The sequence below is a fragment of the Nicotiana tabacum genome, chromosome 20 (genome assembly GCF_000715075.1).
Source record: "Nicotiana tabacum cultivar K326 chromosome 20, ASM71507v2, whole genome shotgun sequence".
Lineage (NCBI taxonomy): Eukaryota > Viridiplantae > Streptophyta > Magnoliopsida > Solanales > Solanaceae > Nicotiana > Nicotiana tabacum.
In genome coordinates this window covers 93,373,093-93,445,181 of record NC_134099.1, presented here as the reverse complement: position 1 = coordinate 93,445,181, position 72,089 = coordinate 93,373,093, and the positions used below count along the sequence as shown (strand labels likewise).

At 35.8% G+C, this 72,089-nt stretch overlaps 4 protein-coding genes across 4 annotated transcripts; 1 reads left to right on the top strand and 3 right to left on the bottom strand.

The window, feature by feature from the left end:
* Positions 1 to 14,878: 14,878 nt before the first annotated feature.
* On the top strand, positions 14,879 to 25,236 carry LOC107810423 (GDSL esterase/lipase EXL3-like). Its single transcript, XM_016635206.2, has 5 exons — positions 14,879 to 15,317; positions 18,230 to 18,360; positions 23,536 to 23,769; positions 24,289 to 24,547; positions 24,816 to 25,236. Exons 1-5 carry the CDS (start codon positions 15,044 to 15,046, stop codon positions 25,001 to 25,003), a joined length of 1,086 nt encoding a protein of 361 aa, XP_016490692.1. The 5' UTR covers positions 14,879 to 15,043; the 3' UTR covers positions 25,004 to 25,236.
* Positions 25,237 to 30,365: 5,129 nt separating this feature from the next.
* On the bottom strand, positions 30,366 to 32,395 carry LOC107810411 (peroxidase 64-like). The gene is made up of 4 exons (XM_016635190.2): positions 32,095 to 32,395; positions 31,690 to 31,878; positions 31,431 to 31,593; positions 30,366 to 31,108 (listed from the first exon to the last, which is right to left on the bottom strand). Exons 1-4 carry the CDS (start codon positions 32,305 to 32,307, stop codon positions 30,711 to 30,713), a joined length of 963 nt encoding a protein of 320 aa, XP_016490676.1. The 5' UTR covers positions 32,308 to 32,395; the 3' UTR covers positions 30,366 to 30,710.
* Positions 32,396 to 46,029: 13,634 nt separating this feature from the next.
* On the bottom strand, positions 46,030 to 47,949 carry LOC107810395 (peroxidase 64-like). The gene is made up of 4 exons (XM_016635176.2): positions 47,702 to 47,949; positions 47,033 to 47,221; positions 46,708 to 46,870; positions 46,030 to 46,531 (listed from the first exon to the last, which is right to left on the bottom strand). Exons 1-4 carry the CDS (start codon positions 47,912 to 47,914, stop codon positions 46,134 to 46,136), a joined length of 963 nt encoding a protein of 320 aa, XP_016490662.1. The 5' UTR covers positions 47,915 to 47,949; the 3' UTR covers positions 46,030 to 46,133.
* Positions 47,950 to 54,201: 6,252 nt separating this feature from the next.
* LOC107810403 (expansin-A11-like) lies at positions 54,202 to 56,403 on the bottom strand. The gene is made up of 3 exons (XM_016635183.2): positions 56,117 to 56,403; positions 55,560 to 55,881; positions 54,202 to 54,864 (listed from the first exon to the last, which is right to left on the bottom strand). Exons 1-3 carry the CDS (start codon positions 56,259 to 56,261, stop codon positions 54,558 to 54,560), a joined length of 774 nt encoding a protein of 257 aa, XP_016490669.1. The 5' UTR covers positions 56,262 to 56,403; the 3' UTR covers positions 54,202 to 54,557.
* Between the last annotated feature and the right edge of the window lie 15,686 nt (positions 56,404 to 72,089).

Here is a 72,089-nt window from a genome sequence, read left to right as displayed (position 1 = left end):
ACTTATCCATGTTTACTCTATTTTAACACATTAAATGATATTTTGGGCTGAGCATCATGTTTTACTGTTGCCCGAGTGGCTTATGAGATTCTAACTGAGTAAGGGCGAGAGCCTGTGTTGTGAGGATACTTTTGGGTCGGGCTACACGCTGCCGCAGTGATACACCGATTTATGATTATGAGGCCGAGGGCCTGAGATTGTATGTCATAAGGTGGCTTGATATGAGGCCGAGAGCCTATTGATTATGCTGCGAGATGGCTTGATATTGCGCTTGGGCCGTAAGGGGCCCCTCCCGGAGTTTGTACACCCTCAGTGAGCGCGGGTACTCATTGTAATATGAGATATAGCCCGAGGGGCTGGTGTTGTTCCATGTTATTGCCCAAGGGGCTGATTCTGTTGGTATTGTGCTCGAGGGGCGATTTTTATGTGTTTATCTCTGCTAGTTTCTTGTCTTTTACTTGTTTAACTGTTAAAAAGTGTTTTAAAGAATCTTATCCTGAACTAAGGTGTTTTGATAAGATTTCATTGTTTCTTTGCCTTTTATTGGTTTTTACACTGCTTCTTTATAGTATGTTGTTGTGTTTTTATGTGATTTCTTATCGCTCAGTCTTCATTTATTATTATTACTCAGTGAGTCGGAGTACTCACATTATTCCCTGCACCCTGTGTGTAGTTTCAGGAACTTCAGGACGTGCTAGCGAGGTTGATAGCTTCCAGCAGATTTTCGGAGTCCACTAGGTAGCTGCTCGGCGTTCGCAGCCCAGTGTTTCTCCCTCTTATCATTATTTCTTTCCCTTGTACTGGACTTTTGTAATAAACTGTGTAGTCCTTTTTCCGTATTCCTAGACTTATGTTAGATGCTCATGACTGGTGACACCCTGATGTTGGACTGTGTTTGGTTTTTCGCAGTTGATGTATTTCACTTTATTATGGGATTTATTATTATTAATGACTTAATTATGAATTATTATCGGTTAATTTAACTGGGTGTTGTGTCGGCTGGCCTTGTCTTCACGAGAGGCGCCATCACGACCGGGTCTGGGTTTAGGGTCGTGACACGATCAAATTGTACAACTATTATATAACAAAAAAATAAGTTTTTAGAACTAAAACAAATAAACAAAAAAATAGCTAGTAATTAGATTAATTTACATTTTCATTATGGAAGTATTTTTTACACAAAGAATCATATTATGGAGATTTCATTTCCGAATAACATAACATCCAAGGAAAAACACATTCTCGGAAGTTCACAAATTGTTTTCCTGGAAAATAGGCAATACTTCCATAATCCAAACACAAAAAGCAAAAGGAAAGCCAAGTATAGTTTAGCTATCCTTGTCTTTATCTTTGTCTTTCTCTTTCTCATTCTCATTCTCATTGGGCTTCAAAGAACTCTTCATTGATTTTAATAACGTTTCATAACAAAGAGATCCCCAGTTGAAAGAAGAGCAGAGTTCATCATCATCTACAATTTTCATTATCTCCTCGGACACATTCCTATTCTTCCGCTTCCCCATCAAAACAGATTCAACAAAATAAATTGTTGTCAACTTCACAGCGTCATCATCGCTGCCTACAAATGATGCAGTTGTACCATTTGGATGACTAGTAATAAAATTAAACAAATCACCCAACTCAACTCTATCCTTTCCGGGGAAATAGACTTTCGAAAACCTATTCTCTTTTTCATGCAAACCTTTGATGTCCAGTGAAGAATAACACTTCAAACCAGTAATTATATGAAATGCTTCACGTGTAAACTTAATTTCATGGTCAAAAAACTTGAATGTCATCGAATCAGGGTCATTATTTACAATTTCTGAAAGCAATACACAGTGAATAAGTTTACCACAGAACTTCACGCTTTGTAATCGGAAAAAGTTTCCGAAAATACCATCTCTCAACTTCTTCCCTTGCCTGTTCGACAAAAAACTTTTGACTGTTTCCTTATACTGTAAATCTCCTTTCCAATAGCTCATTAAATTGCACCAAAAATTAAAGTCGAACACATGATCTCCTTCCATTAACACACTACAAAGAAGGAAAAAGAACATAAAAGATTAGGACTAAGAGATTAGGACTTACAGTTACAAGTTGAAAAGTTCGGGGCACTTGATCCTAAACTTCAAGTTTCAAGTTAAAATGTTAAGGACAGACAGTCCTTAACTTAAAGTTTCAACTTCAAAAGTTAAGGACAATTGGTCCTGAACTTCAACTTTCAAGTTCAAAAGTTAAGGACACTTGCTCCTTAACTTCAAGTTTCAAGTTAAAAGTTAAGGACAGGCAGTCCGTAACTTATGGTTTCAAGTTGAAAAGTTAAGGACACTTGGTCCTGAACTTCAAGTTTCAAGTTCAAAAGTAAAGGACACTTGGTCCTTAACTTTGAATTCCAAGTTCAAAAGTTAAGGAGACTTAGTCCTGAACTTTGACTTACAAGTTCAAAAGTTAAGGACACTTGGTCCTTAACTTAGAGTTACAAGTTAAAAAGTTAAGAACAGACAGTCCTTAACTTATAGTTTCAAGTTGAAAAGTTAAGGACAATTGGTCCTGAACTTCTAGTTTCAAGTTCCAAAGTGAAGGATATTGGTCCTGAACTTCAAGTTTCAAGTTCAAAAGTTAAGGACACTCAGTCCTTAACTTTGAGTTCCAAGTTCAAAAGTTAATGACACTTGGTCCTTATCTTTTATGAATACAGTTAACTAAAAATTGATAAACATAATTAGCTTATGAATTCGTACGACTATTTTTATGAAATGTCCTTACATAATCAAATATATTGATTGAACCACAAATACATTTCAATACCAAAAATTTCTGAATAACTTTCTCACAAAAATCCGCTACTTATTCGAATCAACTTATAATCATTATTTTTGAAATTTCACACATACTTGACACAATATTGATCACGATTACACATATACAAAAACAAAAATGCATAAAAGTATAAAAAAAATAGTTCGATCATTCAATACAGAGAAGATGACGAAGGAGAAAGATTAAGTGCAGCTGCTTTGCATGCAAGGACGATACAGATACTAAGGAGCACGCGAAATTTGCCTCTGAAATTTTCGCTCTCAAATTTTCCCTCTGAACGAATAAAACAAGGGTTTGGGAATATAAGAATTGAAGAAAGGGTAAAACTGTCTTTTCAAAATAATTTTAATAGAGTAATGACTATTTTTTCTCAGCATTAGAATTAGTGGATAAAAATTAAACACCACCTTACTTAGTGTCACAGGGGCGTTTTCTGTCCGCCGAAAATGCTGCCCGCTGTGCGGCAGTCAAGTCCCCACTTGACCTCAGCCTTACCCGATTTTCGTTCGCTTCCGAGGTTTAACACTTAGAATCAATTTAAGGCAACATGAATAAATAAAGGCAACACAGATTTACGGGAACTCTTTCCCAACCTTTTATAATAAATCAATTACAAAGGAAATCTCGAGTTAGGCAAGGTGCTGCCACCCTTGGCAGGCACCAACTCACAAAAATGGCCTACACTTACACGAATCAGCCCTATAAAAGCCCCTGCCTAAGGCCGCTCGTGCTGCCACTCGTTTGGCAAGGCAATGGCACATATTTTACCATGCTCAAGCCATAAAATAGACAACCCTATGTCTATCTTTCAGACATTTCCCTCCCTAGGTACTTAGCCCGTTTTTAAGGCTGCTAGCACACATATATATAATGTAGTCAGCCCCAAAAGTGTTTCCTATGTTCAGTTGACATCCCCCAACTGATAGGAAATGATCCCCATGATCAAAACGTGGGGAACATGATAGAACATGCCCCAAAAACGTGCAAAGACTCAGCCATATAATCAGCAACTCCTGGACATGGGTAGTTGTAACCGCCCGACTGCATCATGTGCTCCACATGTGCGCATTTCCTTGGCCAGCTGCTGCCCAATTTCGTGTCTAGTCTTGGACCAGCCCAATGCCATTATATCCAGCTGCATTGCGCCAAGCTCCAACGCCATTATATCCAGCTGCATTGCGCCAAGCTCCAACGCCATTATATCCAGCTGCGTTGTGCTATAAATTTCCTTGACATCGCCACGAACTTGTTTGCCGCACACTGCCTGCTGTCACAGTTGATTGTTCTTGTCAAGTCGCCCCTACTTGATCAAGTCTGCCCGTTTTCAATGCTGATTTTAGCATCAAGTCACCAAGCCTTGATGCCCTTGCCTTTGCCAAGTCGTTTGCCCACAAATAACTTAGATGCCAGTCCGCTCACCTACGTCATGGCAACATCACATTGCCAATGCCAATGCCTTGGCACTAAGCTGCCTCACTTTAGCGCTGAGGTCTTTCCCGTTTTGCCTTGTCAAGCTCCCATCCAGCCCGCCTAGTTTCGTCAAGGTCTTGGCCTTGCTTGTACGCAGCCCACTCTTGCTTTGGTGTAGTCCGTCACACCTTAGCCCTCAAATACAAGTGTAGTCCGTCTCACTTGCCTTAGCAACAGTTTGTTGCCATTGACAACACCCCCGCATTGTCTTGCATGTTGATTTTCCCTTGCACATAGGCCAATGGCAAGGCCATCATGCCAAAACCCTCGCCACTGCCGTGCCGCTTGCCGATCAGCTTTGTCAGGGGTCTAACAAACCACCCCAACCAGTTGAATTCGACGCCCTCGTCGAATAGATTCCAACACATGCTGCCATTTGCAAAGACATCACAAGTTCAGCACCCTTTTGAGAATTACGTTGTCCTTGGCCTCAAGTGCAACGTTTTTGTTTTCTCATTGCATTTCTTGTCCGTCGTTCCCACAGCAAAACCAGCACGCCAACTGACTGATTTGAAAGAACCCACACTGATTTTGGCACCCACAAACTCGAAAATTCTGCATCACTGCCTTCCTTGCCTTTTCTGAATTTCTAAGCCAAGACAGTCCCTTCCACGAACAAGCACACTGACCCACTGTCTTGCAGTCTTGTCCATGGCCATCTCGACCTCGTCACGAATCAAACCAAACCAAACCTGGCTCTGATACCAATTGTCACAGGGGCGTTTTCTGTCCGCCGAAAATGTTGCCCGCTGTGCAGCAGTCAAGTCCCCACTTGACCTTAGCCTTACCCGATTTTCGTTCGCTTCCGAGGTTTAACACTTAGAATCAATTTAAGGCAACATGAATAAACAAAGGCAACACAGATTTACGGGAACTCTTTCCCAACCTTTTATAATAAATCAATTACAAAGGAAATCTCGAGTTAGGCAAGGTGCTGCCACCCTTGGCAGGCACCAACTCACAAAAATGGCCTACACTTACACGAATCAGCCCTATAAAAGCCCCTGCCTAAGGCCGCTCGTGCTGCCACTCGTTTGGCAAGGCAATGGCACATATTTTGCCATGCTCAAGCCATAAAATAGACAACCCTATGTCTATCTTTCAGACATTTCCCTCCCTAGGTACTTAGCCCGTTTTTAAGGCTGCTAGCACACATATATATAATGTAGTCAGCCCCAAAAGTGTTTCCTATGTTCAGTTGACATCCCCCAACTGATAGGAAATGATCCCCATGATCAAAACGTGGGGAACATGATAGAACATGCCCCAAAAACGTGCAAAGACTCAGCCATATAATCAGCAACTCCTGGACATGGGTAGTTGTAACCGCCCAACTGCATCATGTGCTCCACATGTGCGCATTTCCTTGGCCAGCTGCTGCCCAATTTCGTGTCTAGTCTTGGACCAGCCCAATGCCATTATATCCAGCTGCATTGCGCCAAGCTCCAACGCCATTATATCCAGCTGCGTTGTGCTATAAATTTCCTTGACATCGCCACGAACTTGTTTGCCGCACACTGCCTGCTGTCACAGTTGATTGTTCTTGTCAAGTCGCCCCTACTTGATCAAGTTTGCCCGTTGTCAATGCTGATTTTAGCATCAAGTCACCAAGCCTTGATGCCCTTCCCTTTGCCAAGTCGTTTGCCCACAAATAACTTAGATGCCAGCCCGCTCACCTAAGTCATGGCAACATCACATTGTCAATGCCAATGCCTTGGCACTAAGCTGCCTCACTTTAGCGCCGAGGTCTTTCCCGTTTTGCCTTGTCAAGCTCCCATCCAGCCCGCCTAGTTCCGTCAAGGTCTTGGCCTTGCTTGTACGCAGCCCACTCTTGCTTTGGTGTAGTCCGTCACACCTTAGCCCTCAAATACAAGTGTAGTCCGTCTCACTTGCCTTAGAAACAGTTTGTTGCCATTGACAACACCCCCGCATTGTCTTGCATGTTGATTTTCCCTCGCACATAGGCCAATGGCAAGGCCATCATGCCAAAACCCTCGCCACTGCCGTGCCGCTTGCCGATCAGCTTTGTCAGGGGTCTAACACTTAGTGACTACCACATGCCATTTTTACAACTCGATACCCAACTTTTAGTTCTGTCCAGTGTAAACGTGTTTAATTAGGGCAATTGCATAGATAGCTACTTGGAGGATCGCTAAGACAAACAAGATATATACTCTATATAGTTGCGTCAGGGCTACCGGCTGAAGTTAAAAGTTCGTGTACAAACTATATGTATGAGTCTGAAATTGAGAGCTTGCCAAAGTCTAACTTCGGACTTTTATATTTGAAGTAGGCATATTGCTTTTGCACTTCAAACTTTATATATTTAGATATGAAGTTAGATTTGATAATCCCAACTTCAGACTTTATAGCTGAAGGTTGAATTATGAAGCCTAAATTATATTCCGACATTTAGGTTTGAAGTTCCCTCAGTAAAAATTAATGGAACTAAGGCCTCATTTATTTATTTTTTAAGATTAAAACGTCTGAATCTGGTACACATCTGAATATCAAGATGTGTATTAAGATTAAAATATTTGAATCTAAATACACATTTAAATATTAAATTGTGTGTATTAAGATCTGAATCGTAAATGATTAAGACTGTTTGATTTTTAACAGCTGAATGTATAAAATTTATCTTTATTTGAAAAGTAATAAACATAAAATTCAAATGAAATACTAATTAATCTAATATTCTATCAATAAAATATATAATTTTTTAAAAATATGGTAGTTGCTGGTAGTGATGGCTAACAGTAGTGCTTGTGAATGCCGACTAGAGGCAGTAGTTGATGGTAGATTAGGTTGATGGTTGTGGTTCAGGGTAGTGGTAGTAGCTAGTGGTGATATTAATAATGGCGGGTGGTGGTGGTAATTGTGATTGAGGAAGGTGGCGGTGGGTAGTGGTAGTTAATAATAATGTGCAGTGTCGATTATGCTTGTTGATGATGATGGGGTGGTTAATTTTGGTAGTTGAGGTGGATGAGTGTTGTTTGTAGTTGAGAATGATGATGGTGGGAGTGGTGGGGATGGTGGGTGGTGGTAGTCGATTATGGTGGCGGCTATGATTGAGGATAGTGGTGGTTGAGTATGGTGGTGGCGGTGGCGGCGGCGGCATGGTGGTAGTTGATAATGGTAGGCGGTGGAGACAATTAATAATGAATATGGATGACAGCATCTTAATGAAATTAAGTCTCTGTTATGGATCTTAATCATACAGACCTATTCAGACTCATTAAGTGGTTGTGAAGTAAAAAAACAAACACACTTAGTGATTAAGATATGAATAATTAAGATTTAGACTTCAAAAACAAACGCACTTAATATCTAAAATCTGAATGATTAAAATTCAGACCTCCATTAAATGAAAACAAATGAGGCTTAAGTATTATAACTTGTATATATACATTGACACTATATTATATTATCAATGTAACATGTTATAACACAGCTGAACTTTGTTTTTCCTAGTTAGTGAGTACAAACTATATAGACTGAATATTTAATTAAAAATTAGAACATATTTATATTAAACTTGTATATATTGACACAAAAGAGTAATGAATGCATTGATTACTTTGTACCACACATATCTATATCTATCTATGTATTTATATTTGAACGATTAAAATATTCTTAAAATACTGATCGACTTTTTTGCCCTTAAGTATTTGTATAATTTAAGGGTCTAATTGTAAATTATCAAATGATGAATTTCTTTTTCAATTTAAACTACACATACACTAACCCTACAAAGTTAATCCTACTTAGACTAGAAAGGCATGTCCATAATTTTCTTTAAAAAAAAAATTGTTTTTCCTAATTATAACAAGTACGTAATTTTAGTGGGAGGATAGGAGATTTCTTCTTGGAGAACTTTCTTTCTTTCTTATTCGCATTAGGAATTTTAAGAACTCTTTTTTACATTTTTATTGTGTAAGGAACTTCATATAAATTTCATTCATTTTTGAAAAGTGATTTGTTTTTTATTTACATATTAGGAATTGTTTTTATAGATACTAATATTTTTCCTTCGAATAAGATATCATGATTCTTTCTTAAAGAGGTATTTTTCTTTTAACTATAAGATATTTGGAAAGTTCTTCGATACCTTTTATTTATTTATTTAGAACTTACAAATATAGATTCACGTACTTTTTAACTAGAGATTGAATTAATCAGAATTGGAATAGAATTTAGAGATTGTATTGATTAGAATTGGAGTTAAATTATTTTCTAGCGGTAACATATAATTTTCTTTTGAATATTCGTATAGTTAAGAATTTATATTTTATTAAATATAACTTTTGTAATAATTGACATAGGATAACGTGCAACACAAGAAAAAATGCCAACAGAATGTATGATTGACTAAATGACCTTTCTATTTTTAGTTTCGTTGTTACTAATGTATCTTGAGTAAATATGACTTTCATGTATCTGAATCATTAAGGCTTAATTAAATAAAAAAGTTGAATAAAAAAATAATATTAAGTATTTTATATTCTTTAAGTAATTTTACAACTTTAATTGTATAATTCCATGATATTTAGTTCTATTTTGTCCTTTCATTGTGCCAAAACATTATTGTTTGTTCGTTTGGATTGTTTATTATAGCTTTTTTGTTATAAGGAAACAGATTATTAAACTTTGTACATATTGAATTTCGTTTATATTCAGTTGCAATTAATTTTAGAATATTATGCAATTGGAAGTTTATTTTTTTGTATGTGTTTCATAATTTGACATAAGATATTCGTGTATCGCACGAATGTAGAGACTAGTTATTATAAAAGCACGAATATAAAAACACTAAATATTGAACGACAGAAATATGAAATATTGATGGACTTTTATACCCTTCTAAAACAATTTTATATTTTCTAAGAACAATTTCGTGTTGGATAAGATGGTAATATTCTAAAATTTTCCTTTATACATAGGACTTTAAATTCAACTACAAATTGAAATAAAATCTTAATCTTTTAAGATTCGAGTTATAATCAAAGACAATAAAAGTAAGACAAAAAGCTTCCCGATTCCAACAAGGATTCATTAATTAACTATAAAAGTTATAGTCCATTAGACTAGCTTAAACGGAAAATTTACAATATTAGTATTCAATTGACTATAGGAGACCTCCGAATATAATCATTGAAACTTCCTGTCACTACGTCTCATCCATCTTGGTGAGAATAGCCACACATCAAAGTTTTCCTGTCACGTATGATGGTGATTAATTCTTCATAACACCAGGCCTCCAAATTAGGTTTTGAAATTCAACATACGAGGTATTGGGAAGTTAGCATATCAAAGGAGATTAGTGAAAGATTGTTTATCTTTGTAGCTAAAATTTTGAATCATTCCAATAGTCTACCGTGTAGGTATATAAGTATTGCAAACTCTATGATCTTTTTTCACTTTTAAACATGATGGTATGTATACATGATACTATTTACCTAGGTTTATTGCTTAGGTATAGAAGATCGGTAGAATTAATCAAGTAAAGTTGTTTGGTAAAATATAGTGTAATTGTTAATGGATGGTGTATATACACCATATATTCTTTTAGTCATGGGTGATGTTTGACATTTTATGCAGATTGATTAGTTAGCTTATACTCTAGAAATGACTATCTTTTTATTTATTTATTTATCTATATTACATTTTTGTTTCTAATTGTTCAAAGTACTTTTTTTTTGTTGATATTTTGAAATATAATTTAAACGTAGATCACGCCACAATTATGTAGGTACATGAGTGATGATCGGTTGGAAAACATTGTACCATCTCAGCCATGAACAAGTATGGTTGTGGATGAGAAACATGAAGACTCTAGCGTGCTTTCTGCAAGACTAAATGTCACACCCCTTTTTACCCCTCCAAGAGATAAGTGTAAAATGTTATGGATTGTGGGTTAAAGAGTTTTTCCAATCAAAGTGACAAATTTGAAGTAGGGATTATTTTATTTACATAGTCGCCACTTGGAATTGATTTCTACTGGTGTTCCAAGTCACCTTTTGTTTGAATCCCTATTCAAAGGAAGGTTTGACTCTATTATTATTGGTCTGCGAAAACAAAGTCCGGGTAAGGAATTCTGTTGACCGGGGAGAAGGTGTAAGGCATTCCCTGAGTCCCGTGGTTCTAGCACGGTCGCTTTATTGACTACATTTGGCTTGAATTAAACTTGGATAAACTGTAGTTTATTCGATTTTTATGCTTTTCTTATGTCCGTTTTTATTTATTTTAAAAAAAATAAAGAAAAAATTTGAATAATAATCTACAACTTAACTAATGAGAGAAAATTATTGTTATGAGTACTAATTTAAAAGATGAGAGTAATGAGAGAAATTTATCAATTGACATTGCTTAAAACTAGTAAGATGTGGGCTTGTCTTGATATTGAATGAGGCAGCCCACTATTGGGTTGATGGAGTCAAATGGGCTCATGTCCAAGACAAAATCCAAAAGCCCATATGCTTTTGGACTTTAAATCTGCAAATATGGCATTTTAAAGCTATGTTACAGATTTGGCCATATCTTGCTATTTGCAATCCGTAGCCAACTATTTACAAAAATAAGTTTACAGATTGTTTTTCTAATCTACAACTTAACTACCTTACTAAATAAGTATTTTTTAAGAGATAAAAAAAAGATTATTGGGAATAATAAAAATAATAATAATAATAATAATAATAATAATAATAATAATAATAATAATAATAATAATAATAATAATAATAATAATAATAATAATAATAATAATAATAATAATAATAATAATAATAATAATAATAACAACAACAACAACAACACAACAAAGGGACAAACATGGCTACAAGGGTTCAAATTTTAATATATATGCTCTTTTCAGACAACCAAATGCCAGTGGAATTATATCTAATGCTTTGCAAAAATAAAAATAATTAAAGATATTTAACACAATTTAATTAACTAACATATCGTTATAACATTATCAAACATTCAAGAGCATATAAGAATGAATTACAATAGAAGGATAAAGCTACTAATATTTTCCAGCGTCATTATCTTTCATTCCAACTCGATTTTATGAGTTTACATGGTCCAAAAATTACCTGGACAGCAGAAAGAAGAACAAATACAGCAGAGTCAGCTCTTTCCAAAATCAACAGCAAAACAATTAAACGGGCAGCAACAATAGCAAAAGACAGCGACAACCGGCAGATTCAAACCCAAGAAAATAAAATAGAAATACCCCAGCAAAACAGTACAACTATGTAACTCCAGAAAAATCTTTCAAGACTACTCTATTTTCCTTAAACAAGTTTTTCACTTAAGAATCAACTCACAAAAGCTGCTAAGAGATATTATAGCTACTGATTTTTTCTCTTTTTTGTGTGTCTAGAGCTCCCTCAGTAAGATGGAGTGTCCTCCTTTTATATCAAAACAATAAGCTATTTCAAAAAAATTAAAAATCAAGATTTTTGACAGATTTTTCTACAAAATCTTCTCTTAAATTCAAAATGCCATACTTTCTGGTTCAAATCTAGTCAAGTATTTCAAACAAAATCTGCTCTCCACTATTCAAAGACAAACTTTTATTCAAACACTGTCCAAAGGTCTACATTTTCTTACCAAACAATTTGACTTTTGAGTGTTGTACTCAAAGAGTCTTGAAGTAGTAAATAAACAATCAAACAAGTGTCATATACTCTTAAGTATTTTTCACTACCTCACTTTTATCAACACAAAACTATTTTACTACTTCAACAAGTGCAAAAACAGAAAATTTGACATTTTAAACTTCAAAAACTAATGCTAAAATAATTAATAATAGACAAAAATAAGATCTAAAAAAATAAAAATAAAATAAAAAATCAGCCACGAAAAATAATAGGATTTTTACTATTTTATAATTCAAGTGGCCGAAAAAATGGTGGTATGCCAAAAAAGGGTATTCGGGGAGGTCGCCGGAATTTGGCCGGATTTTGATCGCCGGATTTTCATGGTGAAATTGGCATCAATAGCTAGGTCTTGAGGAACTCTATCCATTGATGTAAGTATTGTGGGGTGGTAGTGGTTGGAGCTTCAAGAATTTGGGCAAAAAAGTGACGAAAAAGTTTCCTAGATCTAAGATTCAAGGAGTTTGGGGGATTTTTCAAGGATTTGGTTTGGAGATATGGAAGGAGGAAGTTGTGGAGATTACATGGTGTGAATTTGGAGGTGGTCCGCCGGCGGCGGTGGGCGGAGTTGGGACGGCGTAGAGAGAGTGAAGAGAGAGAGAAGAGAGAAGAAGGAGAAAAGAATTATGGGTGAAAATGAGGACAATTTTCAGATTTTTGAGGCTTTAAATACCTAAGCCAAGAGTGAATGAGATCCATTGGATCAAGATGGAATGGATCAGTATGATTTGATCTTGTTTCATTTAGTGAAACAACAGCAAAACTACGTAGTTTCAGACCCTTTCAATGACAGCCCTTTATCTTGGACACTTGGACACTTTTTCTTTCAAATTTGGCCAAATTTCTTCCTTAATCCTACTTATTAAACTAATTTTACACAAATAAATTAATTAAATAACTTATTCTAATGATCAATTAACTAGATTAATTCACCAACTGAACAACTAGTTAATTCTTAAAATGCACAAATGAAGAAAGAACTATTTTTTTTTAGTATTTTATGATAGGAAATATGCAATTAAAATTACAAAAATTGAGAAAAATAATTAAAATAACAAAACACTAATAACTTTAGGAGGTGTTAAATAGTGCAAAAATTAGGTGTTCACACTAAAGATTTGAATGCACTATTTCAGGTAGTGAGTATGCTTCTGTAACTTTTTGTATAATTTGATATCCGTTTGAATAATCAAACAAATATTTTTAAATATTTGTGCCTTTAAGAATTTCTTTAAAATAATTAATATAGGATACCATGCAACACAATAAAAAGGCAATGCCATGGGAAATAGGGATGACTGAAATGACTTTTCATTTCTGTTTTCTTCGTCACAAATTGTATCTTAATCTTGAAGTATTACTTTTACGTACCCAAATTATTACGCCTAACTCAAATAAATTATTGCATCATAAAAAGTTTTAAATGTTGTTGTATACTTTGACTTATTTTACAACTTTAACGTAGGACTTTGTGATACCAGAATATTTAGTTCCATTTTGTCCTTGATTAAGTCAAAACTTTATAATATCTATGCAATTGAAAGTTTATTATTTTTTATACATATTTTATGTTTAATACAAGATATCCGTGCAACACGCGAACAGAGAAACTAGTATATTTAAACACGGGGACATATAATTTGCTTCTGGTCTCCGTTTGTGTGGCCATGATGGATTAATTGTGGACTGATGTTAATTAACAAATGTATTCTTTATCAAGCTCTGGTGTTCTGTGTTCAATCATATTTCTGTCGTCCAAGAAAACCAAGTGTCATCCATTACTATGGTGTGAATTAAACTTAAGGTTGAAAAACAAAACTCGGTTGATATCTTACAAGTTGTTCACCGAACCACTTCCATCTCAAGTTTTGCATTTGTGGGAATAAGGTTCTGATATAAACCAGAAATTAGAATTTATTTATTTTTTAAATGAAAAGATAATATGGTAGCCCAACAACCTGGAGCAAGTGCTGCTTCATTTGAAACACAAGTCAAGACCGTACCAACCCAACCAACTTCATCTCCATTTTCCATGTTTACTTCAGACTCGGAGACGTTCTCTAGTCTTCTCTCGATAGAAAACATCAGCTGGTGATCACAGCTAGGCAAAGCACTTATGTAAATATTCTACGTGCTTTTTTTCGGATTTAACTTATACTAATATAGATCAGCAGTGTAAAATTCTTTAATGGTATATAACAGTATATTTTAACCCGTTATAGCAGTTAATTTGTCTTATTTTTAAGTTGTTAATGTGAACAGTTATTTACGGTTATCTTTTAGGTGATTGCCTAGCTTCTTTTTTTTTTTACATTATTATTTATTCGTGCAAAGAATTAAGTTAAACTCTTTTTTTCCTCTTGAAACGTGTATGCTTTTGTGGATACCTACTTCTATTTGAGGTCTTTCACTACATTGCTTTGCATCATCCTAACTGTAGCACTCTATATATGGATAATTTTTTTTTAAACTAGTCATCTATATTTCCACAAGACATGCACAATCAAAATTCATAGCGGTGTCTAAAATATTCGAACTGGTACAATTATAGATGAGACCATTTTTATTTATTAACTCTACACATCTTCATAGGGGAACCTTTCAAGAAATTAACACTACCTGAATTTTGATTAAATATAGATTAAGTAGGTAAATAATAAGAGGAAACTTCTATTTATAGTAAAAGTTCGTGAACTTAAGCAGCAAGGCAAAATTTCATAAAGGGTCCAAGAAGCCATTGACATTGACATGATTGTCTCATGCATCATAAATGATATCCTTAATAGAAAGCAAAATTCTTTTACTCACAATTCACTTCTTCTAAATCTCCAGTTGTTAACCCCAGAGGCAATCAATTTACAGTCACTCCGTTTGCGTGATGGCGACTATAATATATCTATATATTATAACAGGAGTAAGCTAATCAACTTAATTAATTAATAATGTATTATTCTTTTCTAAAACCTCTATAAATAGCAGAATCCCCCTTTACTACATACTCAAGTCTGCCATTTAAAAGCTCTAATTCGGACCCATATACCTCGTTTTCTTCTTCTTCTTCTTCTTGAACACAAAGTGTTAGAAATATGTTGTGTTCTCATACGGTGTTTTCTTTACGTGTGATGTTTTGGTTCTATGTTATTCTCCTGTGGCTTGGTGCATGTGAAGGGAAGACGGAGCTACCAAAGAACTTGAATATAAAGGCAGTTCTTGTGTTTGGAGATTCCATCGTTGATCAAGGAAATAACAACAATATAACAACGTTAATCAAGTGCAATTTTCCACCTTATGGGAAAGACTTCATTGATGGAAAGCCAACTGGAAGGTTTACTAATGCCAAAACGCCGGCGGACTTGATAGGTATTATCTTAAGTTCTGGTCTTTTCATGCATCTACTCTTCTTCTTCTACTTCCGTCTTCCTACCCCCAAAATTTGTGTCTTTTTTATCACATACGGACGAAATTATAAACCTAACACACGAGAGAAAAAGATTCAATTAACACAATCTTAATTATTAGTCTAAGATAGTGCTAGCAAAATGAGCTCATATTTTGTTAATCCGACCATATTTTAGTGGGTTGGATGAGTGGTATTTAAGTTGGGTAAAATTTGTCAAAATAGCACGGGCTAGCGAGTTTTCGGATTAGTCATTCAAAAATAGTCAGCATTTGTAAAGTCATTGAAAAATAACCACTATTTTGCTGCAACATGGAAAGTTCCAGCATAATATACTAGAGATCGGTGCACTTGTGTATGAACTTGTAGCATATTATGCTGAAACTCCAACACGCGGAAAGTTCCAGTATAATATACCGGAATTCCAGTATACTTATGCTGGAACTCCGGTATAATATACTGAAATTCCAATATATTATACTGGAATATTTTTTGGGATCTTGAACAGTGTTTTCGTTCAGATTTATCTTTACATGAAAAGTAGCTAAATTTCAATTACTTTTGAAACTGTGACTATTTTTGAATAGTCACCTGTACATTTGACACTCCCGTAAAATTTGGGCTTCAACCATATTCAACCCATAGAAATATGGGTATTTATTGGGTAAAATATGGGTCAGACTAGTGGGATATCTTCCAATTTTTGCTCACTCAAAATACATGATATCATTTTTTTAAGTGAAAATGCTGTAAAGGTATTCTAATTCGTATAGTTGACTATGTGAGTTTTTTTTCCTTCTAAACATTATAAGTACTATTTACTATTGTTTAGCGTCCTTGTTCTTTCTAGATGCATACTTGAATACCAAAAATAGTTTAAGTAGAAGCAAATTTGTATAGTTTTTTATTTGTTCTTGAAGAGTACATGTTAAGAAAGAGAGTATTTTTCCCACTTGTAGTACATCACTTTCGATAAAGAGGTACTCAAAGTACGCTAAGGGTGTGTGTGGTACGAAAAAAAATATTTTTTGGAAAATATTTTTTAATTTTTTCATGTTTGGATGACTTAAATATTTTGAAAAATATTTCTCTCATGAACTCATTTTCCTCCAATTGGAGAATATTTTCCTTATCAAGAGAAGGAAAACATTTTCTAAAACTCTTTTTCAATCTTTCCACCCTATTCCCCATCCCTACGAACCTACCCCTACACCTTCACTCACTCTCACCTCCCAAAACACCCTACCCCCACCCCTACCATCTCAACCCCCACCCACCCAACTCCACCCAAACCCACACCCACACCCACACCCACACCCACTCAACTCAATAGAAATATTATTAAAAGTAATTTCTTTTTCATTTCACAAAATGAGTATTTTCTTTTCATGGCGTAAAAAAAAAGTATTTTCTTTCACTTCAACAAAATAATACTTTCTTTTCATGATGTAAAAAAAGTAAATTCTTTCATTTCAAAAAAAATGATGTAGAAAAAGTATTTTCTTTCATTTCAAAAAAATAAATATTTTCTTTCATTTCAAAAAATTAGTATTTTCTTTTTCAACCAAATTTTTTTTTGTAGTATATTTCAACGTTGAATTTGTATAGAGTCATATATTATTAGTGAATTTTTTAATATATTTTTGAAATAAATAGGGTCTTTCCATTTAATTTACAGTAAATTCTTTTTTTTTTTAATTTGTTTAGTTTTATATTGGATTGCAGACAATATATGAACAAGGTGAAAAATGCACAGAGTTATTTATTATTAGTAATATAGCTTGATGTGCATTAAGAACATTTTCTTCATAAAATGAAAGCTCTCATATTTTGTGGAAGAGTAACTTAAGTTTACAATATGGTAGTAAAATTTGAATAAATTTAATGAAGAAGAGTAAATATTATTCCGGTTAAGCTTATGTCACTAAATAATCTGCAGAGGAAAAATTATAAATTGTACTTAAAAAAATATTACACTTAATAATATGGGTTCCATATTCAACCAGCTTATTTGACACCCAACCCGTTTTTGACCTCTATGAAATATGGGTGGGTCAAGACCCAACTCATTTTTGCTTAACCCATTTTTAATCCACCCAAATCTGACCCAGCCCGCCTATTTGCTACCACCAATCCCAGGGGCAGCGGATATATAGTTTGAATATTATGGGTTCGGAGTAAGTTATTTGTACATATTTAATAAATTTTTAATTGACATACAAAATGTGAACCAAAATTATTGGGTTCCAATGAACCCATAATTTATGCACTGTACCTGCCTCTGATTAGTTATGATTCAAGAGCCATTTTACATTTGAATGTCTATTACAGTAAATAGGGAAAATGACATTGTATAGTCGATCTCAAAATAATAGTTGTATATATTTTTTGTATTTATATACATTTTGTATGTTATATACAAAAATTATATAGATTTTATACTCTTTTTCGTCTAGCGAATATAAATAATTTCTGGCGCGGGCTAAAAGTGAAAAAAGCCCTAAATAGTATTGCAATTGTTGCTTTGCTTAAACACAAATTTAAAATATTCATCTTCTTTTTTAAAAAAAAAAAAAACATTGAATCTTCTATGCATAATCAATATCTCTATAAAATCTTACACACACCGGGAATTTACATCAAACTATATTAACTTATTATGCATAATTGATTTAATGAGGTGAGAATACATTAATTAACCGCGGTTAAGTGCTTTAAATTCATCCGCAACATACATGTCATGCATCTATTTATTTGTTGTAAACATCATATGCCCGTTAATTTTAAAATTTTGATATTACTTTTTTGTTTCTTTTATTGTGTCTTTTGATTTGTTGGGATTAGACTTTTGACTTGACTCTGATACTCATTTTAGTGGAAGAACTGGGCATTAAAGAGTTAATGCCAGCTTATCTTGATCCAAAATTGCAAGCTGAAGATCTTAAAACTGGAGTAAGTTTTGCATCAGGAGCTTGTGGATACGACCCTCAAACAGCTGTTATCACGGTGGGTATTTTTCATTTTTGTATTTGCATTTTATCCACACACGATATAAAAAATATGTACACAATTAAATCACTTTAAATCTAACAACATTTTAGTGTGTATATTTAGAGGCGGATGCAGTACTATAACATCGGGCCCATCTGAACATAGTATTTTTTGTGCGATGCATAATTTATGTGCAATAATTCTTTAAAATTGCAAGACATGATAGATATGAACTCATAATTTTAAAAATAAAGTGGGTTCAGTGTTAAAATTTTATTGAACTCATAAAACTTAAATTCTAGATTCGCCTCGGTTACATACTAAGTTGGTATTTCAAAGGAGCTAGGGCAAATACTCTATTATTAGCATAATCATCATATCATATCATCATCATACTATATTATAAGCGGGAAGGCCTTTAGTGTGAAGTTGATTTACTAAAATATCCTTTAAAAGCTAAACGACTAATCTACCCTCAATCTATAAGTAAAATTATCTTCCATTAAATGATTAATTTTAGCTACTTAATGTTGGCATGTACTTAATTAGAAGAGCTTTTCATCTTCTAATAACTACTCCTAACCTTTTGATATACTATGTATATCGTGTAGCCTTTTCATATGATGTGTGAATTTTATCTTACTCTTTATTAGCAATAAATTGTAGCCTTTTCAGCTTACCTCCTTTTATTAATTCCCATTGATCAATTGTTTTTCTCATTCCTTTTCAGAAATTACACAGTATTTTTTAGAATCCCTTCAAATTATTAAAGGCCTTTTGAATCATTTCTCTCATAGATCCTTTTTGGGAAAGGGTAATGTCACTTAGACCCGTGAAGTGTAGATTCTTACCTCTATTGGCTGCCCCAAGAGCAAAGCTGGAAAAAAAATAAGCATAAAGGAGGGTATCTTTACTTAGACCCCTGAAGTTTTAAATTCCGAAAGTTTCACCTCAAATAGTAGTAGTAGTGACGACCTCAGTAACTACTCTACCTGGGATCTCAGGTATTATTTGGAAGGATTTATGAATTATGATCCGGTAATTATTTGGATCAACAAATTTGAACCTAATTTGGAAAAACAATTGATGACATAATATGAAGACATTATATGCGAAATGATACCATATGATGATTGTTTACCCTTAAAACGGATAACAATTAAACTTGTACGCGGTTTTAAGGATATGTGGATTGATTAAATACAAATAATCAAGAATATGGGATAAATGATTTAAAAACAAAATAAATAATCAAACCAATTGTAATATTACGGCGCAGCTCGAACTTAGGCCGAACAGTAGTTTTGCCCTCGATCGGGCCCTTGGTTCGAAGCCAATTGTGAATGAAGAATAAACAATAAAATAAGAACTTTGCAATAGTTAGAAAGCAGAAAAATAAATTTATATTGTCTTGATTTGCGTGTTAGAATGACTTCCTCTTTATATAGTAGGAGAGTTTCACTCCTAGTACAAGTCTAAAAAAGGTAAAAATTCTCCTTTCTTGTTAATTACTGATCCGTAACGGACATCAGGCGAGATCTACACCGTGATATCCTATTAGGTACGGATATTGCGGCCCTCTCTTAGTCATGCGTAATCATTTGCCATATTTTTCGAGGTCTTAGAGCTCGTTTTGGGTCCCAGAAGCATTGTTTATCATGCCTGGCGATGAGCACATCGTTCCCGTTTTATGGGTCTCGGTACGAAAGGCTCCCATCCTCGGTTTCAACCTCGTGTGCCTGTGCCCTTTTTCCGTCTTCTTCACCGGGAAATCGGGGTATGCATTGTCCCCCATTTTACCCGTATACAGATAATCCCCTCGTTTTCTGAAGAGTAGGTTTGCCAGAACGATGCGAAACGAATAGATGAACCCCGGCTTCCTCCTTCGTAAGTTATAACTGAGATGACGAGTAAATCGAAACGTCCCATCAGTCGCGTCGTTCTGACTTCGGACACGTGTTGGTCATCGGCTGGCTGTTTTCGAATATGAAAAGTCGTGCATTGATTGCATTGTCCCCTATAAAAGCTTCAACCCTCTTCACTTCTTCCACTTTCCGATTCTAAACTTTACCTTCGAACATTCTAACGGCTTTTAAATTCTCCAGATCTTCTTACATTGTTCATTGAGCCTTTATATCTTCATCTTTACTCTTCTTCTTTGAACCTTTATCCCAAACCTTCATATTTTCATTCTATCTTCAAATCTCTATATTTTTCCTCAGACCTATATTTCCAGATTATAATGACTAAAACATCCAAGTCAGTGCCTCAACAGGCCATCCCTTCATCCTCCCACCCAATCGCAGATGCCGAGGTGGTCGTTCCCAAAGTAGCTCAAGAGCCCCCCACGAAGAGCTTCATACTTAGGAGTTGCTCTATCGTGAATGACTTTTACCTTGAAACCCTGAAGTTATATTATTATTATTATTATTATTATTATTATTATTATTATTATTATTATTATTATTATGAAAGCCCAAAGAGTAAGATTGAAAGACGAAAAAACCCTTATAAAATTGATGGACTTTTTTAGCCTTTCAGCATGCATTATTTCCTTAGTATTAACATATAAAAATTTAAAATCATTTGAAATAAATAACATTAGATAAAACAAAAATAATGTATATTTTAATAGGAAAATCAATCAGCAAATTCATTGCCACCCAAGAGACTTTTGGATAAGTGTAACGTCTAGGAATTAGCAATGTTTACACGTTATGTCTTAGTTACTATCCCATGTTTAGGTTTTATGTTTAGAAGACTTTATCTGGGGGAAAACGACTGTTTACTTTTTAATTTAAGGATTCTAAAGGTTTCTAAGATACAGATACATTAAATATTTTCAACCTTCTTGCAGTTACACCCATTATTTTACTTTCATTCCCTGAAATTTTCAAGACTCATTCATCTTTTGGGATGCCAGAGCTTAACTTTGGAGTTATTCTTGTATTCTCCCCTAAAAACTTTCTTTCCTTCTCCAAAATTCTGCATTTTGCTTTGTCTTCTTCAACTTTCATTTTTAGAATTTCCATCAACAATTGCCCTCTCCGTTATAATATTCTGGCGTCCGATGTCGGAAGCAACATAATTAGGGGGAAAAAATCACAAGCAAAAGGTTTTGGCAAGCACAATCGAGTAATTTTTTCTCTTTATGTAGATAAATTTTGATTGGTAAGACGAATAGACAATGACTGAACTATTATTTTCATTAAGAAAATTGAATTTGTTATATTCGAACTGACAAAATACCAGATTTTTATTTATGACTTCAAGTTAGTTTGAGCCTTTTCTTTTGTTTTTGTTTCGTTGTTTACTTTTAAATATTTGGCGAAATGGCTTCCTGACCACTTAAATTTGTAGGGCTTTTGAAAGCCGATACACAAATTTTGGGTTTTCCCATTTGAATACTCGAACTCGTGAAACATATAACTAATAAACACATTTGACCATTGACTATGCTTATGTGGCGGTAACTTATCTTACATATGGACATAGCGCGTACAAATCACATTCAAATGGCGCGTGTGTGCCGATTTCCATAATAGAAACACCCCCCCTCCGGATATCACCTGCTACACAGCACCCCTGTATCTTCGCACCATCCCCAACGACCAGAAACAAGGCTTCACCCATAAACCACAGCAATGACCAAACTAACCCAACCGGTCCCTCCTCCCCATCTACACCTAACAGTGCCTTCCCCCATCTATGCCTAACAGTGCCTTCCCCCCTCCCCTTCTTCATTAGAAGCTTTGAAGCTCTTCACTGCACAACAATGGTGGATTTATGCTCGAAAAAAATACCTCAAATAAACCAATGGTCTAGCTTCCTAAACATCACAATATCTCCTACACCTACTAACCTTTGTCTCCAGTTGGTCGGAGATGGCATTCCAGTGGTCCAAATCGCCCAAGAGCAATGCCAATCGATTCCTGCTGCTGAGGAGGTCACGCCAATTGGCCATTACAACAAATTAATTGTCACAACTTTAAAGAAAATAAATTCTGCGACAGTGCTGATCGGAAAATTTCTCCGGCAATCTACCTAGCTAGAAAAAAATAGAGAGAGGAGAAGACGAAGAAGAACCTAGGAAGGGAGTGCTGATATGGAAGTAGAAGAAAGAGTAGAAGAAAGAGTTGCAGGTGTGTGGGGGGAGATGGGAAAGAACGGGGAAGGGGAAGAGGAAGCTGGAAGGGTTCAAGTGTTTTCTTTTTTATTGTATTTATTTTTATTTTTAAATATAAATATAGGTGACAATTTTTATTTAAAAATTACACATGTCATTAGTTGGGTGGGGTCTTAGTTTTGGATTGGTCAATTGATGACTGGATGGACACGTTTGTGTATGTGTAATACACGCGTATAGGCTCAAGGGTCAGATGAGTTTATTAATTATAGGTTTCACGAGTTCGAGTGTTCAAACGGGAAAACCCAAAGTTTGTGTATCGGCTTTCAAAAGTCCTACAAGTTTAAGTGGCCAGGAAGCCATTTCGCCTAAATATTTTAGTTTTATGTCGTTTGTATTTCTTGGTTAGTTCAATTTTTGCTGCTTTTATTATTCTTTATTGTCAATTTCGTTGCATAATAAAAATTGATTCCCATGAATCTTGCTAATTTTAAGTGGCATGTCTAATTTTCACGCTATAAGTTATGACGTTTTATTCTCAAGTTTTTGGTCGATTGCAATATTGCATATGGAATTCTATTGTTATGAAGTTAAAAACGAATCGATATGTATTATGTATCTGCATTAGTAGATCTAAAATAAAGAGGTAAAGCAGTTATAGCAAATTAGCAACTTTAAAGTCTATGATAGGGTTCACAGAGCATCATGTCTGTTTTTAAGTCTGTGAATGAGCCGATAGGTCCAATCATTTTGGGTTTAATAGTACATCGCCTCTGCTGATCGACAAGGCTCACCATTCGTCATTTGAAGCTTGTATTTTTTCCTTCAGATTTAGTGTTAATCATCACAAACATGTGTTAATAATACGTGTGTTGTTTTAAAAGAGTTATAATGATTAACATGGGATACACGTGCAACACACGTGTCCACAAACTAGTTATAGTAAACGTACAAATACTTTTTATACTGTCATTGAAACTTAAATTTATTTCTTATCGTGATAGTAGAATAAACATGTAACTTTATAAATGTCTTTTTTTTCTTAAATGGATGAAAAAATTCAGTCCGTAATACCACTATCAACACAATTGAATTATTTTCAAGAATATGTTGGGAAGCTAAAGGGATTGGTTGGAGAAAAAGAAGGCAACGACATACTACACAACAGCTTATACTTAGTGGTAGCCGGCAGCAATGACCTTGCCAACACCTACTTCACCGTTGGACTTCGCCAGAAGCAGTATGATATTAACTCATATACTGATCTTATGGTGGACGGAGCTGCTGATTTTATCCAAGTATGTATATGAATATGCCTCTCTAGTGCAATTTATGGTACCCTATCTGTCATTAATTTGTATTATGAGCGCCAAAGCAAGTTAACCTTTGTCCCTATTAGTTTAGTGGACTCAAATGCATGTCTACAAAATTAAAACAGATATTTTTTCAACTATTTTAAATGTGAAATTTAGCCTACTAGATTAATGGGGATAGAATTTAAAGAGTGGCCTAACAAAATGACATACGGTGCAGCATGGGGGCCAATTTGGGCATACCCATCTAAGATTTGAGTTGATTTGGCTAAATATGTAGCTAAAATTGACCATAGGGAAATTTGTCAAAATATTTTCCAATTTTTTTATTTGATAGTTAGATAAATTCTAAGAAAACAAATTAAAACTTGGTCAGAGTTGCCGGAGTTAAGCAAGGATTAGTGTTCTCATTTGACAATCTAATTTAACCAATTGACTTTGACTTGAGTCAGCACATCAATTAACAATCATTGTTAATTTGATTTATTTATTTTTATTTGGAAGGAATTGTACAAGTTGGGAGCAAGAAAGATAGGGGTATTTGGGATTCCACCAGTTGGGTGCTTGCCATTCCAGAGAACAGTGAGTGGAGGAATATTTAGAATGTGTGTGGAGGAATACAATGAAGCTGCACTATTGGCCAACACTAAGTTATCAGCTGCCATTAATGATTCACTATCCAAGAAATTGCCTCAATCCAAGCTCGTTTTCATTGACCTCTACGATCCTATGCTTGATCTCATCGTCAACCCTCAAAAATATGGTAAACTTTAATTTAATCTTTTCTAACTTCATTCATTTTTTTTTTTGGGAGTTTCTTCTTTATGTGTAGGGGTATAAGTGTTTAACTTTAAAATATAGGGCGTGTATCTGCAATTAAGGGTATTCAATGTATTTACCAAAAAGATTATTATTATCTCTGTTCACTACTGAAACCTGAAAGGTGTAAAATTAACGTGCTTCATTTATTTATTTAAATTTTGGGTTTGAGATTATCCAGTGTTAAGTGAAATTTGATGATGGTGTCTCAGGATTTGAAGTGGTAGAAAAAGGATGCTGTGGAACAGGAAACATAGAGGTGCTAATGCTATGCAAATACGGTGGGACATGTGAAGATGACACAAAATATTTGTTCTGGGATAGTTATCATCCCACTGAAAGAGGCTACAGGATCCTTGTTGATCAAATGATGAAAAAGTATATCAATAGTTTCACATAAAAAAGTATATCAGATTGCTTCATCACCGTCCTCTCATATCTGTATTTGATTGAAATACTTTTTATGTTCTTTTACAGAGTGTGTTTGTATCCTGTACAAGTTTGAACTTTTGTAGTTTGTACCTTTTTTTTCTTTCATTTACTCCTAAAGGATGTTTTGTTTTTGTTGAGATTTATGTACTATATGATGGTCTAAATATGATAGCAAAATGTAAATTAGCCTGGGCCAGTCTATTTTTTAAGTTAACGACGCAAATATTTTTACTCTATCAGTATGTTTAACCTGTAATAACGCACAACAGTTACCATTTTAGCTATGTTATCAATTAATGCTTATTATAAATACTTACTATTCCCTCCGTTTCAAATTAGATGAGCTACTTTCCTTTTTAGTCTGTTCCAAAATAAATGACACATTTCTAAATTTGGAAATAATTTAACTTTAAACTTTTCATTTTATCCATTTTACCCTTGATAAGAAGCTTTTATAACCACACAAATGTCATTGACCCACAAAGCTTTTACCCCTTAAGCTTTTAAGATCACAAGTTTTTAAAGTCTTTTTTTCTTTCTTAAACTTCATGCCAAGTCAAACTACCTCATCTAAATTGAAATGGAAGGAGTACTTGTTATTACCTTACAAGTTATCCGTGTAAATAATTTTTTTTTTTTTTACCTTCAGCTTATAGAACTTAAACTCCTCGAATATAGACGATAGTTTCTCATTATAGAGGGGTGTAGCTGCTGGCTAGTGGTGAGGGGCAACAATGAGATTAAAGTTAATTCTTTCCTCTCTTTATGCAACATTACACACATTTATCTCATTTTGTTTCTACGTCATCAGGTGAAGGTATTCTTCCATTGCCTTTAATGAGTATCACGATAATTAATTTTTTTTTTTTTTAAAAGGCAATTCGATGAGCTTGTGTAAATGGAAATTATTAGTTTTATTTTTTAAATTTTATATACATGAGGGAAAAGGGGGACAGAAAGGGGAGGAGGAATACTTAGTAGCGGATTTGAACCTCCACCTACTTGGTGAAAAGTTGTGCAGTATAAAGTAACATGGTGGTTATACATTAAAGAAGTGAGGATTCATATAGCCGACCCTACTTATTTAGAACCGAGGCTTAGTTGTTATTGTTGTAGTAGTGGTGGTGGTTATTTACTGCTTGTGTTGGCTGTTATCAGAATGTCAACAGGGTTCATCAATAGCTGAAGTTAGACTTTGATTGCAAAACAGAGATTTCTTTGCAAATTCGTGTAGGGCAAAGTGTGAGATTTAAAAATACCTAATTTGTCTTAAAAGGAAAGTTATCTGGCATTGGAATGAAAATGGAGCTGAATAGAGTGGAATTAATATATAGGATTCATATAACCGACAATTAGCTTATTTATCTGTTGTGTCAAGGTTTAAAATTGATCTTTGTCCCTAGTTCTCTGCCTCTCTCTCCTTACCTCTATTGGTGAGACAAGCACAAAAATTGTCAGTTCAATTCATCCTAATCTTATCAGCAGATGTATAACTGAAATTCATAGTTTGTTAAGTTCGTAACTCAGTAGTATAAAGACATATGGACTAAGTACTTAAATCTATTAAGATATTTATTGTATTGTTCAAGTAATTAGTTAGAGTTAGTTAATGTCACTATTAGAGTTAGTTAATTCATTGTTAGAATTAGTTGTTGCCAGCTGTACAAGTACATATGTATATATACTCAATGAGGTATCAGAAAAAGCTCTCGAGCTTCTTTTCATCATTTTCCTGTTCTTCTTCTCCATTTTCTTCGTTCATCTCTAGAAGCTTCTTCACCTGCCATGGTAGATATGGCTGAGCTCAATTGCTCTGTTTTCAGCAACGATCTTTACATGGTATCAGAGCGAGGTTAATCTCGTATATCGTCTTCATTTCTATCTTCTTGTTTCATTTCCTTTGTTTTTGATTCCATCAGATATTTTGAGTTTAGCCCTAATTTCGATCTTTCGTCTCATTTACTTGATGTCGAAATCTGTAATAGTTGAGAATAGAAAATCCTTCTGTTTTCTCCCTCAATTACATTTTGTTATGGATGTCACTGATCAAGACAATTCAACCGGAGTGGAAACTACCGCCACCGTCACTCCGACGGGCACCTGATTTGATCATAGTGATCCTCTGTACCTCCACCCGTATGATAATCCAGGAGCTATGCTAGTTTCAACTGCATTTGATTCTTCTACTTCTCCAGTTCCAACTTCTCTTCCTATCACTTCTGCACTATCTCCACCATATTCACCTCCACTCATTGATTCTTCACTAGTACATCATCTTCTCACACTCCTGAGAAGATCACAGAGGGAACACAAAACTCCTGTATATCTAAAAGACTATGTCCACAAAATCAGCAACACTAATAAACACTCTTTTTCTCTCAGTACTTTGTTTTCTAAATGCCACCACATAGCCATGAATCAATAAATCCTAATAGTCAGGCTTTGGTAAACAGTATTTGCAATGTTAGTGAGCCATCTTCTTTTGAGGAAGCTGTTGTCAGCCCTGCTTGGCAAGCAGCCATGATTCAAGAATTTGAAGCTCTTTATGCTAACAATACCTGGAATTTAGTACCTCTTCCATCTGATAAGAAAGCAATAGGTTGTAGATGGGTCTACAAAATAAAACACAGGTGTGATGGCACAATAGAGAGTTATAAAGCCAAGCTAGTTGTGAAGGGCTATACTCAACTAGAAGGTGTAGATGTCACAATAACATTTTCTCTTGTGGTGAAGATGACCACAGTGAGAACCTTGATTGCAGTAGTAGTAAAGAACAATTGGGCAATGTTCCAATTGGATGTAAACAATGTTTTCTCCGTGGGGATTTACATGAAGATGTGTATATGCAAATCTCACCAGGCCTTATGGTGGAGGATAAGTCAGTAGTTTGCAAGTTAAATAAGTCTTTATATGGGATCAAACAAGCTAGTAAACAATGGTATGAGAAACTAACTGAGGCCTTGTGTTCTAAAGGTTTTAGTCACTCATTAAATGACTATTCATTATTTCACAAACAACATAGAGATTCAGTGGTTTATGTGGCAGTTTATGTAGATGACATCTTGGTCACAGGGACATTTCTGGAGGAAATACTACATTGAAAACCTTTCTTCATGACAAGTTCAAGATAAAAGGACTTAGGTAATTTGCACTACTTCTTAGGCCTAGAAGTACTGTACAAGCCTGATGGTGTGATCATTTCCCAAAGAAAATTTGTTTTGTACTTATTGAAAGAGTACAATTGTTTGGAATATACTGCTTTTAGCTCCCCACTTGATCCTAATGAAAAACTTAAAGCCAAGGAGGGTAAACCTTTGGATGATCCAACCTTTTACAGGAAACAAATAGGGAAGTTAAACTTTCTTACCAATACTAGATTGGACATAGGTTTTGGGATTCAACATTTAAGCCAATTCATGCAAGATCCTAGAGAGCCTCACTTGAAGGTTGCTTACCATCTCTTGAGGTATCTCAAGGGTGATCCTACATTAGAAGTCCTTATGTCCAAATCTGACGATTGGACTGTTAGAGCCTTCTATGACTCGGATTGGGCCTCCTGTCCAGACATAAGAAGATCTGTAAGTGGGTACATTGTTTTGCTGGAAAATAGTCCACTCAGCTGGAAGTCCAAGAAGCAGGAAGTTGTTTCTTTATCTTTAGCAGAGGCAGAGTATAGGTCACTTAGAAAGGTAGTTGGTGAACTGGTGTGGCTAAGCAGACTTTTGGTTGAACTGAGAGTTTCCTCTATACACCCCATTCCAATATTCTGTGATAGTTTGTCAGCCTTGCACATAGCTAAAATCCTGTGTTTCACGAGCGTACCAAACACATCGAGGTTAACTGCCATTTTGTGAGAAAACAACTGCAAGAGGGCCTTATTTCATTGCATCACATTGCAACTGATCAATAACTTGCGGATATTCTTACCAAGGCTTTAACAGGTGTCAAACATTCAGGTGTTTTAGCCAAGTTGGCAGTGTTTCCACCACCTCCAACTTGAGGGGGGTATTGAGATATTTATTGTATTGTTCAAGTAATTAATTAGAGTTAGTTAATTCATTATTAGAATTAGTTGTTGCCAGCTGTACAAGTACATGTGTATATATACTCTATGAGGTATCAGAAAAAGCTCTCGAGCTTCTTTTCATCATTTTCCTATTCTTCTTCTCCATTTTCTTCGTTCAGCTCTAGAAGCTTCTTCACCTACCATGGTAGACATGGCTGAGCTCAATTGCTCTGTTTTTAGCAACGATCTTTACAAAATCCAAAGCTGGTTATGGTTACTTTGACAGAAAAGGACTGATTTTGCTCGATTTTGCAGGTGTTGAATTAAGTCATTCGAAAAATCTGCTCAATTTTGCAGGGGTGAAGACTGTTTTGTCCTTGCACAACATTCTCAAATATCGCATCAGTAGCCAACGAGAAGCCAATATGTCAGGAAATTTAATGCTTTCTCTTTTTCCCTGTTCAGTAGTCAGTTTATTATCATGTCAAACTGAATATTAAGTCCAAATAACGGCAACTTAATCTTTTTATATTTGCAGCTTCTGCAGAAGCTTGTAATGAACTGTTGGCTTATTCTTTATTGTATGCTGTTGCTATACATGTTGTATCAAAAAGAAGCTCCGCAGAATGGTCAACATTAAGGTTTGCCTCTTGGTCATGTCACATCATTTCTGAGGTGTGATAAACATGTTGATATCAGTAATCGCTAGAAGAATATTTGTATCCCCTGTCCAGCCTTGGGCTATACCTGCACTTTCCAAGATCTGGGGTATAAGCTTGACCATTTTAAGTTTTTCTTCAGTAAATGTTCTAGCTAATGCCTAAACTTTAAACTTAAGTCCAACTTTTCTCAATATGCTTTTTCAGGGAGGCTTTGTCGATGACTTGTCTTCACATTTTCTGTGTTGTTGCTTTGCACTAGTCCAAAAACAAAGGGAGGTGCAGAATAGGAAATTTTCTGGTGCCTCTTCTTTACATATTAGTAGTTAGATTTTCTTAATTTCTTAATGTGAATCCTATTGTGCTAATGGTCGTTAAAATTGAATTCTATGCACAGGCCTTCTGAAAACCAACACAAGGCCTCCACTGTCCCATCACATGAAATCCTAAGCTCACTCAGATTATATGGACATTACTTCACTCAATTTTACATTGTTTAGTCCTCTCTAATTGAAATTGGATGTATATTTCTATGTATACCTTCCTCAGTGTGCACAACTTATCTGATCTTTTTATTTCTCTTGATTTTCTATTGTTGTTCCATTGGGGGCCGCATTTAGTATATCGTGGTACAGAACAACATTGACAAATACTTGCTATTAGGATTCACACCACAAAATTCTTCTTCATTTAAGCCCCGATTTTTAGTAACAGGATATTCCAATCAAATCAACAAAAGGATAAAAGATAAATACATGCTACCATAGATCCTTCACCAAGTCTTCTTTGCTCAGAAAATTAAACACACATTGAGCTTTGTTTTCAGCTTGCTCCCTCAATTTCGGAGAAAAATTGATTACCCCCAGAAAGTGAAAAAAGGAAATGAAACAAATTAAGACACCCCAATACAATACCTTATAAAAAAAAAACACCCCAATACAATAAATGAACGGCCTGAGCCTGTGAAATAAATGTTTAACAAGCAACAAATAGAAATTTAGCCAGTGTCATCATCTAGTAAATCTGCAATCCAGCCTAACTTCTGGTCCATTACCATTTATGCTACTCATCTTGATCATAGAATTGGCAAATGCTTTAAAGAACTCATCCTGAGAGCCAGCATACCTTGAAACTAGTCTTTTGGTCCTTGTAGTAGCGAGCAAAGATTCATCAGAAGAGAAAAGGCTCTTTCCATTCAGTAGAAGCTTATAGTAGGCGTTGTCGAATAAAGTTGTAGTAGAATCCATAGTGGCACCTGCATTTCTGACCTTGTTGTGCATGGGGCAAACATTCTGCAGACGGGCTGCAAATGATGTTTGTAGTGTTGGATCAATGTCGTGATTATTGTCGAACTTGTGGATTCTGTTTTGGAAGGAAGAACAATGAGAGAATCCAAGAGTGTGCCCTCCTGTTAACAAGAAAAAAAATTATCTTTAATTTGTTAAAGTTAATTGGTATGATGATAACATGAGTTGAGCTTAAATGGAGAAGTGAAGATTCATATAATCGATCCCAACTTTTTTGAGAATGAGGCATAGTTGTTGTTGTAATTTGTTAAAATAGAAAAATCTTGATACGTATAATCAGTCTAGGAGATATACTATATTTTTCTTTAGCCAAGAAGAGACAAAGAGAGACGGATCTAGAATTTCAAATCATGAGGCGGTCCGAGCCCGCTACTATTTTATGATAGTGAATACAAGATTTAAAAAAAATATTTATATACTTACCCGAAAGCGCAACCAAATCATCCAAAGAAAGGCCTCTTTGGACGAAGTTTTGTTGCAGTTGAGAAATGTTGAATGTGGGAGAAGGTAATTGTCGGGTTTCAGTGGCTTTGGAGATTCTTCCATCTTTTCTACCTTTTGGCACATCCCAAGTAGGACCTCCGGACTGACACAAGATGACCAATAAATAATTTCACGTCCTCTATCAAAAACCTACCACTGATAAGAGATTTTTAATTGTTAAATTGAATATAGGACTTACAAGAGTAACAGCATCCCGAGCAGCGAGAGCCAAAATATCAGCACAAGAGACAACTCCAGGACACAAATCCTCGATTTGTTTCTTAACAGCGTCGATGACATAGAATGCGTGCAATGCAATATTAGGGGGGCCATCTTTCTCTGCTATGTTGTTTCTTGTGGAGTCTAGCAACACAGAGCCATCACAACCCTTTCATACACATACAAACATATATAATTAGTTAATTACTATGTATATAATTAGTGCATGTCATTAAGGGTAATGAGAAGTTCAAAGTTAAAATCACATACAGAAAGAAAAGCAGCACTCTTTTCGAAATTGACTAAAAAGGAAAGAGTATTACTCTTATATAACGGAACATGCACAGTGATTATCTAGAAACAAAGTAGAGAAGTGGAAAATTACTCTAACGAAACAATCATGGAAGTGCATCCTTAAAAGTGCAGCAGGAACTGTTTTGTCATTCAACATAGCTTTCTTCACGACTTTGGTGATAATCGACTCGGCCTTGGGACATGTATTGTCATAGTAATTGGAGCTCAGTGCGTTCACTGTACTGCTGGAAAACAACGCAAAAGCAAAGACTAGAGCAATAAGACATGATCTTGGTACTGCCATAATAACTACTTACGTTTGCCAAATTAAGCTCGTCTTTCTTTGTGCTTATTATAGACTTAACTTTGCTGTGAGACCTAAGGAACCATACAATGAGAATTTAAAGGGAAGTGATTGTAATAGATGCAGAAGACTACATATAGAGTTGTTACTGCAGTAGTAGTTATGTTTGTTAGCAAGTTTGGTCAGCTAGAAGCCTAGAACCATTAGAGTAATTTGGAATAGGAGTAGTTTGAAGTGAACCAATGATTACTGATTTTGGTTGCCACATAGAAACTAGTAAATATGCCATTGGTTGTTCAAGTACATGGGATCAGTAAGTCTGATGGATGAGTGGAGGCGAATCCAAGATTTTAATTTTATTAATACAGTATACTGTAGTATCTAGTGGTGGAGACATCCTTCTGGAGGTGGTGTCCAGACAGTTTGCCGATTTTTTTTACTAGATATATATACTACATAGTAATATGTAATAAATGGATAATATTTTTCTTAAATAAAATAATACTCCCTCTGCGCCATTTTACAGTGGTATCATTAGAAACTCTCATTTGGTAGCTCTTTTAGAAAATTATGTTTGCATGCAGTGGCCTTAAGTTAGTTAAATCGCTTCTATAAGTTAGGAACGAATTCTTGTTATCAGGTCACAAAAAGTGGAATAATAAGCTTCTGCTTAAAGCTAATTCCCTTTTAGGTTTGACTAGCAGTTGTAAAGTGAGACAAGCAAAATGAATGACCAACCTTTTCACTTACTTTAAAAGGGGAATGTTATTGTTGCAGTGATGGTTAGGGTTCAACTAATAAAGCATATATTGATTGATGACTTTCTTACTATTGTGGTTTTAATATTCGGAAAATTCTAATATCCCATGATCAAGTTTAGGAGCATATTTTGCCGGGCCATTGTGTAAGAGCTGTGAATTCTGTTTTTATGTTTCGCATGCCAACTACTTCTTATTGGTATTATTTATAATGCAAAGTCAAAGATTTCTTTTTGAAAATTTATTTACAACCAATAGCCATGAGTTTTTTTATTTTATAAGTGTCATATCTATTTCCAAGTGGCTTCTTGCATAAAACCTTGTGGCCAAATACTCTTAGATAATTAGTACATGGTAAGAATTTTTACATGTGGCATTGATTTAAAAGATTGTTTGACAAATGGCCTTGCTAAGCCAAGTGTCATTTTGCATGAGATGTGTTGTCATCTTGCATGAAAGAAAATTGACAAGTAAGTAAGACACTTATCATGAAACTAAACTCATTTTCATGCTATAATAGGATGATCATTAGTCATTATATTCACTCAAGTCTTAACCAAGAATTCATCTTGCTAATCCTTATTTTTTTTTCTATAACATTTTAATTTCTGTAACAGCTGCAGATTAATTCCTTCATCTGTAACTGTCCAACAACTTTGCCTATAAAAAACAGTCTTCTTTGTGAATTATCCAACATAGAAAATACTTTCATCTTCTCTTCTTTCCGGGCAACTGTTTTATGCAAATTCTAAACTTTCAGCCACGAGTGCACGTGTTTGGAGGTGCTGTGGAACCTTGGGGAGTGACCGGTCTTAACGATTTGCATCCAGTCGGGCCGAAATCGCTTTCAAGGCAATAGCTTGCCACGACACAGTATTTTTTATAAGTTGTTCTTCTTTCCTTCTTGTTCTTAGTCAATATTATCTACTCATTTTTCTTACATTTTGAAAACGATTTTACATATAATATTGACTAATGGCCACCACTTTGAACAAAACACTTCCTGATCTCTCAAAGCTTGAGCCTTTAAATGGAAACAATTATAAGCGTTGGTCCCATAAACTTTTAGTTATCTTTGAACAATTAGAAGTTGATTATGTTTTGTTTAACGATCCTCCTGCTAATATTGTTGATAATAATTCTAATGCTTTTAATATTATTGTTGCTGATGATGCTGCTAAATAGAAATTTGAAAAGGATTATAAAACTGTGAGAGGACATCTGCTTAACCATATGACTAACCCTCTCTTTGATTTGTTTATAAATTATAAATCTGCTAAAGTCATATGGGACAACTTGGGAAGAAATATGGTGTTGATGACGAGGGAAAAAAGAAGTATGTCGTTGGAAAGTGGATCAAGTTTCAAATGGTTGATGATAAGCCAATCATGGAACAGGTTCACGAGTATGAGAACTTGACTGCTGATATTTTGAACGAGGGCATGAAGATGTGTGAGATTCTTCAGGCCAATGTTCTACTTTAAAAGTTTCCACCTTCCGAGAGTGAATATAGGAATCAACTGAAACACAAGAAGAAAAACTTAACTCTTCAAGAACTGATCAATCACATGAGGACTGAGGAAGCAAACTATCTCAAAGATGAGGAGTCTGAACAGCTTAAGGATAAGATGAAATCTCTCTTTCTTAATTCTTCTAAATCTAACCTTATGAAATCTTCTAGTACTTTGTGTAAGATAGGTTTAAAGGAAAACAGAAAAAAGGACATGTGAAGAAACAGAATTACTTCAATAAGCCAAAGGGCCATATTCAAAAGTCGAAAGGACCTTGCTATGTCTGCGGCAAAATTGGTCACAAGGCTTTTCAGTGCAATCAGAGACAAGGACAAAGCTCAAAGAACGGAAGTAAAGCTCCAGCCCAAGCTAACCTTACTGAGGGTGGTGATGTCATTGTTGTTGTGGTTGTTGAGGCGAACATGGTGGCTAACAAGACTAATTGGATAGTGGACACATGCGTTTCAAGTCACCTTTGCGCTAATAAGGAGCTATTTCACGACTTTGAGGAATCTGCTGATGGCGAGTGTGTCTACATGGGTAACTCCACTACAGCTGGAGTTATGGGTAAAGGAAATATTCTCCTTAAGTTAATTTCTGAAAAAAAACCTTTGCCTTGAACAATGTTCTATATGCACCCTCCCTTCGTAGAAACTTAGTTTCTGGTGTGCTTCTCAAGAAAGCAGGTCTTAAATTTATTTTTGAATATGATAAAGTTTTTATTTCTCGTGGGGGAGACTTTGTTGGGAAGGGTTACCTAAGTGGGGGTTTATTTGTACTGAACATCGCTCAAGAGATTATTAATAATGTTAGTGCTTTCAATTCTGCTTATATTGCTGAGTCTATTGATTTGTGGCATGGTAGACTAGGTCATATTAATATTGCTTCTATTAAAAACCTTAGAAAAATAGAATTAATTCCTGCAGTTAATATTGATAATTTTTCTAAGTATCATATTTGTGTAGAAGCAAAACATACCAAAAAGCCTTTTGAGAATGTAATAGTAGAAAAATAGAATTGCTTGAACTAGTACATTCAAACTTAACAGATATCAAGAATATTGTTAGTAAGGGTGGAAAGAAATACTACATCACCTTTGTAGATGACTTTTCTAGATACACTAAGGTATATCTTCTTAAGTCAAAAGATGAGGCTGAAAGCATGTTTTTAAAATACAAGGCAGAAGTAGAGAATCAATTAGACAGAAAAATCAAGAGGCTTAGGTCTGACAGGGGTGGTGAATATAGTACTAATACTCTAGAAGCCTTTTGTGAGAAAAATAGTAGTATACATGAGGTTAGTGCTCCCTATATTCCCCAACAAAATGGTGTAGCCTAACGGAAAAATAGAACCCTTAAGGAAATGCTGAATTCTATGCTTTTGAGTTCAGGTTTATCTGATAATATGTGAGGGAGGGGGGAAGCTGTTTTATCTGCATGTTATGTTCTTAATAAAGTCCCTCATAAGAAGTCAGATAAAACCCTGTATGAGTTATGGAAAGTGTTTGCCCCTAACTCGAAAATTTTGAAAGTGTGGGGGTGTTTGGCTAAGGTTGGTCTACCTGATTTTAAACAAGTAACTGTTCGACCCAAGACTTTTGATGCTATTTTCATTGGTTATGCTCAAAATAGTGCTGCATATAGATTTATGTCTTTGAATGATAGTTCTATTTGTGAATTTAGAGATGCAGAATTTTTTGAGCAAGTTTTTCTATTGAAAAATAATGTGCCTAGTGATGTGCCTAATAATGCTTCTACATCTATTATGTTAATTCTCATATTGTGCCTTCTTCTAGTGTTACTGCTAATGAGCATGAAAATAAATTTAGAAGAAGTAAGAGGCATAGAATTGAAGCTAAATTTGGTCCTGAATTTATTACTACTTTCTTGACTGAAAATATTGATCTTGATATTTTGAGTGATGAATTAGTATCAATCTATTTAATAAAATAAGACCCTAAGACATACAGTGAAGCAATGAGGCCAATAGATGTTAGTTTTTGGAAAGAAGCCATTAAAAATGAATTAGACTCTATAGTTTCTAATCACACTTGAGACTTATCTGATTTGCCTAAAGGTTGTAAACCCATAAGTAGCAAGTGGATATTTAAGAAGAAATTGAGACCTGATGGTACAATTGAGAAATATAAGGCTAGACTTGTTATTAGGGGTTTTAACCAAAAAAAAGACATTGATTACTTTGACACTTATTCTTCTGTAACTAAGATAATGACTATTAGAACTCTTGCTACTTTAGCCGCTATTCATAATTTAGTGATACATCAAATGGATGTTAAAATAGCTTTCCTAAATGGTGATTTAAAGGAAGAGATCTATATGTCTCAGCCTGAGGAATTTGTGATCCAAGGACAAAAGAATAAAGTATGAAAATTAAGAAAGTTATTGTATGGTCTAATGCATGCACCTAAACAATGGTATGAAAATTTTAATAGCACATTAGTGCATCTGATACTTGTGTTTATTCCAAGATGATAGGATTAGATTTTGTTATTATATATTTGTATGTGGATGAATGGTTAATATTTGGCCCTAATGTGAATGTCGTTAATGAGACTAAAAAATTTTTGTCTTCTAAATTTGAAATAAAAAGGTATTGGAGAAGCATATATGATTTTAGGGGTTAAAATCAAAAGAACTTCAAATGGTTTTTCATAATTCTTTGATTAGAACTGGAAACACCCATGCATGCTTTTATTGTGGTAAAAATGGTCACAACACTAACCAATGCAGGAACAGAATCAAAACAGAAAGGGGCTCTAAAAATCCCAATAATCCGTCGCGTTTTTATTGTGGAAAACGTGGTCACACTTATAATCGTTGCAGGTTTAAGGACAACAAGAGATGGGTCTAGCGACCTAAATCCTCTAGTCAAGCTAACACTCAGAAATCTAACTATTCAGGACTCAAGCAGGCTTGGGTACCTAAAAACAAGTAACCTTGTTTTGCAGGAACACCGCAAGAAGAATCGAAAAGGAAAATGGTATCTTGACAGCGCGTGTTCCAGACATATGACTGGTGACAAACAATTATTCAAAACAGTCACCAAACTAGATGCAAGAACAGTTACCTTTGGAGATAAATCATTTGGAAATGTAATTGGAGTTGGAAACATTCCCCTAAGCTCAACATGTGATGTGGATGAAGTATACCTGGTTGATGAACTTGGTCACAATCTTCTCAGTATCAGTCAACTATGTGACAATGACTATGAGGTTCATTTTAAGAAACATGGCTAGTTTATAGAAGACGAATAAGGTAAAGTTATTCTTTCAGTTAATAGAGACTGGAATATATATACTATCAGTAATATAGATAGCCTTGGTAATCAAACTTATCTTACTTCTATGATTAATGATCCTTGGGTTTGGCAGAAAAAACTTGGACATGCTAGCATGCATACTATTCAAAAACTTTCTAAACACGATCTTGCCATTGGTGTTCCAAAACTAGATTTTCAAAAGATCATATTTTTTATGCATGTCAACTAGGAAAGCAAACTCATTCATCTTTCAAAATCAAAAACATTGTTTCTACTACTAAACCTCTTCAACTACTACATATGGATTTGTTTGTTCCAACTAGAACTGCTAGTATCGATGGTCGAAAATATGTTTTTGTTATTGTGGGTGATTTTTATCGATTTACGTGAGTTATTTTTCTAAGTTATAAAGATGAAGCTCTAAGGAATTTTGAATTTTTCTATAAGAAGGTTCGACGTGAAAAAGGATAATACATTTCTACTATTAGAAGTGATCACGGAGGAGAATTTGAAAGCAGAACTTTTGAAAACTTTTGCAATGACCAAGGAATCTCTCACAACTTCTCTTTGCCCAGGTTGCCTCAACATAATGGAGTGGTAGAACATAAAAATAGAACCTTATAGGACATGACAAGAACTATGATTGTGGAAAACTCTCTACCCCACCACTTCTGGGCCGAAGCTATGAGCACAACATGTCATATTATTAGCATGTGTTTGATTCGACCCATTCTTAAAAAGACTCCATATGAGATATTGAATGGTAAGAAACCCAACATCAGTTACTTTCACCCATTTGGATGCAAATACTTCATTCACAATAATGGAAAGGATAATCTGGGTAAGTTTGATCCAAAAAGTGATGAAGGTATATTTCTTGGATATTCTCCCTCAAGTATAGCATATAGAGTTTACAATAAAAGAACCTTATGCATTGAAGAATCAATTCATGTTATTTTTGTTAATACTAACCCTCGCTCAAGGGATGAAAAATTTCCTGAAGATGAGGAAATTTCTATTGTCCCTAAGTCTGTTGTTGTAGGAAATGACTGTCAAAATGAGTTAACTAGTCACCAGAATTAGTACATTGAGGAGCACATCCATGAATCTTCTTCAATAGAACAGTCGACTACTGAGTAAAGGGAACCAACCACGAACATCCCAAATGAATGGAAAAGTGAACCTGGATATCATCATAAATTCATTATCGGAAATCCACAGGAAGGAATCACTACCAGAAGATCTCAAAAGCTCAACTCTCACATGGCTATAATCTCTCAACTTGAGCCAAAGAAAGTGGATGAAACTGCTCGTAAAGGATTCAAACTATTTCAAATGGATGTAAAAAGTACCTTTCTAAATGGATACATCTTTGAAGAAGTTTATGTGAAGCAACCTCTTGGGTTTGTAAATGATACTCCCCTAGATCATGTATTCAAGTTGACTAAAGCTCTATACGGACTCAAGCAAGCTCCCCGAGCTTGGTATGAAAGATTAAGCTCCTTCCTTCTAAATCAAGATTTCAAACGAGGTAATATCGATACAACACTGTTTATTAAGCACTCAAATTCAGGTAATCTTATCACTCAAATTTATGTTGACGATATTATTTTTGGAAGTCATAACTCTGTACTATGTGAAGAATTCGCTCATACGATAAAAGGAGAATTTGAAATGAGCATGATAGGAGAGCTAACTTTTTTCTTGGATTGCAAATCAAACAGTCTCCCAAAGGGATCTTTATCAGCCAAATCAAGTACATCAAGGAACTTATAAAGAAGTTTGGCATGGAGAATGTTAAGTCCATTGGGACTCCAATGAGTCCAACAACTATGCCTGATGAAGATAACAATGGAAAACGCGTTGATGAAACATGTATAGAGGAATGATTGGATCGTTATTATATCTCACTGCTAGTTGACCAGATATAATATTTAGTGTGTGTAAATGTGAAAAGTTTCAGTCGGCTTCAAAGGAATCCCATCTTACCGCTGTTAAATACATTATTAGATACCTTATTAGGACCCTTGAATTAGGATTATGGTATTCTCATTCTAACAATTTTGTTTTAAAAGGATTTTTCAGATGCAGATTTTGCAGGTGATAAGATCGACATGAAAAGTACTAGTGGCACATGCCAACTGTTGGGAAATGCAATAGTTTCCTGGCATAGCAAGAAATAAAATTATGTTGCCTTGTCAACGACTAAAGCAGAATATTTAGCTGTTGGAAGTTGTTGTACACAAGTCCTTTGGATCATGCATCAACTTCTCGACTATGATTTATCTCTTACATCTACTCCTATATATTGTGATAATACTAGTGCTATATGTTTGTCAAAAAATTTTGTCAATCAATCTAGAGCAAAACATTTTGAAATCAAGTATCATTTTATCCGTGATCATGTTTCTAAAGGTGATATTGTATTATAATTCATTAGTACTGAATCTCAAATTGATGATATTTTTACAAAACCTTTTTTAGAAGAAAGATTTTGCTTACTGCGAAAAAAGATTGGCATTATGTCTATTTTGTGAATCAAATCTTTTGTATGTGTTTAAAATATTTTATTTTCTTTCTTATGTGTGCTTAACTGTTGAAGTATATTTACTTTGATGTAAGTGTAATTATTACACCTCCATCAGAACCGCCGAAAAATCTCCTCAGAAGAGTCACTTCCTTCTGAATCCGCCTTTTCTATTAACCAATGCAACCCTTCAACCTTCAAAACACTTAGATTAAAACCCTCTTGTCTCCCTTTCATTCATCATTCTCTCCAAACAGATTTCCTCACCATGGCGAAAAGAAACCTCTCATCCTCCACTGCTACCAGACGAAGCAGATGTTTTTAGAAAACCCACAATCCGGAAGAAACCGTAACCTAGAATCTTCCATCGACTCAGATTTTCTCAAAACCGACAATGCGGAAGAAACCGTAGACCTGGAATCTTCCATCGACTCAAATTTTCTCAAAACCGACAATGAAAGCATTGAATCTTTGGAGTACCTTCCCATTAGCCAAAAAAAGGCAGGAAAGAGGCCCATGGAGCAAACCCACAAAAAGCCTGCATGCAAGAAATGAAAAGTAGAGAGTATGAAATTTGGGCCAAAGGACAAATTAATCTTCTATGAACCAAGTGAGAAATCAAGGTTTGAGTCCTATAAGTCAAAATCTATGGCTTATGGACACCCTGTAAGTCTCTCTCTTATGAAAATCTGTACTGTGATGTGATTGCTAATTTTGATTTTCAATAACTTTCCTCTCTGTTCAATAGTATTGGGAACTCTGTGTATGAAGAACCTATGAGAATGTTCTTTGCTAATTTTTTTGTGAATGATAAAGATGATTTGGAGTCCATGGTTTTAGGCATTCAAATTTTTCTTGACTCTTATCCATGTGAGAAGATCTTTTATGATAAGTTTAACGGGTACGATGTTTTTATGCAAATTTCCTGGCCAAAAGACTTTGAAGTTTCCTTAGAAGAGGAAATAGCCTTCCTGTTTGATAATTCTCCTGACATTGGTCCAAAAAATCTAAAGTTTGAATACTGTGTTTTGGCCCACATGATAGCCACCACTTTACTTCCTAGAACCGGGTCCCTCAGCACCCTGTCTACCAGGGATATCTTTGTTCTTTACTGTCTTGTGAACAATAAAAGACTTGAATGGTTTGTATGGATTCGTCAGTCTATGCTCGAGAGTATCATGGACATATTCTCTACCGCTGCTTGTCCACCCTATGGCCTGCTAATCTCACATATTCTTAAAGTTATGAAGGTTGATTTGGCACCTTTCTCACCTCAAGTATATTACCAGTACCTATGATAAGATAGCCTTTTCTATGATGGGTTACACTTTAAGTAATGATGGATGGGTCAAGCGCGCTAAACTTGAAAGTGTTCCAATGCAGTTTGAAGCACCCACTGAACCACCAGAGTCTCAGTCGACCACCTCTCAAAATCTTCAGCAAATTCAGCAATATCTAGATAGGGTAAAACTCATGCTCATTGAGATGAAAGAACAGGTGGACAAGATCAGGGAAGTCACCAAGGAAACAGGTACAGATGTGGCCAAGCTTAGGATGGATATGGGAGCCACATGGAGACAAGGAATCAGGGCATTCAACTCCATAATAGCAAAGATGGACAAGCTCGTCAAGCTAGTCAATGATGTTGACACCTTTTTGCACCAAAGTGATCAACACCCTCAAGTACTTCCTGGGGAGAAATTAAGGCATGTTGTATGTGTTAAAAACAATTTTTTTTGTGTGCTTGCTTTTGTTCTGTAATTTATTTGTGCATTGGTCAGTATGAACCATCACTCTATGCCTCTGTTGAAGGCATTACTTATGTTGCCTGAACTAGTTTGCATATTATATGTATATTATTTCCTCTATTATGTATCCTTGGTTTGTATTTTCTTTCCGTTTTAATTGATGTGAAAGGGGGAGAACATTATGGAGAGTAGAGTAAATAAACTCAGGAGGAGCATGTATCTCAAGAAACAACTCAGGGGGAGCAGGCATCTCAAGTTATATGAAAGGGAAGTATACTTGTTTACTCTCTCTTTATTGTCATCATAAAAAAGGGAGAGATTGTTACATCTAAGTTTTAATGATGACAATTGTGCAAAGCTAAATCCTATCTACTTTGATTGCAAGAATCAAGGCACTACCAATGGCATCAACAAATGGAAATAAGATCGAAGAAAATTTGATGATGCTAAATCAAAGGAAGTCAAGCCAACAAAAAGGAAACCTAATCAGTCTCGCTATCTCAGTCTCAATCAAAGGACATCGAGAATGTCTAACAAGGAAGCATATCAAGTGCAACTTGAGAATACCAGGCATCTCCTCAAAGGTTATATTAGAAGATTGACCAACCAAATCAAAGCCTCAAATCACTCCATGAAATGAGGACATGAAAAGGAATGACATAAACGAATCAAGCCCATCTCTAGTGCAGGAATCAGAGGCATCCCTTGGGTCAAATCTCTTAGAGGATTCAGTGCCTCAATCAAGATCAATCTGCAACAGCCCTTTAACTCTCGTATAAGAAGATTTCCAATTTCAAGAGGAAGATTCATGCAACTACGAACACTGTCTTCTAAGTCTCTCTAGTTCTTAGTACAAACACTGTATTCTTAAGTTTATAAGTGTCACAAAAGATAGGAAGAGTTAGAACACAAAAGAGAGTTGTGTCAACATCCAGAAATTACTGTTGCTAAACATCGTTGGTGGTGAACGAACTAAAACCATCATTGTTGTAATTCTTTATCAAGATCTAAGAGAACCCTTGTGACCCAAGGGAAATTGGACGAAAGTACCACACTGGTACCGAACCAGTATAAAAAATGTAGTGTCTTGTTTAGCTTTTAATTCGTTTGGTTCATCTCTACTTTATCTATTTGTTGCGTAAAACCTAGCCGACTAAACTTACAATTAGTCAACCAATTTTTGATAGACCACAATTCACCCCCCTCCCCTTGTACTTTCAAAAAATTTGTCTTCTAGAGCTCCAAAAATCGCCCAACCAAGTGAAAATGTGAGAGGAATGGGCTAAGTCCCAAAATAAAACCCACCTCTGCCCAGCGATCATCGCACTTGTGGTCACTTGACTGCATTTGTGGCCCCACAGGAGCGGTCTAAGGATCGCATCTCCGAACAGCCTTCGTGTCCAGCATTTTCGCTTCTACGGACACAAATCCGCTTCTGCATGTCTGCTTCTGTGCGTCTTCATCCCAGGCTCATTTTTGCTTCTTGGAAACCACTCCGCACCTGCGCTTGAGCCTCCGCATCTGCGGAAGAGCATGCCCTTCATCTTTCGCCCTTGCGCTCCACTGCACGCATCTGTGAGCTCGCAGGTGCGGTAAATTCCTTTCACCTGCGAATCCAGCCAGCCTCAATACCAACCACTTCTACGACCCCTGGGACTCTTCTGCGGTCTCGCACCTGCGGCCAAAACCTCACAGGTGCAACTGCACCAGAAGCCTTAAGCTTCAACAATTATTTAAGTCCAAAACTCGATCTGATTCCAATCCTATTCACACCTGAGGCCTCCAGGACCCCATCCAACCATACCAACGCATCCTAAAACATGATACAAACTTAGTTGAAGCCTCAAATTACGTCAAACAACATTAAAACTACGAATCAATGGTCAGAACCTTTCTTTCAACTTTCAAACTTCGCCGAACGCGTCTGAATTACACTTAAATATTCTGGAATGACGCCAAACTTTACGTGCTAGATAAAAATCACGATACGAACCTATTTCAAAGATCAAAACCACAAATGGACATCGATAACATCAAAGACTACTTCAAACCAAATTTAGGCGATTCTTAAGCTTTCAAAATGCCAAATTTCCTTATCAAGCACTGAAATACTCCCGGACCACCCCGATACTGAACCAGAACATACGCCCAAGTCTAAAATCATCGTACGAACTTCTTGGAACCTTCAAATCCCGATTCGGAGGTCGTTTACTCAAAAGTCAAATATTGGTCAACTCTTCCAACTTAAAGCTTCTGAATTTTCCATCCGAGTCAACTCTGAACTTCCCAAAAACCAAATTCCAACTCCACGTACAAGTCATAGTACATGAAGTGAAGCTACTCAAGGCCTTAAACCACCGAGCGACGCGCTAGAGCTCAAAATGACCGGTCGAGTCGTTACAATAACTACTTGTATAATTGGCACCGATAAATAGAATTTCCTCGCTACTCAGTTTTAGTCATCATGTGACCTCAAAATAGTCATTGACACCCTCTTTTTTTAAATCAAAGTTGGAATTTTTGTAAAAATAAAAAAAAATTACTTTTAATTTTTAGAATTTTATCTATATATATTAACAATTTTTACTTCAACAAATTTATAAATTAAAAAAAATATTTAACCAACTTAAAAGTCTTATAACTCTTAAGAAGTTTAACATAATAAGTATTTACAAACAAAAAAAAAAGTAAAAAAGAAAGTTATGAACTAAACTAGTTGATACAGACGTTTAAAGTAAACGAGATTACACATCAAACTAAAATTTTCATTATAATAAAATTAACAATTTCAACATATATAAACTAAACTACACTAAATTAAAAAACTACAAATAATCTCAATAAAGCATTCTCATGCTTTAACATAAATTACGAAAGAGAGAACCAAAATTCACTTAGTGGAAAGGTTTTTTTTTTCTTTTTCTTGAAGTAAAATAGAGTTTAAGAAGAATAGCTCTTGTGGTAATAACAGAAGGCAAAATAGAAAATTGCAAGGTAACAATAGGTGATAGGAAAAAAGGTAACGTGAAATGATGAACTGGAACATAAAATGCAATGTAGAATATGAGTTTGCCGCCGAAACAGAGATTTGAACTTGTGAACGCCGCCCCCATTATGAACCCTCTTTAGGTCTCTCACCATCAACTCACAAGATAGGGGGCAAGTTGAAGGTATAAGTAATGCAGATAGACAAACTGTTCTATTCTATGGTATTCACCTTTGACACTGCTTTTCACGGGGACTTCATCGATGACTTCTGTTCACATTTTCTGTGTGTTGGCATCCTGCTGTGCACTAGTCCAGGAACAGAGGGAAGTGAAGATTAGGAGATTTTCAGGTGCCAATTCTTTACCTAAGTGATTAGTTTTTCTTAATTTGAAGTAAAATCCTATTGTGCTAATTGTCTGTCAAAACTGAATTTTTGCACAAGGCTTCTGAACACCAACTGACCAACACAAGGCCTCCACCATCCCAACACATGAAATCCTAAGCTCCTTCAGATTACATGGACATTACGGCACTCCATTTCACATTGTTTGGTCCTCCTTTCTAATTGCAATTATGGATGCATATTCTTACACCTTCATCAATGTGTACAGCTGATCTGATTTTTATTTCTCTTGATTTTCTAATGTTGTCCCATTGGAAGCATTTAGTATATTTTGGTAGAAAAGGACATTGACAAATACATGCTGTTAGGAATCACACCACAAATTCCTTCTTGATTTAAGCCCCCACTTTTAGTAACAATACATTCCAATGAAATCAACAAAGGGATAAAAGATTAATCACCAAGTAAGTCTTCTTTGCTCAGAAAACTAAAACACACACTTTGAGCTTTTTTTTTTTTTTTTGGCTTGCTCCCTCAACTTTTAAAAAAATGATTAAACCCCAGAAAGTGAAAAAAGTAAATGAAACAAATTAAAGCACTCCAATTACAATAAATGAAAGGCTTAAGCCTGTGAAATAAATGTCTTAACAACTTGAAGTTTAGTCAGGGTTATCATCTAGTAAATCTGCAGTCCAGTCTAACTTCTTGTCCATTACCACTTATGCTACTCATCTTGATCATAGAATTGGCAAATGCTTTAAAGAACTCATCCTGAGAGCCAGCATACTTTGAAACTAGTTTTTTGGTCCTTGTAGTAGCGAGCAAAGATTCATCAGAAGAGAAAAGGCTCTTTCCATTCAGTAGAAGCTTATAGTAGGCGTTGTCGAATAAAGTTGTAGTAGAATCCATGGTGGCACCTGCATTTCTGACCTTGTTGTGCATGGGGCAAACATTCTGAAGACTGGCTGCAAATGATGTTTGTAGTGTTGGATCAGTGTCGTGATTATTGTCGAACTTGTGGATTCTGTTTTGGAAGGAAGAACAATGAGCGAATCCAAGAGTGTGCCCTCCTGTTAACAGAGTAAGAAAGAGCTTTAATTTGTTAACAAAGAAAAATCTTGAGTCGCTGAAACCAGTCTAGGAGATATTAAATTTTTCCTTGAGGCAAGTAGATAGAAGAGGAATTATATATAGTTCAAATTGAGAGCCATGAATGCGACCAATAGAAGAACATGGAGTTGCTTACCTGAAAGTGCAACCAAATCATCCAAAGAAAGGCCTCTTTGGGCAAAGTTCTGTTGCAGTTGAGAAATGTTGAAGGTGGGAGAAGGTAGTTGTCGCGTTTCAGTGGCTTTGGAGATTCTTCCATCTTTTCTACCTTTTGGCACATCCCAAGTAGGACCTCCAGACTGGACACAATACATATGCCCAATGAATAATTTCACATATTAATGGAGAAGTGATATTGGCTTTCTTTTTTGGTTGCTAGGAATATTTTTAATGGTAATATCATGTTTATAGTATTTATTTGCCAGCAGTGAATAGTTTAGCAGTAGATATATAGAACTTACAAGAGCAACAGCATCCCGAGCAGCGAGAGCCAAAATATCAGCACAAGAGACAACTCCAGGACACAAATCCTCGATTTGTTTCTTAACAGCGTCGATGACATAAAATGCGTGCAATGAGATGTTAGGGGGTCCATCTTTTTCTGCTTTGTTGTTTCTTGTTGAGTTCAGCAGCACAGAGCCATCACAACCCTATAAAACCATATATAATTAGTTAATATTATACTCATCATAACTCCTAAGAAAAGCTACAACACAAAATGATCACAACAAAAAAGAAATACATTATTGGCAAGTCACGTTTTGAATAAATGAGAAGTGTTTGTTGGTCCTCAGGAAAGGGAAAAAATAGGAAGTTTGATATTTACTTCCCGTTTCATTTTATATGAGTATGTTTGACTAGGAAATTAGGAGCTTAAGAAGGAAGAAAAACAAATGGCACGTACTAAACTACCCTTAGAATTGTGGTCTACAATACATCATGCATTTCAGTGGCCGTAAGAGCATGTCATTCGGGATAAGAAGAAACGTAACGTGTAAAGCTAAAAAGTTCCAAATGTAAAAAGATGACATTCTTTTCGAAACAGACTAAAAAGTAAAGAGTGATATATAAAATGAAGCGCACGGAAAAATTAGCTACAAAACAAAGTAACTAGAGAAGTGGAAATTTACTCTAACAAAACAATCATGGAAGTGCATCCTTAAAAGCGCAGCTGGAACAGTTTTATCATTCAACATAGCTTTCTTGACAACTTTTTTGATGGTTGACTCGGCCTTGGGGCATGTATTGTCATAGTAATTGGAGCTTAGTGCGTTCACTGCAGTACTGGAATACAATGCAAAAGCAAATACTAGAGCAATAAGACATGATCTTGGTACTGCCATTATTACGTTTGCCAAATTAAGCCTATCTTTCTTTATGCTTAATTTAGACTTGGAACATTGCTACGAGACATACAATGTGCATTTAAAGTGGAGAGATTGTACTAGAGGGCAAAAGACTACACAAAGAGTTGTTACTGGAATTGGTTAGGTTTGTTAGCATGTTTGGTCAGCTAGAACCGTTAGAGTGATATGGAACAGGAGTAGTTTGATATCCTTACTATTTAATTTGATTCTGCTTTGTGAAGCTGCACGTTCATTTTCTTAAACTTGAAGTGATCCCAATGATTACTGGTTTTGGTTGCCACATAGAAACTAGTAAGCATTATGCCATTGGTTGTTCAAATTAATACATGGGATCAGTATGTCTGATGGATTAATCCAAGATTTTAAGTTTGATATATACAATATACCATAGTATCCAGTGGCGGAGACAGACATCCTGCTAAAAGGGTGTCCTGAAACTTCACCGAAATTTTTTACTAGACATATATACTTACTAATTAGTGGGTAATATGGAGTAATATTTTTTTTTTCTTAGATAAAATAATACTTCCTCCGCCCCATTTTACAGTGGTATCATTAGAAACTCTCATTTGGTAGATTTTTTAGAAAATTCTGTATGCATGTAGTGGCTTTAAAGTTAGTTAAATCGCTTCTATAAGTCAATAACGAGTTCTTGTTATTAGGTCGCATAAAGTGGAGGAACAAGCTATCTTCTGTTAAGGCTGTATTGTGGTCCGGGTCCGGGCCTAAACAGGCCTGGACTTGAGGCGGTCCCAGGCCAAACGGTCCCGGGCTTCACGGTCCCAATGTGTGGAACCGGCCCACGGTGGTCCTAAGCCCACATGGTCCCGGGCTAAATGGGCCGGGCCCGCGGGCCTAAACGGGCCTAACGGGCCTTTTTTTCGTTCCGGACTATTTTTTTAAATTTTTTTTTATCTAAGGCACTTTCTTGTAAATTATATATGTATATACTAGTATAAATTGCTTATATATAGCTATATAAATATATATAGTATATATAGTATGTATTGCCTATATAAATATATATAGTATATATTAGATATATATGTAGTTTATATGTATTAGATATATATATATAGTTTATATGTATTAGATATATAATATATATACTATATCAAATTTAAACACAAAATAAATTGCAAAGAAATATTCAAGGGAATGTCTTATATATTTTACTATTACGACATTAACAAAGAATGACAATATCTTTCTTAGTCTTCCTCCCCCAATGGAATGAGCACAACAAGGTACTAATACCACCATTAAAAGGAAAAAAAACTAAGGAAGATGTGCCAAAATACAAGTTACATGTTAGTCTATGTATTATCTCTAACAAATCTCATAAATCCTTCAAGGCCCGGAGGAATTTCAGTTGGTGGTGGTGGAAAAGAAGCTTGTTCATCACCGCTTCGAGGCGAAGAAGCATCCTGCGCAAGTTCCGCTAGCATTTCTTCATAAGCTTCATCTATCTCCGATTGTGATTCTGCAAGTCCAAAATTTCTTCTTTCCTAACAGATCCAATCTCTGAAGAGTACTGATTTTTCTAAGCTCTCCCTCATAGACGCTCTATGATCACTGATTTGAAGTCTCGCTCGACTGAATGCGCTCTCCGATGCCACTGTTGAAGCTTGAACACTTAAAATATCTCGAGCCATCCTTGAAAGAACCGGATAGTGTTTTTGTTTGTCCTTCCACCATTCCAAAACATCTAAGGAGCCGTCGGGATTCTCTGATTCAAGTCCCTGCAACAAATAAACTTGAAGCTCATTTAATTGTGAACTATCACCAAAATTATCACCTTGAGAACCCCTGAACTCCGTCCAAGAACTAAGGGCTTTTAGGCCCGCAGTTCTTTTAGATGCTTGCGAACTAGACGAAGTTGGAGTTGGAACATTTGGTCTAGCTTGATCTAAGGCAAATTGATAAGCATTATAAATTGTTTGAACATTTATTTTAATTGAGGCTTTTGCATCTCCAAGTTTAGCAAATTCCTCAGCTGAAAGTGATAAAACGTTATAAATTTTTGAATACCAAAAGTGAGGACCTCCTAATTTCATTGTAGGATTTAACAATGCAGCAACACCAAAAATAGGGGGATAGGGAAAAAATATTTTTTAAACTTAGCTTTCATAGAATTAATAGCTTCTTGATAAATTACACCACCCTCTGAAAATTGAGTAAATAAATCTACAAATGCTGCAATATAAACTAAACAGTTAGAAATAGTAGGGGTTAAATACATAAGTACCCAACTGACCAATGACCCAAATCCCCTTTACACACTTTTTGTGGACAATAATAGTATTACACACGCAACCTTTCTAAAGTGTATCTAGTACATACCATTTTGACTCGCGTGTTTACACACAAAAGAAGCGCGTGAAATTTGAGTTTTTGCTATTATATTATTTATTAAAGTGCCACGTGTTCAAATTTTATTTAATTGGGTCACAACCCCTTATTCTCCATCTTCATCCTCTGAACTCACTCCCCCAATTTGTGGTGTAGATAAAGGACGTGGCATTGAAAGCATCAGGAGCATATAAGTAAGGTACTCCATGTTCAACTCTGCCGCCGACGTCTCTATGGAAGAACAGAAGCCAAAATGATACATTGGACTCGATGTCGTCAGATAAATTCCGGTAGTCACACAAGAGAACAGGTAGTTCGAGTTCTAGCTCGGCAGCAGGGAGGAAGGAACTGAATGCGAGGGAAAAGGGATATCGAGCAAGGAAATTACACTGGTGTCGGCGTTTCGAGTGACCAGCGAGGTGAACCGGTGGTGTTCTTTGAAGAAAGCGAACCTAAAGAGTGGGTGGGTCAGGTTGAGCCGGCCGTGTTAACTTCATTGGAGAAACCTAACTAGTAACGCAATTCCGTCAACTTTTGATTGAATTTCCTCCTCGATTTGGTTTTGCATCTGTAATTTTAAATCAAATGGCAGTAATGATTTCAAAAAGTTGGCTTATAGCTTAATGACCATATTTGATGACAAGGAATATTTTGGTAGAATGTTCTTGGTTGTCTCCATTTTAAAACCTGCTCTATAATGGTGTTGCAGGTATAATAGTGTTGCAGGTATTTGTTGAAGAAGATGAGGGCATATTTGTAATTTTATATTTTATATTTTTATTTTTAAGTTTATAAACAAAAGTCAAACATGTGAAATACATGAATGAACTTTTTATGGGACCTGGTCAAAAGAGGTGTGTACTAGATACAGTTTAAAAAAGTTGCGTGTATAATATTATTATCATCCATAGAAAGTGTGTAAAAGGGATTTGGGCAATAGGTCAGGTGACAAGTTATGTATGTTGCCAAATAGTAGGATAATATTGGCCAGATAATTCATTTGTAGCAATATGAAATTGTTCTAAAAAGTCTACAAGCATTTTAACATTACTCCAATCTTGATTTGTAAGGTGCTCATCATTATCATCATCATCATCACCACCACCTACACGAGCATTATACGTTGCGCTTATTGGGTTCCTATATTCATATGCAACAACTAAACTTTCATACATGTAATTTCATCTAGTTGAACAAGCTTTTGGAACCTTTCTTTCTCTAAGGCCAAATTCATCACAATTTTTAAAATAGTCTCTAAGTCTACTTCTACGGTTTGAATAAAAAAGCCAATTAAGAGCCATTTTAACCTTTTTAATTTCTACATTTAAAACTTTCATACCAGCGCCGACGATTAAATGGTAAATATGACAAATACATCTAACATGAAAAATATTATTAAATGCAGGATTTAGTGTAGTTGTAAGCAAGCCTATAGTGTTAGTGTTACTAGAAGCATTATCCATTGAAATCGACATAATTTTATCTCTAATGCAAAAATATCTACAAATATTTGCAACTGTGTTAGCAATAAACTTACCTGTGTGGCGTGAATTAATTATTCTATAAGCAATAATGAGCTTTTGCATTATCCACTCATCATCTATCCAATGACTTGTAACAATTAGATAATCACAGTTATTACCACTTCTACCAATATCAGTAGTAATAGTAATGCGACAATCTATATGAGTAAATAAATAGCGCAAATCTTATTCATGTTTATGTTTATAAATATCGCTCTTTACGGTTGCGCGAGGCCATCCTTTATAAGTAGGATTAAAAACTCTTATAATATAATGCACAAAATGAGGGTTAGAAGGAAAACTATAGGGTAAGCACATAACAGTAACTATTTTTGCCAATTCTTCACGATCTTTATTTAGATCATAATATAAAATACCACCGGTAACAGTGTTAATTCCCGGTTGAACTAGATTTGAACCTGTACTAGGGTTAACCGTAGTATCTACACTTGTCCCCTCTTGCGCATTTTTCATTTATAAAAATCTAGTTTTTTCTCTAGGGTGTGTCTTTATGTGTCTAGTCAAACTACCCGTACCGCTACGGTCTCCAGTAAATTTATGAACTAGTTGAGACCCACAAGTTTTACACTTAGCCTTATTTTGTTCTCTTCGTTGAGTAAAAAAGTGTCAAACAAGAGATATTTTAGGTCGTTTAGCAGGTTGTCTATTAAAAGTAGGGGTTACTACAGGAGGGTCAGGCGGGGCATCATTTGGGTTACTAACAGGACTAGTAGGTGTATCATCTAAATCCGGTTGCGTTTCATCTAAATCATCATTTTTCTCATCATTTTCACAGATAGTTTCATTAGGATAAAGGGCATTCATAACTTCTCCATTTAATTGTTGACCTGGTGCAACATCATGGCAAAATTGGCCATCGAAAAATTGAAAACAAGGGTTATCACTATCAAGAATAATAGGTGGAGGAGGACGGGTAACAGGTCTGTGTCGGGGAGCCGGGGGAAGAGTAGTAGCTTGGCTACTAGATTCACCAATTTTAGATTTTCCCTTACCCTTACCACCAAAAAAAAATTTCAAAGAAAATGCTATATTAATTATAATTATACTAATAAAAGTAACAAAACTATAATATTAAAACTTCAGAGTTGGAACGAGTTTACCAAATTGACGAACAACTTCTTGAAAATTGAATATCGTTGAAGACTTGAATACTTCAATTCACCAACTTCATAATTTTTCATGAAATTGCAATAATAAAGTAAGCAATTATAGAAGAAAATTAGAGAGAGATTGATGAATTTGTGAGTAAAAATGAAAGAATGTGGGGGTATTTATAGTTGAGAATTGGAAAAAGTGTAATTATAAAAAGTTTGAGGGCCAAATGGCTATTTTGTAAAGTGCTAAACGGTTGAATTTTGATGGCCAACGGCTAGATTATAAAAATCTGACCGTTTTTTTTAAAAAAAATAGTCGTTGGTGCCCGTTTGGCCCGTTGGGCCCGGTTGAACTAGCCCAGGCCCGCCTGCCGGTCCCGGGCTTAACGGTTCCGAGCTCACGGGTTATTTGGGTTGGACCGGCCCGCTACGGACTTATGCACCACTAGAGATCGGGCCCGCTTGAACCGGCTTTGGTCCTGGGCCGGTCCCGGACCACAATACAGCCTTAGCTTCTGCTTAAAGCTCCCCTTTTAGGTTTGAATAATAGTTGGAAAGTGCGGTTTATGAGGCAAGCAAAATGACCAAACTTTTACTACTCTAATTAAGGAATGTTATTGTTGCATTGGTGGATAGGTTTGAACTACTAAAGTACAGATTGATTAATGACTATCTTACGGTTGCAGTTTAATATTCAGAAAATTCTAATATCACATGACCAAGTTAAGTAGAAGCATGTTATGCCGGGACATTTTGTAAGAGCTCTGAATTTTTTTTTCGTGTCATAAAATATATAGAATCTGACCAACTACTTTTGTCACCATGGTATCCAGGAAAAACTTATCTATATTCTGTTTACACTACTCTATTGAATACATAATATTTTTCTTCACATACATTGTTTCTACTAAATCATTAACTAATGCACCTTGTTCTCACTTAAATTTATCATTTAATCATGGTAAATTAATATGATTTGATATATAAATTGAGTTGAATCTATCCAGCATCTCACCAAAAATCAATCTTTCTCTGTTTTGAAGAGAAAGGAACTGAAGCCATCTAAGAAATTTGTAACTTTGGGCATGTCCATCTTGATTTTTGTACCAAAATGAGTTTTTAATGCTCTAGGTTTGCCACTAATCACCATAAAAGGAAAAGGAAAAAAAAAATACACGCTTCACTGTATTCACCAATTCTTGTTTGCTACAAGACAGAAATATTTGTACTGAAAATGATAAACAGGAATATTTGGTACAAGAAAATGGTCATATTATAAGAGTAGAAGAAAGGGGAAATCAAAAGTATAATTATACAACTGTCTTATTCATCCTTTCATATCGTAAAATGCAATATTTTGAACTGCCCTACTTAAACCAATACGTACTAATTGTTTTGTTTTTCACCAGCTTTATTTGTACCAGACCACCAATTCCTCAATAGTCAAGCCACTCCAGAATTAATCTTCAATTCCTCCTTGAGATTCTCTTTCTCCAATATTATATGTATATCTGAATAAAAGCAAAAGAAAAATGGGCATGGGCGGGCTGCTTTCTGTAAAAAGTAAGCACGCCGCTGCCTAAGAACCCAAGAACTCTAAAATCATATTCTTTGACCATTTTCTGTATATCAGAACTGAGTGTGGCTTGAGAATGTCTGTCCAAATTTCCAACCAGCTGGAACAACATTTAAGAATGTTTTTGTGACACCATCAGTGGTAGTGACCTTAAAAGATATAGATTGTCCATCAAGATATGCATTGGATTGCCAACTTGCTCCCCAATTCCTAGACATGGTCAACCAGTTTGTGTTTGAGCCTTTGATTTGAACAGATTGAACAGATCCTGCCCCTGCTACATTGCTTACCAAGACTAGTTCAAAATAGTCCCTTCCATTGATTGTGAATCTAACTCCATGTTTCTTCTTGCAAGGAACTCTGCTCCACAAAAAACATCAAGTATGTCAAATCAACTTGTCTGGTAAAAATGTGAAGGACTCATAGACGAAGTTACAATTTGAAGTTTACGGGTTCAGTATTCTAGTCTTTTTAAGTTACTGGGTTCTCAACTAATAATTTTTACATAATAAATGAGTTTTACAAGACAAATACAAAGTTTGAACCAAAGTTACTAAGTTCAGTCAAACCCGTAATTTGGTGTATGGCTCCGTCCCGGAAAGGACTTATGTTTAAGTCAACCCGAAAATCTAATTTATAAGGCGTGAAGTGTCTAAGACCTTACAAGGACATAACATCTCATTCTCCCAATCAATATGAGATGTTCTAACACCGTAAGAAGGATGAACAATATAACACGGAGGCCTAACATTAATATTGGATAAATCAAGAAGTACAAATATACCTGCCTCTGATACCTTATAAAGAAATGGATATTAAACCTAACTCAATCTCAAAGTTAGCTTATAAGATGAGAACTGCACAGTACTATATGATGAGACAATGTTCCATTCCCTCAATCAAAAAGGAATGTTCTAACATTATCTTAGAACTTTACTACTATAAATCATGCCAAGAATCTTGACAACTCTTAGTGGAACTAATCTCATTTAGAATGAAGATTGTGTCATTCTATGGACTAATAATATGTAAATTAAATGAACAATGAGGACTACCTTTTGTAGAGCACGGGAACAATGCCTCCTTTGTAAATACCAATCTTTTCCCAAGCAGGTTGAGCCATGTCGAAATGGGGACGAGGAGGGTTACACCAGCCTCCATTGTTACTAGGAAGATTGTAATTTGGTGGGCAAAAATTTGTAGCTGTAATTGTAACAGATACTCCCTTCTTGCACCATGCGGGGTCTGCCTTATAATCACAGATGATCTTGTAGCATTGGCCACAGGATCCTCCATCATTGAACAATGCAGTGCTCAATGCTGCTGTCCTTGTTCCATACCCTGTTGAATACAAGTTTCCATATCCACAAGCACCACCTACAAAATTACCAAATCACTTGTTATTAATCAAGATTCCAGTCAATTACAAGGTCCAATTAATTAGTATGATGTTGAGAGATGTTGTGTCTTTAAAAATGGATCCAACATATAAGTAGTGGGTGCACCTAGTCTCGAATTTTATAAACGCGTAAAGGAATTTTAAAGAAAATATGTGTATATACAGAGGTGCACCTACTACATTAAAATCTTGGATCCGTCTCTATCTACGTACCCATTGTGCCAGAAGCATCAGCTCCACCATAAAATGTGGCATGAGCACTTGACCATCCAGAATCTGCTGAAAAACCATTTGCACTTAAGAAAATGGTGCACAAACCAATTATGAATCCCAGTGCTAGAATGCCATTGTTGCCCATTTTTCTTAGTGGTTTCCAATAGCAGAAGAAATAACAAGATTGGTGAAGAAAATGAGGAATTAATTGGAGCTATGGTGAATTCTACAGTAGTACTGACATAACCAAGAAAAGTGATTGTTACTTAAATAGGTGCACTGTTTATTGATACAACCACCTCACATGTGATCACTGCAACTAGAGGGGGAAGAAAAAAATAAGAACTTTTAATATAAAATTAAATTATCTCTGCAGAAAACTGCAGACTTCAGACCTCATTCAATTATTCCCACGTTCAACTTCTTAGCCCACATGGTTTTCCCAAGTGAGAAGCAGTGAATGCATCAAAAACCCATCTCAATTTGTCATATTTTTCTAATGTTTTTTCTTGGTTCTTTATGAAATAAGGCTAACACATTCAATGTTCTATTACCAAGTAGAGAATAATTTTTCTGTCAAATTGTGATGTTACCTCACATGGCTTTGATTGACCTACATGCCTCTGAGTTATGTCTTATCATTATTATCTGTAAATGCACATGTGGTGATATGAGGCCTCTGTCATTTGCATGCTTGTTTTCCAAGTCTAATTTAATAGGAGCATTATATTTTAGCTAGGAGTATAAATAACTTAATTATCATTAGTTACCAAAAGAGATAGTTGCCTAAAATCCATGGATAAAATGAATGTCATTATGTCCCTATTACTTAATATTTCACGAGTCACACAGTATGTTCATTTTTTATGATTTGAAATTTTTTAAAATACAATTTAATTATAAGAACTGTGATTTATGACAGTTTTCATATATGATATCTAAATATGCAAAGTTTGTTGTAATAAACTTGAGAAACAATTTAATTTCTAATTATACAAAAGTTGGTTTAATAAACTTAAGAAACCTACGTATGGGACTCACTGAAAAATAGGGCATTAACTCTTGCCCATCGTATTCTGTCCGTGACAGATGGAGTAATATTTCCTGGAAAATGGAAATCTATCCTTCTACATAAATCCAAAGTTAAATTAATTCGCAAAATCAAATAAAATCATCTTAAAAATCGATTTGTAATTGGTTTGGTACTCTTTGGTGTAAACTTAAAAAAAAGAAACTCATACTTACTTTGATATTAAGCTAGAAAAGGATGAAGACTGAAGCGAAATCGAACTAAATTGACACCTCTGCCACTTCGTAAATTTTTAATTTTTATATATAAAAGTTATTTTTATAGAAAATTTTAAATAAATGGCTCATCGTATGTGGGTTGCAATCGTTCTAATGGTAATTAATTAGGCATTCATGATCCTTGTTCTACTCTTCTTCGTTTGAAAATATGTCAGGCTTAATGTTGGCCAAGACTAACTCATACTTGTTGTTTATATCAGCTCAATAAATACATGAAGTATGTCTTTGCACTCTTATTACTAAAGATAATTAATTAACATATACATTCTCATGTGTAACTTAAAAAAGAACACTCCGATACGCAAAGTATTCTGTATTCACACAGGGTCTGAGGAAGGCCCGCACTCCAACGAGTGTGATGTATATAATCTATCCTAATGCAAGCATTATCGGCTGTTTCCACGTCTCGAATCCATAACCTATAAGTCACAAGTAAATAACTCTGACGTTGCTCTAAAGCTCGACTTTACCTTGGCGCAGTATTTTGTAACAAATGTTCATGAATCTGTATCTTCATTTAGTATAGCAAAATTAAACAAAGAAATTAATCCAATTAATCAGAACTTCTTGTGTGGTCGGCATTTGTTGGCTGATCGTGCATTTTCATGATTGATTCCAAGTTGTTACCTTAACAGCCAGCAGGGCGCGTGTGGAGGAAAAGAAGAGAGTTTCTTTAGATCCTTGGACTTTATTGATAAAAAATAAGTTAATGATATATCCTTGAACATGAAAAAAATTTAATTGGTTTCAAATATTAACAACTATTAACTGTACATGCGATTATCTTCTCCACTATAAAGCACATCAAAATTGATTCTAAAGTACTTTGGGGGTGGGGTGGGGGTAGCGGGCAAAGATGACGAGGTGCTTCTTTACTTTCTGAAAAAGAAGTAACTAAAGGGAATCTGGTAAGAGATGCTTTCTTTAGCCAAAGTCTATCGAAATATCCTCTCAATCTTCTTATACTATTCTTGCTAGACCTCCTACTGTGATTATTATTTAGTTGTTTACATTAAAGGGAGCCACTTTTTCCTGCAGAGTGAAGGACACATTCTTTCGTCTAAGATAAAATAAAATATAGTCTCTTTATTCATAGTGGATTATTCTCTTTATATGAAGTTCAAAAAGTGAGAAATATTTGTTTAGACCAAAAATCATTATCCTTACAACTTATGATAAGATCAAGATATACCCCAAATTAAATTAAATCGAAAAATCAAATAAATTAATCATCTTAAAATCTATTTGTAATTTGGTTTGGTACTCTTTGGTGTAAATTTTAAAAAAGAAACTTTTACCTAATTTGATACTAAGCTAGAAACGGATGAACCGAAATCGAACTAAATTTACAAGTCTCTGCCACTTCATAAATTTTAATTTATATATAAAAAATCTATATTTATAGAAAATTTCAAATAAATGGCTCATCTTATGTGGGTTGCAATCTAATGGTAATTAGACATATTCTTGATCGTTGTTCTACTTTTCTTCTTTTGAAAATATATCTAGCCGTGGCTTAATGTAGGTCAAAACATACTCGTACTCATTATTTATACTGAATCAATAAATACAAGAAACATGTCTTCACATCTTATTACTAAATTATAATTAATTAACACATACAGTCTCACCTTAATGTATAACTTAATCATGATAATTAAGTATTATTAGGCTCTTGGCGCAGCATTTTGTAATAGATGTTTGAAGGAATCACATGAATCTGCATCTTCATTTAGTATAGTGATGGTAGGCTAGAAATATGGGTTTTTGGCTAGGTTGCACATGTTATTTACTATACTTTAGTTGTGGTTGAGCTTAAATGTGAAGTGTTTATACTCATTACGTGATTTTTATGTGTAGGGTGTAATTCCGAGCTATGACACATTTTTGGAATTAAAACGGATAATTTGGAGCTTTGAAGTGTAAGTAGAAGCCCAAAAAATTAACCAGGATCGTTTCTGGAGTTCGAAGATCAACTCTGGATATTAAAATTGAAGAAAATTGATAGCACAAAGAATTGTACTAATGAGCCTCATGGTTGCCGCGACTGTGCAAATGTTGTTGTTTTTGACAAAATACAAGGTCTTTGATAAAGTGAACTAGCGCGGCGCATGGCGGCGGACCTGTAAAACTTTCGGCCCAACTTTTCCTACTTCGCTTTGGAGAGGGTAGTTTTATCTGGACCCGTTTCTACAGGGTATAATAACACTAAAAATACGATTTTGAGGGGACTTTTGACCTATAGAGGATTGAGAGAGCATTGGAGGCTTCAAGACACAAGATTTCACTATTCTTTACCAATTCAATACGCGAGTTTAGATTGTAATGTTGGGTTTATGTTTTCTATGTTCTTGAACTTATTTGTAATTACTTTCCCCATGATTGTAGAGTAATTTGCCTTAAGGTTTGACATGATTTAGTGACTTGATTATTATCTATGGAGTTGTTTATTATTTGATTGCTTTAATTTATTGGAAGAGCTTTAGCTCATTTAATTCGTTATTGTGGTTAATCGGAATACAAGCATAATATTGAATTTTGTTGCAACTCGGGTCAATTTGTTTTGGTATTTCCTTAAAGTAATTGAAAGAGTTTTGTGATCTACCGTTTGAATTAAGATGAGAAATTTCCTTAAGAAGTTTCTCTTAGACCATTCTTACTAGTAGATTCTTGCAAGTTTTACTGCACTTCATATTAGCTTATTTGAACGGTTTAGGTTTAATATAGAGAGGAATATGAATCGGAATAATAAGAAATAACCTATTGAATTCGTGAGAATCAATAGAATATTAAAAGTGAAATTTAACAGTGTCAAATCCGGGATAGAAGTCTTGTACCTTTAATTTCCGTCAGAGGAGGTGGTTAGAGCTGCTTAAGGATTATGATATTACTATTTTGTACCACCCGGGGAAGGTCAATGTGGTGGCTGATGCCTTGAGTTGCCAGGCGGAGAGTTTGGGGAGTTTGGCTTATTTACCAGCAGCAAAGTGGCCCATGGCGATGGATGTTCAGGCCTTAGTCAGCCAGTTTGTGAGATTGGATATTTCGGAGCCCAGTCGGGTCCTAGCTTGTGTGGTTTTTCGGTCTTCCTTGTTTGATCGTATCAGAGAGCATCAGTTTTGTCACACCTCCTTTTTCCGCCCTCGCGGGGGTACAGGAGTTTTTTCCAATTAAAGGACAGTCGAAACGGGATTTGTTTATTTATTTCAGAGTCGCCACTTGGGAGATTTAGGGTGTCCCAAGTCACCAGTTTAATCCCGAATCGAGGAAAAGAATGACTCTGTATTACAGTCCGCGAACCAGAAATCCGGATAAGGAATTTTGTTAACCCGGGAGAAGGTGTTAGGCATTCCCGAGTTCCGTGGTTCTAGCACGATCGCTCAACTGTTATATTTGGCTTGATTATCTGATATAATACGTATTATAAACTTATGTGCAAATTTATCCCTTAGCCGCTTTTATTATTATTATTATTATTATTATTTTATTTATTGTTATTATTTTACGAAGAATTGCAACATTGTGAAAACGTATTTCAAATCACGTCGCAATCAATGCACCCGTGATTATCGACACATTTCGACTCCGTTGAGATTTAGATTTGGGTTACATAAATGCACACCCGTATTTAAGAAAATAACATTATTAAATACGCGCCTAGAGCGACTAGCGTATCATTATTTTGGGTAGGGCCGTGAAATTTGCTAAAACGGCTCCTCCCTAATTCTAAGCGATTAAATGTACATTTATTGAGGGCCCCGCAATCTATACATTTCATTAAGCGAGACTCATCTCATTTATTTTAAATGGACAAATCTTAAAACGACTACATTTTTCTATAAAAATTAGTCTCTAAAATAAAGAAAGAACATCCTAATTAATTACTAGCTTTTTATTATTTTAAGAAGACATGACATGCTAATTGCTTGATTAATACAAATATTGATGAAAAAGGAATTTTACTCTTAATTTCGAAATTATAAATAAAATAAAAATTCAACAACTAATATTCAAAATAAACAAATATAGCTAGATTAAAACTCAGCATTGTTATTTTTTTTAAAAAAAATATTATTGAGATTAATTATTCACAATCATTTGAAACTAGATTTAACCATAATTACTAAAGCTTATTAGAAAGTTTATTAGACTTAAACGTTCTTTTAATCTTTCTTAAGCTCAAATCATGCCTTAATGCCTAATTTACGATGTTTAATTTAAAGTCGTGTCTTAGCTAAATTTAGCTACTTGTTCATGATCAACCTATAATCTTGAAGCCTTCATAACTAGTGAATTAACCTATTTTGCCGAACTGATTTATTACAGACTAACTTATGATATTATTTTCTTATTCCAGTTATTATTTAGTAATTCATGAAATAGCTTAAATACAATCAACAAAAGGAACAAAGAAAAAACGAAATTAAAACTTCAAATTTTCATTCTTCATATGTATTCACGCTTCATATTTCGGATTACAATAAACAACTTTTCAGTTGTGTACCTGATATTGGAAGCAAAAGAAAATGAATATGAGAATCAGTAGCAACAGTAAAATCAGTACAACACAGCAACAATAGCCCAGCAACAGTAACAACCCAGTAACAGACCGGTGGAGTAGTAATCCAAAAAAAACAAAAGCTTCCAGCTTTTATGAAACAACAATTAATTCTGATTTCAAACAACAAAAGAAAGCAGAATATTTTTTTTAGTTTTTTTTTATTTGAAAGCTTAAATATTTTTCGGAATTTTTTATCTCTTAAATGTTCAGCCCTTTTCTCTCTCTTATTTTCAGATTTGTTTCTCTCTCCCGTTTTTTTTTCTGTCTATGTCTATATATATATATTTTTTTTGTGTTTCAAGACTTCTACTTATATAACACATCTCATAAATCTTTCAATCAATTAAAATCAATACTTTTTCTCTACCAAACCCATTATCTTCCCACTCATCCCCATTACATTAAATAAACATATCACACCACCCCATTATATTTTGTCCCCCATGCCTAACATAAATAAATACAAGATTCCCCCCACTAAATTTTGTCTTGTCCCCCCTTCATATTAAACAATTATATCACAACCCACCCCATTTCATTTTGTCCTCCATGCTTCACATAAAAAATTACAAAATGTACAATTCCTAAACTACCCCTCCGACCTTATTGAAATTACCAAACTACCCCTGAACGTACTGCAAATTACCAAACTACCTATCAGCTATAACACATCAATTAATCAAACTTAACCAAAATATAGACAATATGATCAATTTCTAACAATGTTCAAACAACAAATCAAATGAACATGATTTCTTCAATATTTCAACAAATCACATGAACACAAATTGAACAACAAAGAACAACTAAAATTTGATTGAACAATATTTTAGCAACAAACAAACCTATTTTCAGATTCAACAAGAACAACAACAACAACAAACAAGTATATTCAAATTTCTAAATTCAATAATATTGAACTTAAAACCAACTCTAACAACCAACAATTCCTATATTAAACTTAAACAAGATTATGAGACCAATTCAAGAAATAATCATAAATGATAAACAAGAAATCAAACTATACAAATTTCGGATTCAAGATCAACCAAACAAAGTATGAACATGAATGAAAATATTCAATAACAATAACAAACATACTTTGTTCAGACTTCGAATTAAACTTAAACAAAACAAATAAACATATTCAAATCACTAATCTTCAAATAATCAACTAATCTTTCTTAAATTAAATCCAACAAAACTTATAACAAAGATGCATGATCCAAAAATTAAAATCAAAACATAACTTCGCATTAAATTAAAAAACGAACTTCAAACAAGATGAACACGAACTAAATCTATATTAACAACCAACAACGGATTTGAACGATTTAAACTAATATCTTTCTATATTAAAACTAAATCCTCTTAAAATTAATAAAATAAGCTGAAAAATAATTAAATTGGATCTTCAACTTAAATCTAACAACAATATAATTAAACTAACAATTTTTATCTAATATAAATAAGAAAACTAAAGCAAACTTATACTAATTCCAAATCTGAAAATATCAAACAAATTATGGACAGAAACAAAACTTAGAACAACTAACCGCAAATGACCAACGACGAACTCGAACGAACTTTAAACGAATCCAACGAAACTTTGACATAAACGGACTTGAAGACGACGAAGCGACAACGAAACAATAGCAGCGAAGAGGACAATGAAGTGAAGCAGCAAATAGCTGGAAGAAAAACGCAGCAGCAGTGGCGACGCGGGTAGCAGTAGCAACGCTACTCAACTAGTGGCAGCGATGGAGACGACGATGCTCGTTTGGACGAAGCTTTTGCTTAAGCATTAGCAGCTGTGGTGACGCAGTGGCAGCAGCAGCGGCGACGCAGTGGCAGCAGCAGCGGCGACGCAGTGGCAGTAGCAGCAGCGACGCAGAAACAGTGGGGGAGCAACCATGGCAGACGCAACAGCAGTAGAAGAAACAACGACGCAACAAAGAAGAAGGAGAAGAAGATTCGCAGCCATGGGAGCTTGGCGAGCTCGTCGATGGCGGATGTTATTTGACGATGAAGATGAAGCTTGGGACGAAGAAAGCTGAAGACGGGGCAGCCATGGATGGAGATCATTTGGAGCTTGAAGAAGAAGAAGAAAGAAAATGAGGGGGGTGGCGGATGGTTAGTGTTAGGGTTTTCTTGGTTTTTTTTTATTTTTTGTTTTATTTTGTTTTATGAAAAATGAAAGAAAAGAGGGTTTGGATCTCTTTGGGTTATGGACTGGGTCGACCCTGTTCGAAATGGACTGGGTCGTTTGGGAAGATTAGGCCATTTTTTGGGCCTGAGGCTTGAAATCGAAGAAGAGGCCCAATTCCGACTTTCTTTATATTTTCGCTCACTTTTCTTCTTTTATTTTTCTAAAACTAAATTATAAAAATACTTAAACTATTATTAAGAACTAAATTAAGTTATAAAAGCGCAAATTAACTCCCAATAACAATTAACGCACAATTAAGTAATAATTAAGCATAAAATTGTATATTTGGACATTAAATGCTAAAAATGCAAACGATGCCTATTTTTGTAATTTTATTTTTTTGTAAAAATAATTTAATTACTAACAATTGTAGAATTAAATCCTACATGCAAAATGCGACATATTTTTGTATTTTTATTAATTTAACAAATAAACATGCACAGACAAATACAAATAATTACACAAAAATACCACAAAATTGCACACCAAGAAAATCATTTTATTTTTTTGAATTTTTGGGAGTAATTCTCATATAGGGCAAAAATCACGTGCTTACAGCTGCCCCTCTTTGCCCGAAGACACGAAGGGTTTTCGTGCAAAGATAAAGCGAGCAATTTTTGCCCATCCGAGTACTCCGTGTGAAACATTTTTTTTTTTGAAAAAGATTTGACCGAACCTTTGCTTCAAAGGTTTCCTACATATCCTGGGCTAAACAGGAATCAGGTGAATGTAGTTCGGGAAGTTTTGGTAGCTGGGACTACCGTGGGACTGCAATGTTACTGTTGTTGCATGCTATTACTACTGCTTACCGATCTCCTTGTTACATCGTGCTTAAAAGAAAATAAGAAGCTAGGCTAGACTGCAATTTGTTCTTGTTGCCTTGCTTTCTTGTCTGCTTGCATTTCTTCCGGTGCTTTTCTTCCGATGCTTTTCTTCCTTTTGACACATGCACTTGAGTTTGTGCTGGGACCTCTTGTTGCAACCTTCTGCTTCCCGGTGCTGGGGATTTTTATTGTTTCCTGCTGGGGATTCCTGTTGTAACCCTCTGTTTTATTGTCCTCTAACTTAATCTTGAAATGTATGCCTCTGTTGTATGGGCGGGCTCCCAACTTCAATACTTGAAAATTAAAGGCTGAAATGTATGCCTCTGTTATCTGGGCGGGCTCCCAACTTCAATGCTTGAAATGTAAAGACTGAAATGTATGCCTCTGTTATCTGGGCGGGCTCCCAACTTCAATGTTTGAAATGTAAAGACTGAAAGTATGCCTCTGTTCTATGGGCGGGCTCCCAACTTCAACAACTGAAATGTAAAGACTGAAATGTATGCCTCTGTTCTATGGGCGGGCTCCCAACTTCAACAACTGAAATGTAAAGACTGAAATGTATGCCTCTGTTATCTGGGCGGGCTCCCAACTTCAACAACTGAAATGTAAAGACTGAAATGTATGCCTCTGTTATCTGGGCGGGCTCCCAACATCAACAACAACTTTTCAAAGACTGAAATGTATGCCTCTGTTATCTGGGCGGGCTCCCAACTTCAACGCTTGAAATATAAAGACTGAAATGTATGCCTCTGTTATCTGGGCGGGCTCCCAACTTCAACGCTTGAAATATAAAGACTGAAATGTATGCCTCTGTTCTATGGGCGGGCTCCCAACTCCAACAACAACTTTAAAAATAAACGTCATTCCTCTCTTCAGGCGGGCTCCTGACTTCGACCAATAAATCGTCATTATGTTATTCAGGGGGGGCTCCTGACTTCAACCAATACTTGAACTATGTGTCTCCATTCTTCAGGCGGACTCCTGATTTCTAAATTTAAAATTAAATGTCTCTATTCTCCAGGCGGACTCCTGACTTTTGAAATTTAAACTGTATGTCTCTGTTCTTCAGGCGGACTCCTGACATCAAACTTGAAAAGTATGTCTCTGTTCTCCAGGCGGACTCCTGATTGCTAAATTTGAAATTGAATGTCTCTATTCTCCAGGCGGACTCCTGATTTTTGAAATTTAAACTGTTTGTCTCCGTTCTTCAGGCGGATTCCTGACGTCAAACTTGAAAAGTATGTCTCTGTTCTCCAGGCGGACTCCTGATTGCTAAATTTGAAATGAATGTCTCTATTCTCCAGGCGGACTCCTGATAACTTGCATTTTATCCTGATTAGTGCTTGTTTTTCCCTCCTGGAGAATTCCTCTTCAACAACTAACTTTTCTCCTCCTGCTCAATCAAAGAAAATTTTGTCAGTTTAAAACGGTGATTAGTTGATGGCATTCTTGCTGAAAAATCCTTCCACTGCCTTGCTTTGTGTTGACTAATTTCCACGCACTGACCCTGAACCGCTTGACTTTTTGACCAACTTTTAAATTTTCCAACCTCTGGCGACCTAAATGTTTTACACTCCTACTGTTATTTCACTTTTCTGACCTTTTTGTTTGAGCTTTCGCCTTTCCCACGACATTCCCCAATCATTTCACCGATGAAACATCCGTTAATTCCCTGTATTCCACTTGACATCAAGTTATTTTTTGACATGCTCTGACCACGTTGTGCTTTACAATTCTAGAAGCTGGTAGTTAACTTTGAAGTCCTTTCTGCTTGCATTGAACAAAACTGGCACTGAAACATCTCAACTAGATAAAACCCTCAAAAGAAAAATGAAATGCCATGATTCTTGAGTTAAGGATAAGAAGAATCCAAAACTAGATGACTGTTTGAAAGGAGAAGGAAAAGAAACTTATCTGAGCGAGACAAACTAGTACCAATGGTCATGACATGCATTTTGGATTAATCAGCCCAATCTGTCCAACCAAACAAACTCTCAATTGTCGTACCTCATTGCCTAGAACTTCCATCACTTGTTTGATTTATCCAGACCTTAACCTTGTTTCCCTGCGGTACCGCGAAATGGTTTCTATCAACAGACCTTTCTCAGTTTTCCATTTCTTATCTCACCTTCGCCTTGAGGTGCCCGTAAAGGTTTTCACCAACAAGACTCTCTCATTTATTTTTCTCTCAGCTCCCGTCGCCTTACGGTGCCCGTGAGGGTTTTCACCCATAAGACTCTCTCATTTATTTTTGTTCTTCTTGCTCGAACCAGAGTGTTGCCCCTGTCGTGGGTTATTCCTACCTGTTCATCTTGGCATTTCTCAAAACTGATCATAAGGTCTTTCTTTGGACCGTAATGTAGGCTTTTGGATTGAGTTAGAAAGAAAGGTATAAAAGGCTCAAAACAATTCCAATTGGTTCAAATTACAACTTTCGGAATCCAACTTTCATAACAATCACCACTTCTGCCCCAGTTTCTTGCTTGGGGATTTTTGGATTTCTATTTGGTATGACTGAACCTTGGAGTAAGGCTGCCTACGTACCCTTTCGGGATCAAGTCAAACGTAGTTCACTTCATAGAGACTACGTTGTTATGTTTCTCTTCTTTCCCCTTCTTTTTTTTTCTTCACTTTTCTTTCCTTTCTTTTTCTTCTTTTCTTTTTCTTTTTCTTTTCTTTTTTTTTCTTTCCTTCTTTTCTTTATGTTCGGCACTTGTGTTCTCTAATAGTGCCGCTGATTCCGAAAGAGGTGTATGAAAAATAAGTAAGGCTCGAAGGGGATAACAAGGGATAGGAGTGTTTGAATAGCAGAACAAAATGCCTTCATCATTTCAATCTTTAAGATATGCCAAATACGAACAGATACATTCAGAAAATAAAGAAATCATACATAATATCTCTTGACCGCATCGGAATTGATGGTCATTTCTACACATTTTCCTTCCACATCTGTCAAATACAATGCTCCATTAGACAACACTCTGGTTACTACAAATGGTCCTTGCCAGTTTGGGGCAAATTTTCCTTTTGCCTCAGCCCAATGAGGCAAGATCCGCCTCAGTACTAATTGCCCGACTTCAAATTTCCTTGGACGTACTTTTTGTTGTATGCTCTTGCCATTCTTCGTTGGTACAGTTGGCCATGACACACTGATGCCAATCTTTTCTCATCAATCAAACTCAACTGCTCAAGATGGCTTTTCACCCATTCATCATCATTGATTTCAGCCTCTGCAATGATTCGCAGAGATGGGATTTCCACTTCTGCGGGTATTACCGCCTCGGTACCGTATACCAATGAGTAAGGAGTCGCCCCTACCGAGGTACGCACGGTGGTGCGATATCCTAACAATGCAAAAGGCAATTTCTCGTGCCATTGTCTAGATCCTTCAACCATCTTCCGGAGTATTTTCTTTATGTTCTTATTGGCCGCTTCAACCGCACCATTTGCCTTGGGACGGTACGGAGTAGAGTGCCTGTGAGCAATCTTAAACTGCTCACATGTCTCCTTCATCAAATGGCTATTAAGATTAGCCCCATTATCTGTGATGATTACCTTTGGGATCCCAAACCGACAGATGATATTTGCATGCACGAAGTCAACTACAGCCTTCTTGGTCACAGACTTGAATGTCTTCGCTTCCACCCATTTGGTAAAATAATCTATAGCTACCAAGATAAACCTGTGCCCGTTTGATGCTGCTGGATCAATTGGCCCAATAACATCCATGCCCCATGCAACAAAAGTCCATGGCGCGGACATCGTATGTAATTCTGATGGTGGAGCATGAATCAAATCTCCATGTATTTGACATTGATGACACTTACGCACAAAACTGATACAATCTCGCTCCATCGTGAGCCAATAATAACCTGATCGGAGAATCTTCTTTGCTAGAACATACCCACTCATATGCGGTCCGCAAACTCCGGAATGCACCTCAGTCATGATAGTTGTGGCCTGCCGTGCATCTATACATCTCAACAAACCGAGCTCTGGCGTTCTTTTGTACAGTACTCCTCCACTAAGGAAAAACCCACTTGCCAACCGTCGAATTGTTCTTTTCTGATCACCGGTGGCTTGCGTTGGATATACTCCCGCTTTGATGTACTCTTTGATATCATGGAACCACGGCTCTCCATCGATTTCCTCTTCTATCACATTACAGTAAGCATGCTGATCACGGACTTGAATCTGCAATGGATCGACATAGGCCTTATCTGGATGGTGCAACATTGACGCCAAAGTAGCCAAAGCGTCAGCAACCTCATTATGAATCCTTGGAATGTGTCTGAATTCTATGGCCTGAAAACGCTGGCAAAGCTCATGCAGACACTGCCGATACGGTATAAGCTTCAAGTCCCGTGTTTCCCATTCCCCTTGAATCTGGTGTACCAGTAAGTCCGAGTCACCCATGACCAAGACTTCCCGTACACCCATATCCACAGCTAATCTCAATCCCAATATACACGCCTCATATTCTGCCATGTTGTTTGTACAGTAGAAACGAAGCCGAGCTGTAACGGGGTAATGCTGACCTGTTTCCGAAATAAGTACTGCTCCTATTCCCACACCCTTCATATTTGCAGCCCCATCAAAGAAAAGTTTTCATCCCGACTTCTCAGCTTGTTCTAATTCATCAATGTGCATTACCTCTTCATCAGGGAAATAAGTTTTCAAAGGCTCATAATCTTCATCAACGGGGTTCTCAGCCAAGTGATCGACTAATGCCTGTGCTTTCATGGCAGTCCGTGTCACATAGACAATGTCGAACTCTGTAAGTAAGATCTGCCACTTTGCAAGCCTTCCTGTGGGCATGGGTTTCTGAAAAATATACTTCAACGGGTCCAAGCGAGATATAAGGTAAGTGGTGTAAGATGACAAGTAATGTTTCAATTTCTGTGCCACCCAAGTTAGGGCACAACATGTCCTTTCCAGATGAGTATATTTGACCTCGTAAGATGTGAACTTCTTACTGAGATAGTAGATAGCCTGCTCCTTTCTGCCCGTAACATCATGCTGCCCCAGTACACAGCCGAATGAACTGTCCACAACTGTCAGATATAGAATCAAAGGCCTCCCTGGTTCTGGTGGGACCAGCACGGGTGGGTTTGACAAATACCCCTTTATCTTATCAAAAGCCTCCTGGCATTCATCAGTCCATTTGACCGCGGCATCTTTCTTTATCAATTTGAAAATTGGTTCACACGTTGCCGTGAGCTGAGCAATGAACCTGCTGATATAGTTCAGTCTTCCCAACAAACTCATCACCTCGGTTTTGTTTCTTGGAGGTGGCAACTCCTGAATAGCTTTGATCTTTGACGGGTCTAATTCAATACCCCTCCGGCTAACTATAAATCCCAACAACTTCCCAGATGGCACCCCGAAAGCACATTTCGCAGGATTGAGCTTAAGATTGTAACTGCGAAGCCTTTGAAAGAATTTTCTCAAATCTCTAACATGGTCAGATTGTTGTCTAGACTTAACGATCACATCATCCACGTATACCTCAATTTCTTTATGTATCATATCATGGAAGATAGTTGTCATGGCCCTCATATAAGTTGCCCCAGCATTTTTCAAACCAAACGGCATGACGCGATAACAATACGTTCCCCACGGCGTGATGAATGCCGTCTTTTCTGCATCTTCCTTATCCATTAGAATCTGATGATAACCCGCATAACAATCCACAAAAGAGCCAATATCATGTTTGGCACAATTGTCGATCAGTATATGGATGTTGGGCAGTGGGAAATTATCTTTTGGGCTTGCTTTGTTAAGGTCTCGATAATCGACGCACACCCTGGTCTTGCCATCTTTCTTTGGCACATGCACGACATTGGCTAACCAAGTGGGGTACCGTGTAACCTGAATGACCCTTGCCTCAAACTGCTTGGAGATATCTTCTTTAATCTTCACACTTATGTCTGTTTTGAACTTTCTCAACTTCTGCTTGACAAGGAGGAGTGCTGGATCAGTGGGCAATTTATGAACCACCAAATCGGTGCTTAGACCCGGCATATCATCATATGACCATGCAAAAACGTCTTTGTACTCATGCAATACTTTAATTATCTCCTCCTTGAGTTGTGGATCCAAATGAACACTTATTTTAGTTTCCCGTACATTATCTTGGTCCCCTAGATTAACTGCTTCTGTGTCATTTAGGTTAGGTTTGGGTTTTTCTTCAAAGTGACTTAATTCTTTACTAATTTCCTCATAAGCTTCATCATTATTACAATCCATCCCATCATCACACTCGATCTCTTGTATTATTACTTCTGAACTAGATTGGCTTTTAAAACTGGGCCAAAGATTCCTCATGCATGTTATGTCATTGATATCTGCATAAAAAGAACTGTACAAAGAAAAGAAAAGAAAATGGAAAGGGAATTAGGGAGGAAGAAAATTGCATTTCATTAAACGTAAAGACAACGAGGTTTTAACTCATCCAAACGGACGGAACATAACAACTGGATTACAAACCCTGGAATAACCCAGGTGACAAAAAGGAAAACAAAACCCACTACCACGACTCCCTCCGAACTGGAAGAGGAGTAGCTTCCCAATTGCTGATGTTAGCACGTGGTCCGATGTACTGTATGTCTGCTCTGCTTGACCCTTCCCCGGCCTCAACCATGTTTACTTCAGCAAATACTTTCTCAAACACCTTATCCAAATTCCCATCCGCCTCAACTAACGAACCCGATATCTTTGCCAATGACTGTTTCTTGATATTCGGCCTGACGAAGGACCTGGACAATCGACGAATTGGTTTAGGGAGCACCCAAGATTTCTTCTTCAATTTACGGGTCTTTCTGACATCTGCCGCTGTTGGTTTGAACCCTAACCCGAAGGTGTCCAGATTTTTGGGCAAAGACACAGGTTGAGTAATGCCCTGCAGTTCAACCCCCAAACCCTTCCCGGGCACGAACCCGTTATTCAACATTTCTGACACTACCATGACGGTCGCAGTTGACACCCTGGGACATGGCATGCTTTTACCCTCAGGCACCCTGCTCACCGGAACCGTGTCGAGGATCTGATACACCCATGGCCCCTTATCAT

Excerpts from the sequence above, each read along its gene's own strand:
- LOC107810423 (XM_016635206.2), top strand. The coding sequence starts at position 15,044 with ATGTTGTGTTCTCATACGGTGTTTTCTTTACGTGTGATGTTTTGGTTC. Across the intron at positions 18,361-23,535 it reads CTCAAACAGCTGTTATCACG|TCCGTAATACCACTATCAAC; the intron begins GTGGGTATTTTT and ends GAAAAAATTCAG. Across the intron at positions 24,548-24,815 it reads CGTCAACCCTCAAAAATATG|GATTTGAAGTGGTAGAAAAA; the intron begins GTAAACTTTAAT and ends ATGGTGTCTCAG.
- LOC107810411 (XM_016635190.2), bottom strand. The coding sequence starts at position 32,307 with ATGGCAGTACCAAGATCATGTCTTATTGCTCTAGTCTTTGCTTTTGCG. Across the intron at positions 31,879-32,094 it reads TCCATGATTGTTTCGTTAGA|GGTTGTGATGGCTCTGTGTT; the intron begins GTAATTTTCCAC and ends TGTGTATGAAAG. Across the intron at positions 31,109-31,430 it reads TGATTTGGTTGCGCTTTCGG|GAGGGCACACTCTTGGATTC; the intron begins GTAAGTATATAA and ends TCTTGTTAACAG.
- LOC107810395 (XM_016635176.2), bottom strand. The coding sequence starts at position 47,914 with ATGGCAGTACCAAGATCATGTCTTATTGCTCTAGTATTTGCTTTTGCA. Across the intron at positions 46,871-47,032 it reads CTCGGGATGCTGTTGCTCTT|TCTGGAGGTCCTACTTGGGA; the intron begins GTAAGTTCTATA and ends TATTGTGTCCAG. Across the intron at positions 46,532-46,707 it reads TGATTTGGTTGCACTTTCAG|GAGGGCACACTCTTGGATTC; the intron begins GTAAGCAACTCC and ends CTCTGTTAACAG.
- LOC107810403 (XM_016635183.2), bottom strand. The coding sequence starts at position 56,261 with ATGGGCAACAATGGCATTCTAGCACTGGGATTCATAATTGGTTTGTGC. Across the intron at positions 55,882-56,116 it reads TGATGCTTCTGGCACAATGG|GTGGTGCTTGTGGATATGGA; the intron begins GTACGTAGATAG and ends GTAATTTTGTAG. Across the intron at positions 54,865-55,559 it reads GTTCCCGTGCTCTACAAAAG|AGTTCCTTGCAAGAAGAAAC; the intron begins GTAGTCCTCATT and ends TTTGTGGAGCAG.